This window comes from Petromyzon marinus, unplaced genomic scaffold (assembly GCF_048934315.1).
Source record: "Petromyzon marinus isolate PM22_M1 ecotype Great Lakes invasive population unplaced genomic scaffold, UKy_Petmar_22M1.pri1.0 PM_G_Scaffold_91, whole genome shotgun sequence".
Lineage (NCBI taxonomy): Eukaryota > Metazoa > Chordata > Hyperoartia > Petromyzontiformes > Petromyzontidae > Petromyzon > Petromyzon marinus.
This window is the reverse complement of record NW_027423048.1, coordinates 502,604-574,692: the sequence shown is the minus strand read 5'-3', so window position 1 is coordinate 574,692 and position 72,089 is coordinate 502,604. Positions and strand designations below refer to the sequence as shown.

General features: G+C 47.4%; 2 long non-coding RNA genes across 3 annotated transcripts; both read right to left on the bottom strand.

The window, feature by feature from the left end:
* Positions 1-34,805: 34,805 nt before the first annotated feature.
* Positions 34,806-37,640, bottom strand: LOC142922073 (uncharacterized). Its single transcript, XR_012939810.1, has 3 exons — positions 37,526-37,640; positions 37,135-37,196; positions 34,806-36,964 (listed from the first exon to the last, which is right to left on the bottom strand). It is a non-coding gene; the product is annotated as an uncharacterized LOC142922073 (long non-coding RNA).
* Positions 37,641-37,750: 110 nt separating this feature from the next.
* Positions 37,751-43,272, bottom strand: LOC142922067 (uncharacterized). Of its 2 annotated transcripts, none has more exons than XR_012939806.1 (4): positions 43,105-43,272; positions 42,139-42,272; positions 39,281-39,432; positions 37,751-38,522 (listed from the first exon to the last, which is right to left on the bottom strand). It is a non-coding gene; the product is annotated as an uncharacterized LOC142922067 (long non-coding RNA). The 2 variants fall into 2 exon arrangements; XR_012939807.1 differs by having other exon boundaries at positions 42,248-42,272.
* Between the last annotated feature and the right edge of the window lie 28,817 nt (positions 43,273-72,089).

Here is a 72,089-nt window from a genome sequence, read left to right as displayed (position 1 = left end):
GACATTGGTGGTGGTGGTGATGTTGTAAGGAGTTGGGGCACAAAGTGAAGCTTCACCAGGCCAGCAGGACGGTCTGTTGTCTCGCGTTTACGTTTGTTATTCGAGCTACAAATAGCCGAGTGGGGGGTGGGGTGTGGACGCGTGGCAGACCCCCAACTCTGTGCGTTCTCTACCGTAGTCTCCAGATTCATAGACGCACTTTCTGGAGAATGTGACCATTCTTAATTTCAACAACAACAACAACAAACACCGCGTTAAGCAGTGGTAGTAGTAATAATACTGTAGCTCTTGGGTTACGTTATGCATTTCGTACAATGCCGAGCCGTTTGGATTTTTTGCGATGACCATAATATTAATGACTTAAAGCTTTCGTGACTGCAGGAATCACATTTATGTTTACTGCCTCAGCAGCTCTCCCGCTATATGATATTGTTATTATTTTTATATATATTTTTTATCTACGTGGCTTTACAGAAAGACCCAAAGAATATAACAATCATGTTTGTCAATCATCATCATCAGCTGCGATAGCATTAAGTGGCATCATCAGTTCAATCATCATCAGCAGCAGCATCATCATCGGCCCTCAACAGCAGCAGCAGCATCACCATCACTGCCCTTGTCGCTATCTGACAGCATCATCAGCACTGCCCTTGTCGCTATCTGACAGCATCATCATCGGCAACAGAGGCAGCAGCAGCAGCGTCACGACCGCCATGCAGTGCAGCGCTGCCAGCGAGACTCTTCCCAACTCCAACTCCTTAGCAGGAGGAGGAGGAGGAGAGGCCGCAGCCGCGAGCACCACGTGGCCACTCGCAGGCGCTGCGTCACGTGGTGTCGGCACCGGGCTAGTCTCACTATCGCAGGGTTACCTGCGCGTAGCTCTAGATGTGCCTTGGCCAGGTGTGTCTGTGTATCAGCCAGGTGTGTCTGTGTATCAGCCAGGTGTGTCTGTGTACCAGCCAGGTGTGCCTGTGTACCAGCCAGGTGTGTCTGTGTACCAGCCAGGTGTGCCTGTGTATCGGCCAGGTGTGGGTGAGTGACAGCCAGGTGTCCCTGTGTATCAGCCAGGTGTGTCTGTGTACCAGCCAGGTGTGGGTGAATACCAGCCAGGTGTGCCTGTGTATCAGCCAGGTGTGCCTGTGTATCAGCCAGGTGTGTCTGTGTATCGGCCATGCATGGCTGAGTATCGGCCAGGTGTGTCTGTGTATCAGCCAGGTGTGTCTGTGTATCAGCCAGGTGTGTCTGTGTATCAGCCAGGTGTGTCTGTGTATCGGCCAGGTGTAGATAAGTACCAGCCAGGTGTGGCTGTGTATCAGCCAGGTGTGGGTGAATACCAGCCAGGTGTGTCTGAGTGCCAGCCAGGCGTGGCTGAGTGCCAGCCAGGCTCTCAGAAGGGCCACGCTCGTTGGAGGTTCACGACGGGCGTGCGGCCGGTGTCGACGCCGGCGTGGGCGGCGGGCGAGCGGCGGGCGCCCCGCCCGAAGCCGGAGTCCCGTTCGCCCGGTTGGCAAGCCGGGCGGGCGGGCGGCGAGCTCGCGGGTCGCGGTGCGGGCGACGGCGAAGACGCCGCCGGGACTCGTGCGGGCGCGAGGAGCGGAGGTGACGCGGAGGCGCGGTGCGAGTCGCCGCACGGGTGCGCTGCGGGTAGACCCGAGTCCTCCAGGTGAGACTCGGTCCGGTGAGCCCCACCCAGGAGCTGCGAGTTGTGCAGGTGTGCCGCAGGTAGGGCGGCTTATTCCACGTGCCGGCGGAGGTGATGGCAGTGGTGGTATTGATTACGGTGGCAGTGGTGGTTATGACATTGGTGGTGATGGTAGTAGTGGTATTGATGATGGTGGTGGTGTTGGTAGTGGTGGTTGTAATATTGATGGTGGCAATGGTAGTGGAAGTGACGGTGTTGTTGGTAGTGGTAGTGCTGGTTGTAATATTGATGGTGGCAATGGTAGTGGTATTGATGGTGGTGTTGGTAGTGGTAGTGCTGGTTGTAATATTGATGGTGGCAATGGTGGTGATGGTAGTAGTGGTATTGACGGTCGTGTTGGTAGTGGTAGTGCTGGTTGTAATATTGATGGTGGCAATGGTGGTGATGGTAGTGGTGGTATTGATGGTGGTGTTGGTAGTGGTAGTGCTGGTTGTAATATTGATGGTGGCAATGGTGGTGATGGTAGTAGTGGTATTGACGGTCGTGTTGGTAGTGGTAGTGCTGGTTGTAATATTGATGGTGGCAATGGTGGTGATGGTAGTAGTGGTTATGACGGCGGCGGTGGTGGTAGCAGTGGGGTGTTATTGTGGCACGGTGTGAAAGCCCTTGGCGCTGCTGCTGCCGCTGCCGCTGTGAGCCAGGCAGGCACCAGGCGCGCCTCGCCGGCACCCCCGGCCGGGGTGATCTGCCGCGTGCCGGCGCGTGACGCCTCGCACGGCCGTGCCATCCCACAACGCTCACAGGTAACGGAGCTCCCTCGCCACCCCCCCTCCCTCCCCCCCCCGCGATGTCGTGAACGTCAACACACATTGCACAGTAGGTCCTCATTAAGACCGCACATTTATTTCACCGATCTGTAGTGCAAACGAATGAATGCACGTGTGTGTGTGTGTATGCATCTTCATTCGCGTGCGCCTATCTCCGACATTTCAGGAGATTAATGCCCGCCGCCTTTCCAGTCCTGCCAGGGTCGATAAAATAACGACCACTTTGTTGGGGGGGGGGAGGGGAGTTGAAAGGGATCGGCCCCGCCAGAGGAATATGGAATTTCCACCATCGGCTCAGGGCTGTGAAACCGGACACGAGCACCGCCGCTCACCTGAGCGGCAAATCACTTTGACCTCGACTTGACCTTCAGCAGAAACAAAATCACGTGCCTTGTGAACGCCTCTGATGCACCACAGTGCCTTGTGAACGCCTCTGATGCACCACAGAGCCTTGTGAACGCCTCTGATGCACCACAGTGCCTTGTGAACGCCTCTGATGTGCCACAGTGCCTTGTGAACGCCTCTGATGCACCACAGTGCCTTGTGAACGCCTCTGATGCACCACAGTGCCTTGTGAACGCCTCTGATGCACCACAGAGCCTTGTGAACGCCTCTGATGCACCACAGTGCCTTGTGAACGCCTCTGATGCACCACAGTGCCTTGTGAACGCCTCTGATGCACCACAGAGCCTTGTGAACGCCTCTGATGCACCACAGTGCCTTGTGAACGCCTCTGATGCACGTGACGTGCCCTGTGAACGCCTCTGATGCACGTGACGTGCCTTGTGAACGCCTCTGATGCACCACAGTGCCTTGTGAACGCCTCTGATGCACCACAGTGCCTTGTGAACGCCTCTGATGCACCACAGAGCCTTGTGAACGCCTCTGATGCACCACAGTGCCTTGTGAACGCCTCTGATGCACGTGACGTGCCCTGTGAACGCCTCTGATGCACGTGACGTGCCTTGTGAACGCCTCTGATGCGCCACAGTGCCTTGTGAACGCCTCTGATGCACCACAGAGCCTTGTGAACGCCTCTGATGCACGTGACGTGCCTTGTGAACGCCTCTGATGCACCACGGTGCCTTGTGAACGTCTCTGATGCACCACAGTGCCTTGTGAACGCCTCTGATGCACCACAGTGCCTTGTGAACGCCTCTGATGCACCACGGTGCCTTGTGAACGCGGCTTATGCACCACAGTGCCTTGTGAATGCGTCTGATGCACCACAGTGCCTTGTGAACGCCTCTGATGTACGTGACGTGCCTTGTGAACGCCGGCTCCCGGGGGTCACGTGACCCGTGGGGCCCCGTGACCCCTCTGGGACCCGTGGCCTCCGCGGACCCGGCGAGACTCCGGCAGTGGCCTCCGGGACCCGCGGGGCCTTCGGAGCCGGGCCGACCCCCGGGGCACCCCTGGCCTGGCCAGCCGGTGAGGGGCGGTGTTGGCTGTGTTGTGTTCGCTGTGTTGTGTTGGCTGTGTTGTGTTCGCTGTGTTGTGTTCGCTGTGCTGTGTTCGCTGTGTTGTGTTCGCTGTGTTGTGTTGGCTGTGTTGTGTTCGCTGTGTTGTGTTCGCTGTGCTGTGTTCGCTGTGTTGTGTTCGCTGTGTTGTGTTGGCTGTGTTGTGTTCGCTGTGCTGTGTTGGCTGTGTTGTGTTCGCTGTGTTGTGTTGGCTGTGCTGTGTTCACTGTGTTGTGTTCGCTGTGTTGTGTTGGCTGTGCTGTGTTCGCTGTGCTGTGTTGGCTGTGTTGTGTTCGCTGTGTTGTGTTGGCTGTGCTGTGTTCACTGTGTTGTGTTCGCTGTGCTGTGTTGGCTGTGTTGTGTTGGCTGTGTTGTGTTCGCTGTGTTGTGTTGGCTGTGCTGTGTTCGCTGTGCTGTGTTGGCTGTGTTGTGTTCGCTGTGTTGTGTTGGCTGTGCTGTGTTCACTGTGTTGTGTTCGCTGTGCTGTGTTGGCTGTGTTGTGTTGGCTGTGTTGTGTTCGCTGTGTTGTGTTGGCTGTGCTGTGTTCGCTGTGCTGTGTTGGCTGTGTTGTGTTCGCTGTGTTGTGTTGGCTGTGTTGTGTTCGCTGTGTTGTGTTTGTTGTGTTCGATGTGTTATGTTGGCTGTGTTCGCTGTGTTGTGTTGGCTGTGTTGTGTTCGCTGTGTTCGCTGTGTTTGCTGTGTTGTGTTGGCTGTGTTGTGTTCGATGTGTTATGTTGGCTGTGTTCGCTGTGTTGTGTTCGCTGTGTTGTGTTCGCTGTGTTCGCTGTGCTGTGTTGGCTGTGTTGTATTGGCTGTGTTGTGTTCGCTGTGTTGTGTTCTCTGTGTTGTGTTGTGTTGGCTGTGTTGTATTGGCTGTGTTGTGTTGGCTGTGTTGTGTTCGCTGTGTTCACTGTGCTGTGTTGGCTGTGTTGTGTTGGCTATGCTGTGTTTGCTATGTTGTGTTCGCTGTGCTGTGTTTGCTGTGCTGTGTTGGCTGTGTTGTGTTCGCTGTGTTGTGTTGTGTTGGCTGTGCTGTGTGTCAGTGACGTGTGGCCGTCTCTGTGGCGGTCTCTGTGGCGGTCTCTGTGGCGCGGCAGTCGAAGCCCAACGGGGCAGGTCGTGTGCGGCGGGCCGAGTCGTGGGAGGGGCCGCCGCCTCTCCCCGAGTCGTCTTGGCCAGCGTGGAAGAGCAGGCCGACAGATTTACCCCCCCCCCCCCCATCGAGATGGGGTCGCTCGCTCTCGCCCTGCGCTTCTCCTTCCGCAGCGCCGAGCGTCAGGCCCCCGGGCCGGCCCGGTGGCCCGGTGCCCCCCGGTGCCGCCCCCCCGGTTGTTCCGCACCCCGGCACCGGAGCTCTTCTCTGCCGTGCAGCGCGGCGAGCTGCGAGACGACTCCCAGCCAAGTCTCGTCGATATCGTCCTCCTGCAGCACCACCAGCACCACCAGCAGCAGCAGGTCCTCCTCCAGCAGCAGGTCCACCACCACCACCAGCAGGTCTACCACCTCCACCAGCAGCAGCAGCCACAGCAGCAGCAGCAGCAGGTCCACTACCACCACCACCAGCAGCAGGTCCACCACCTCCACCACCACCAGCAGCAGCAACAGCAGCGGGTGCTGCAAGCGGGGTCGTCCTGCGTGGTTCTCAAGGGGTCTCAGATTCCAGCTGGGCTCTGCAGGACTCTCACGGGTCCCTCCGTCAACTCCAGCACCTCCAGCACCTCCACCATCGTCTGCTCCACCACCTCCACCGCCGTCTGCTCCACCACCTCCACCGCCGTCTGCTCCAGCACCTCCACCGCCGTCTGCTCCAGCACCTCCACCGCCGTCTGCTCCACCACCTCCACCGCCGTCTGCTCCAGCACCTCCACCGCCGTCTGCTCCAGCACCTCCACCGCCATCTGCTCCACCACCTCCACCGCCGTCTGCTCCACCTCCTCCACCGCCGTCTGCTCCACCTCCTCGCGCTCCTCCCGCTGGTGCTCCTCCGCCTCCCCGAGGACAGCGGCTGCTGCCGCGTTAGCTCGGAAGAGCAAAGCGAACGCGCGCGAAAGGCTCCGGGTGAGAGGCCACGATCCCCTTAGGTTGACTCAGACTAAAATAAAACTTGGGGGGGGAGGGGGGGGAGGGGAGGGGGGGGTGATATGGCCCGGCGGTGGCATGTTCGAGATTCGGTTCGGATCTCGCAGGCCACCCCAGCGATTACGTGAAAAGAGTAGCCCATCGTGGTCCATGTGAGTGATGTTTTAAACATTGACACTGCGCCTACATCAGTTGGGACCGCACGTAGCAGCGACAGTCTCCTCCCGACTGGCCCCCACTTGCAGGCCGGGCGTCACGTGGTGCAGCACGAGGACAGCTGCCACTGGGAGAGCTGGCGGGTGCCCTTTCAAACGTCTGAGGTGTAAAACGTAAAGTCGCTCATCGTCGCGCGAAGAGATGGCCCGCGACGAGGACGCCGCGTAAAACAAATAATTTTGATTTAAAGCTTTCGCGACTGCAGTAATTCATATTCTTAGCTCTTTCGGTAAAGTCACGTTGAAGGGAAACAATAAAATAATAAAATATATAAAACAATAAAAATTCTGATGACGACTGTTTGTGTTATGGTCGAAACGTCGTGATAATTTTTATTGTTTTATATATATTTTATTATTTTATTGTTTCCCTTCAACGTGACTTTACCGAAAGAGCTAAGAATAGAAACAAATAATTATTTAACTTAAAACTCGGAACCATCCGTCCGTCCGTGTGTCCATCCTCCCGCGTGCCCGTTTCTCTCCCCGTGCTTTTGAGTGACTTCGCGTTATCGTGCAACACGGCACGGGGTGACGCGAGACGGTTTAAGTCTGGTCGAACCGAGTCCTCGCCCACGGGTGGCGGAACGAGTTAAATTCATGGGAACAAAAATCCCGTGCTGGTGGCGAGAGAAGAGCGATAGGGAGGGCGACTGACCGCCAGCGAGCGACCGGAAGCCGATCGGCGATTCACCGGATCGTCGATCGCCTTCGACGCCGCTTGGCCCTCGAGCGCTGTCGCTCAAGGGCCAAGCGGCGTCCATCCCCGGCGCTGACGGCGTGTCCGCGCGCGTCCGTCCGTCTGCGTGTCCGTGCCCTCAGGTGCGATACCTGAACCGCGCGTTCCTGCTGCTGCGTCGCCTGCTGCCGCTGGACCGCCTCCGGCCGTCGCGGGTGGTGACACTGCGTGCGACGGTTCGCTACGTCGGCCTGCTGCAGGCCGTGCTGGCGGAGACCGCCGCGGCATGCGGCTCCTCCCCGCGTGGCGCGTGACAGCGCGGGGTGTGTGTGTTTGGTGAAGGGTGTCCCGCCGACTCGGCCAGGTGCGTACACGTAGGTGCGTGTGAGTCGGAGATGCGGGAGCGGCGGGGGGGGGGGGAAGGACAAAAACAGTTCTAAGTAATCTTCTTTGGTTCTTTCGGTAAAGTCACGTAGAATGAGAATAAAATAATAAAATAACACAATAAAATTCTCACGACGTTTTGGTCACAACGCAATGCATTGTTGTGAAATGTTAAACTTTAAAAATCTTAACTATTTCTTTGTGCTTCGGAAACGTGTACGAAAAAGGGGGGGGAACCCGCCCCTCTCTCTGGACGAACAGCGTCGACAGACAGACGCCTTCGAGATGAATCGAAGCGTCTGTTTCCTTGATGGTTTATGGCTTGAGGAAGACCCGAACAGAACCAGGACACAAACACACACACGAACGCACACACACACACAGACCACGCCCCCCCCCCCCCCTTTTCCACTGCGCGAAGAGAATTGTCTTTGAATATAACGGTCAGCCGCATTTTCAAAAGTCAGTCAAGAGTGAAGCAGCGAGTCAAGACAGATCAGCGAGTCAAGACGTCCACAGGACGAGCAGTCGCATGGAGCGGCTGGCTCCGAGCCTCGCTGAGTAGTGAGGATCGCATGAGTCGCCATGTATCAACGAAAGTGAGTCATACAGCAGTGGAGAGAAACTGCTATCAGCGAATCAGCGCTGAGAGCGCTCGAGCATCTCCACAGAGAAAGCACGTGCAACGTAGCTGAACCAGCAGCGGAAAAGCTTGGACAGCCGCCAACAAATTCAGCAAACCAGCGACCAAGCGCGTGCGACTTGAGTCATACAGCAGTGGAGGAAACCTGCTGCCAGAGAGCCGCCAACAACCTCAACAAAGAGAGCACGTGCGACTCGGCTCACTCAGCAGAAGAAAACTTGACCTGTCGCCCGCGAGCGCAGCGTCAGATACTACAGCAGCGGAAAGAGCGCGGCCAGCAACGCCAAGCAAGAGCGTGCAGCAGCTCAACCAGCAGTGGAGAGAAACTACTGTCAGCGAACCAGCACGGGCGCGTTCGCGCATCTTCAAGGAGAGGGAGCGCGCGCCACCAGCGTGCCATCAGCACCAGCATCAGCACCAGCGCGTGCCAACATTAACCACCAGCGTGCCACAGCGCGCAACTTCGCATCACCAGGGCTGAGAGGGCAGCGGCCCCGCACTCAACACCCATCGGCGCGACGACGGCGAGCGTCGTGCTGACTCATCCAGCCAGCAGTGGACAGAAACTGGCAGCCGTTCGTATGCAACCCCTCCTCCACACTCCCTCCTCACTCCCCCACCGCGCCGCAACACACAGGAAACACATTTTGGACACAAGAGATGCTAACCTCGGCGTCTGCTTTACGCAAGGAATTGAACCATTGATAAAGAAGACACACGATACGCATATCGGGATAATCAAGAAGGGTGCCACTCCAAGGTGGTGCATTAAAAATCAATTCATAAAGGAAAATACTGCTGTCATTGATGAGTTGCATAATAACCAATCGTCCTACTGTTAACAACGTGATAATTGACTTGAAGGTCTATGAATGGATGTGGTACTGTGTGGGCAATGTTTAAACACGAATTTACAAATTATAAGGTTAAGGTTTTGATAGAATAGTTGCATGTTTTAATCTCTCTCTGAACAACCGATTGATTGTGTTACGCGTCGGGAATTAACCACAGGTGCCGCTATCGAGGTGAAACAACGCAATCGTGATGGTATCATGTTAACGCTGTGTTGAAATTCCAAAATCCCGAGATTGAGTTTTCATATTATCCAAAAATTAAAGTTAGCTAGAAAATAAAATTGATTAAAGCAGGTTTGTGTGTGATTCTTCCTGAAATTCTGCATATTGTTCTGCGTATGAGATCTGAATCCTGGGGACCTATCATAAGCACACTATCACCACACATAATCCATAACACACATAATTCATAATGTTCAATCGAGAGTAATCATATCCTTATCGATAATACGGAATTAAAGAGCAGAGTCGAATCGACTCTCTCTCATTCACGCTCACAAAGCCTGCGTCACTGCATACGATTAATCACGTTGTTCCAATTCATAACACAATCCTCGTCACCGAGGCTCGACTTATTATCATAACGACCTGCATTATCATAACCACGCCCACTCGCATAAATTAATACGATTATATCTCGAATCAGCATAATTTATGCGCATAATTACACAAATTAACATAATTTCGGATAAATTATGCAAATTTCAAATTTCATTTAATTTTCATTATTTTCATCAATTTTCATAACACCTATATATACAACAGTGTGTACACTGTGTGTGTGTACACTATGTGTGTGTGTGTACACTGTGTGTACACTATGTGTGTGTGTACACTGTGTTTGTACACTGTGTACACTGTGTGTGGAAGCCAACTGTGGACCGGTTTTGGTGGACAATGTCTCAACAGCAGTGGGGCTTGCTTCAAGCCATGGTTGTGAACATCCAGACGTTAATCAGCAAGGAGCATTTCTAGTCCAAGTTCGACAAAATCTACGTCAACACGTAAGACAAAATTATAATTCGTGTTGTAGAGAATGTATCTCCGCTACGTGTAACTTTAAGGTGGTATGCCTTGTAACTGATGAATGGTCCGAGTGTGCTTCCTATTTCAAAGACAATGAGTTGCTCCAGATGCTTCGTGGAACACAAAAACACCGTTTGACCTGTATCACAAGAACAACGGGTCTCACCTGAGTTCTCTGTACAGGTTACTTACAAAACACACACACACGCACTTTGTCCTAACATCACTTATTCAATGTTTGACCTTTATAAATAAAATGTTGCATGTACACACAGGAATTTTAACAAAATTTAATTACTGCAGAGAAATATACTGCATCAGATAACATCTGATTAAGAAGCTACTTGAAAAAAAATATGCACCGTCTGCTTAACAGTGGATGTAAAACATACTATTGTGTCATTCAAAACGAGTAGGCCATTGCATGCTGGCGAATTCTAAACATTAGTGACAAATTACACAACTGAGATGAAACATCAATCATCGCCCCCTACTGACAGCCTCTTGTTCACATACTCTTTGGTTCTTTCAGTGAAGTCACGTAGGCAGAAAAAATAATAATAGATCACGACGTTTCGATCGTAACACAAGCGGTCGTCCTGAGGCGGAAAAAATAATAAATGCAGGCCGGTGCAGGGCCACCACCCTGTGCCACACAGGGGCAGCTGCTACTTGGGGATGCTCTTCGAGTGTTTCAGACGAGGTACAATACAAAACTCGGAGATGCCGAGGCGGTTAAGCAAGCGCCGAGTAAATGCAATTATTATAACATAGTGAATGCTTGGGAGCTTATTGTCTCTCGCTCCTGGTTAGAGATCTACCCAACCCACAGGTCCACAAAGACTGGCCGCCCTTACTCTGCAGGTTGAACTAGGAACTGAGTGTCCAACTTCACATTCTTGTCATTAAAGGCCTGTGACAAAGGTGCATCCATTGTAGCGACATCATCTCAAGCTTACACATCTACCGGGTCTCCACTTGACTTTGTATTGTCTAGGAGCAAGTCCACCCACACCTCCACTTCCACAAACTGCTGGGGGTTGCCTCGCTCTGCCTCAGTCAGAATTCTCCTCCTGCTTCACGATGTGAAGGTCCCATTTTGGAGTTGAATCTTCATCTTCACATTTTACCTTCACTTCTTCGCTCATCACTTCTTCACATTTCACCATCACCTCTTCATATTTCACCTTGATACCTTTAAAAGTGTCCAAGCTGGGATTTTCATCCTGTTCTTGTTTCATGAGGGATGGGCTCATTGCGGCACTTTGACTTTCACAAGCTGACTTCAGACTCCACTCCTTGTGGATCTTCTGATGCTTCTGTGTTCTCAGGTGTACTTGAAGATTTGATGAATGTGCAAATGCCTTCCCGCAAACACTGCACTTGAAGGGTTTCTCTCCCGTGTGTGTTCTCTGGTGTACTTCAAGATTTGATGAACGTGCAAACGCCTTCCCGCACAGAGTGCACCTGAAAGGTTTCTCTCCCGTGTGTTCTCTGGTGTTTTTTAAGAGCAGATGACCGTGAAAATGCCTTCCCACAAACACTGCACTTGAAGGGTTTCTCTCCCGTGTGTGTTCTCTGGTGTAATACGAGATTATATGACTGTGTAAACGCCATCCCGCACATCGTGCACCTGAAGGGTTTCTCTCCCGTGTGTGTTCTCTGGTGTTTTACAAGAGCAGATGAATGTGCAAATGCCTTCGCGCACACAGTGCACTTGAAGGGTTTCTCTCCCGTGTGTGTTCTCTGGTGTGTTACAAGATGACATGAATCTGAAAACGCCTTGCTGCACAAAGTACACTTTAAGGGTTTCTCTCCTGTGTGTGTTCTCTGGTGTTTTTTAAGAGAAGATGACCGTAAAAATGCCTTCCCACACACACTGCACTTGAAGGGTTTCTCTCCTGTGTGTGTTCTCTGGTGTGTTACAAGATTAGATGACTGTGCAAACGCCATCCCGCACATCGTGCACCTGAAGGGTTTCTCTCCCGTGTGTGTTCTCTGGTGGGTCTGAAAAACTGATGGCCATGCAAATGCCTTGTTACACACAGTACATTTGAAGGGTTTCTCTCCTGTGTGACTTCTCTGGTGCCGTGTCAAATTTCCAGTCCGATCCGTGCTGTATGCACGCTGGTCGCATTGTTGACTTGTCGTACCGAGCTGCTGTGCTGAGGGCCTTTGCTCCATCAGACCAGCGTCAGCTGCAGACAGAAAATAAGAATATCCACACCATCTACACGTCAGTATCGAGGCATGGAGGAATGAATATATACAGTCACACGTGACTTGCACGTCTATATTCATTCATGTATTCATGACTAGCTGTACTACCCGGCTTCGCCCGGGACTTGGATCCACCACGTCCGGCCGCCTTTGTGTCCCCAGTGGCGATGTTCACACCACAACAGTTACTCGTTTAAGGCTGAGTCTACCTAGCGGAGGCCCAGAAGCGGTTCAAATAATCGTCGCCGGTGGTGGCCGTGAGCGGGAATCGAACTCGGGTCACCGGGTTCGTAGCGCCGCGTAGCGCTAACCACTACACTACAATGAGTTACGCTTACACACACACAGACACACACACAGACACACACACAGACACACACACGCAGACACACACACACAGACACACACAGACCCACACAGACACACAGACACACACAGACACACACACCCACAGACAACGCTAACTGCTACACTACAATGCGTTACTCTTCCACATGCGAGGGTCACGTAACAGATTTGACGTCACAGCTCACTTGCCGTGCAAAAAATCTATACATTATTGAGCTCCCCTCCCCCCCTAAAAACACAAAAGTGTATTTGTATAATGTTTGCACGGTGTACAGTCTGGAAAGTACCCACATGGCAAATTTCCAGTTTGTTGCATGTCGGGAAGTACGCTAAACATTTTGAACAGACAACACACACAATCACAACTTTGTCTTTTATATATATTTGGAGATGCAGTGAAAAACTTTCCCAAAATTCATCACGCGGTTTCAGTTTTTTGATTTTCAGTTTATTTATTTTGGTTATAGTCCCGTGAGCCATTCGGCTCTTGAATCGGGTGCAACCACAACAAGCAACAAAACAAAAACACGACCAAGAAAATCATCTTACAGTGACTATGTGTGACTGTGCAAACAGCACTGTCATGGTACGCAATGAGAGGGCAAATGTCATAAATATTCCTGTAAGCCCTCGCATCTTCAACATTAATGTTGCCATAGAAACGTTGTGGGGTTTTTTGCTTCATTTAAAAAAGAAAAATTATTATCTGTTATTTTAATTTCATTTTCTATCTACGTGACTTTACCGAAAGAACCAAGAATATTAATTCCTGCAGTCACCAAAGTTTTAAGTCAAAACATTCACACACGTTGACAAAGCCTCACCTTGTGTTGTTGTGGGCAGGTCGCTCCTGATAACAAGAGCGGTATAGCAGCTCAAGCGGGCTTGGCCTGGTAACAAAAGAACATAAAAACTGCGTGAATATTTACAATAAAACAAAGTTACAAAGTGGCGAGCCGGGTGAAGACAAATTAAACTTAAGCGAGATAATTCAAGTGAATGCAATCAGGCGAGGGCAGGAGGCAAGGCCACACGTGGCTAGGCCCCGCGTTGTAAAGTTCCAACCTGGACATCGATTCCCGTGCTCGCTGCTACTCAACTGACATCCCTACGAGAGAGAGAGGCTCTACCTTGGTAAACAACAACAACAACCACCACCATGAGAATTTCTCACCTCGGATTTCAGTGCAAGCGCGGATTGGCAGCCTCCTGTTACCTCGCGACGTCACGCGTGTAAGCAGGTAACATGACGTCACTTCCGTGGTAAGAGACACGCCCCTCCCACAATGAGCTGCTCTGTAACTGAATAAATTATGTTAATGAGTCCGGGCCAAATGTCGAGAGATGGGGCGTGGCTGCTGAACCCGTCGAAATAAACTCACGACGGATTCAACGGACACATTATCTTAATGAACCGCCAGTCACTGGGCGTAGCTTTGCCCAAATAAGGATTGCCACTGGATTGATATCGGCAGTGACCCAAGCGGAGGTGATGTCACGCTCAAGAGCGCTGTGGACGGGGTTGGGGGAGTGTGAATACCTTGGTGACATGACGTCACTAGCGAGGTACACCTCTTGCTGGCACTTCATGCCGATGAGGTCATGCTGAGTGGTGACGTCACAGAGCGGGGATGCAATTTAAGTTGATTTAGATTCATTTTCCATTGCCCCCTCCCTTGGGTGACGTCCTGCTATGTTGGGTCTGTTACGCGTGACGTCACTATGTTGGGTCTGTTACGCGTGACGTCACTGCCTGTTCTGTGTGGAGGCTGTTGACAGTTAGGGGCCGTCCGTAAATGACGTCACGCACCTAGGGGGGGGGGGGGGGTCAGACATTTGTGACGATGTGTGACAAGGGGGGGGGGTGGGGGGTTTGAGAAATGTGACGTCACATCAAATTGCGCAATTTTAAATAGACAACACGTTCTACTTAATTAAATAGACTTTTTAATGTTTTCTACCTACAACATCAGAGTGCAGCGCCACATTAACTACGCACGTGATCTCCTCACGCCCACGTGTGCACTGCCCCCTGCCGTCAGCGGCCCTGACACCGTCACAAACCCGCGTTATTACACTACACTATACACTGCAGTACACACTATAGTACACACTACACTATAGTATACACTACACTATAGTATACACTATAGTATACAGTACACACTACACTATAGTACACACTACACTACAGTACACACTACACTATAGTATACACTACACTATAGTATACACTATAGTACACACTACACTACAGTACACACTATACTATAGTATACAGTATACACTACACTATAGTATACAGTACACACTATAGTATACACTACACTATAGTACACACTATACTATAGTATACAGTATACACTACACTATAGTATACAGTACACACTATAGTATACACTAAACTATAGTATACACTACACTATAGTATACAGTACACACTACACTATAGTACACACTACAGTATAGTATATAGTACACACTGCACTGTAATATACAGTACACTATAGTATACACTACACTATAGTATACACTATAGTATACAGTACACACTACACTATAGTATACAGTACACACTACAGTACACTATAGTATACAGTACACACTACACTATAGTATATAGTACACACTACACTGTAGTATACAGTACACTATAGTATACACTACACTATAGTATACACTATAGTATACAGCACACACTACACTATAGTATACAGTACACACTACACTATCGTACACACTACACTATAGTATATAGTACACAATACACTGTAGTATACAGTACACACTACACTACAGTACACACTACACTATAGTACACACTACACTATAGTATACAGTACACTACACTATAGTACACACTACAGTACACACTACACTATAGAACACACCACACTACAGTACACACGACACTATAGAACACACTACACTATAGTATACACTATAGTATACAGTACACACTACACTATAGTACACACTATAGTACACAGTACACACTACACTATAGTATACAGTACACACTACACTATAGTACACACTACACTACAGCATATAGTACACTCTTCACTGTAGTATACAGTACACTACACTATAGTACACACTACAGTACACACTACACTACAGTACACACTTGACTATAGTATATAGTACACACTACACTGTAGTATACAGTACACTACACTATAGTACACACTATACTGTAGTATACAGTACACTACACTACAGTACACACTACACTATAGTACACACTACACTATAGTACACACTACACTATAGTACACACTACACTGTAGTACACACTACACTATAGTGCACACCACACTACAGTACACACTACATTACAGTACACACCACACTACAGTACACTATAGTACACACGACACTATAGTACACACTACACTATAGTATACAGTACACACTACACTATAGTACACACTACAGTATAGTATATAGTACACACTACACTGTAGTATACAATACACTACACTATAGTATACACTATAGTATACAGTACACACTACACTATAGTACACACTACACTATAGTATATAGTACACACTACACTATAGTACACACTACACTATAGTATATAGTGCACACTACACTGAAGTATACAGTACACTATAGTATACACTACACTATAGTACACACTACACTATACACTACACTATAGTATACACTACACTATAGTACACACTACACTATAGTATATAGTACACACTACACTATAGTATACACTACACTATAGTACACACTATAGTATACACTACTCTATAGTACACACTACACTATACACTACACTATAGTATACATTACACTACAGTACACACTACACTATAGTATACACTACACTATAGTACACACTACACTACAGTAAACACTACACTATAGTACACTGTTGTATATATAGATCATAATACCTTGGTTAATACAACAGTGATTTGTTCCTTAGTTCAAGCATAAACTGTCTGCGAGAGATCCCGGACGACGCCCCCAATATGTTGTATATATAGGTGTTATGAAAATTGATGAAAATAATTAAAATTAAATGAAATTTGAGATTTACATAATTTATCGGAAATTATGTTAATTAGTCTAATTATGCGCATAAATTATGCTGATTCGAGAGATAATCGTATTAATTTATGCGAGTGGGCGTGGTTAGGACAATGCAGGTCGTTATGGATTATCAGGTCGGGCCTCGGTGACGAGGATTGTGTTATGAATTGGAATAACGCAATTAATCGTATGCAGTGACGCAGGCGTTGTGAGCGTGAATGAGAGAGTCGATTCGACTCTGCTCTTTAATTCCGTATTATCGATAAGGATACGATTACTCTCGATTGAACATTATGAATTATGTGTTATGGATTATGTGTGGTGATAGCGTGCTTATGATAGATCCCCAGGATTCAGATCTCATACGCAGAACAATATTATGCAGAATTTCAGGAAGAATCACACACAAACCTTCTGCTTTAGTCAATTTTATTTCTAGCTAACTTTAATTTTTGGATAATATAAAAACTCAATCTCGGGATTTTGGAATTTCAACACAGCATTAACATGATACCATCACGATTGCGTTGTTTCACCTCGATAGCGGCACCTGTGGTTAATTCCCGACGCGTAACGCAATCGATCGGTTGTTGAGAGAGAGATTAAAAACATGCGAACTATTCTATCAAACCTTAACTTTATAATATGCAAACTCGTATGCTTGAATTGTTACACAACACGGCACTTGGTCTTTGATTCGTATCCAATCCTTAATACATTCTGATATGCGAAGTTATTATGCTTGAAATCGTCAGCACAGTACCACGTTGATGTTCGTTCATTGATTCATAACGATTATGAATTTAAAGCGTTCGACTGAAATACTTCTAATTGCCTTATCAACACCACTCGATGGCCGCAATGCTTCGTTACTTGAATTGTCACACAACACAGTATTCGGTCATTGATCATGCGCGGCCCTTAATGCAATTATTGTCACGTTGTTAACAATAGGATGACTGATTATTATGCAACGCTACTCGTTGAAAGGGCACTCCAACCAGTATTATTCTTGGAGGCACAAATATGCGTTTGAATTCGTTATTTCATTCGTGGATACCAGCAAGATTATGTAGAAAGAAAAATATTAACGAACGACTCAAGTATTTCTAATCGACTTTTCAACGCAACTCAATGGGTGGCGATGTTTCCTTTTGAGATCCTTATCTCGGGCAAATCTTTTAATTAATTGTGGCCAGACCCTTGACAGGGAACCGGTTGAACCCGCTCTTCACCCCCGCGAGGGCGCTCCGTGGTGAGGTGCCAAGAATTAATCCTTGTTAATGGGTCAGTTGGTAATTTATGCGGTTAGAAGTACAGCCCCAGCACAATATTACAGAGGAAAATTATGAACACTCTTAAAAACGATGGATTATTCACTCGGTCGTTGCGATGTTTCCACAATCACGGATAATTCAATGGCTTGAGGTTTTAGGCTTTGTTAATGACCCGTGTGTGTGTTGAATGGTATGAGTGGTGAAAGAGTAGGCCAATGTTCAGAATCGATTCTTTGCGTCAAGCAGACGTCTGGTTTGTCGTGTAGTGGGGGGCAGTGTATCATACGTATCAGTTGATTCTTCTTTCAGTAGTTGGTTCGGACTCGACGGATGTTGGTGAACGAGTAGATACGTTGTTGTAGCTGCGATGACCGTCTGGTAGATGGCGATAGAAGCATGCCCGCAGCGGCGCGGTTGTACGCGGACGGTAGGTAATGCGCGCAGTGCGTCTGCGAGCAGCTAGCACGCTGGTGTTCCGTCGTCGGCGGTTGTAGATTGCAGGCTCACGATTCGCTCGTGGTGGCGCTGGCCGCTAACAGCGGCAGCGGGTCGCCAATCGGCGACACTCGCCAATTCGGCGAGTTGTAGAGGCGTCTCCGGCGTCGGTGATGGCTGGTCTTCTGCTGAGATGAGTTGAGCGGGTCTTCTGCTGAGATGAGTAGAGATGAGTCTTCTTCTGTTGAGCTGAGTTGAGATGAGTCTTCTTCTGTTGAGCTGCCCCCGAGGGCTGATGAGTTGATTTCAATGCTGAAACGGCTCCTTTTTATGCCAAAAATCTCTCTCCTTCTCGGCTCCCCCTCACGAGGCGGAGCTATCTTTGATCTGATCGTATGTCGGTGGGGGGGTTCGTGTGTCGGTGGTGGGGGGGGGGGGGGTTCGTGTGTCAGTGTGTATGTTTGTGTGTGTGTCATTTATGACACGGTTCTGTTCGGGTCTTTCCTCAAGCCATAAACATCAAGACAACAGACACTTCGATTCATCTTGAAGGCGTCTGGTTGTCTACTCCATCCACCCAGAGAGAGGGGCGGGTTCCCCCCCCCCTTTTCGTACACGTTTTCGACGCACAAAGAAATGGTTACGATTTTTTTTAGTTTAACATTTCACATCACAGTTGGTATCTTATCATACACAGTTATGATCATGCTTGTGATTCATAGTATTTGATTTGTTTCCAAGTGAAGATGCTCTTCCGAGCGTATGCATTTTATCACGTGCTGCAGGGAAAGACAAAGGTGGCCGGGATCTTCCCATCTCTCTATACTTTGCAAATATCATTTCGACTCCACATTCTAACAGCCTAATCCACCCCGTTACCTTGGCTCTTACTTAGTTTTTTTAATTTTCGTCACTTTGTGTTTATAAATGTGTGACAGTTTATTTAACTTAAAGCACGCTCGCTCTTTTGCTGCCCGTGTGCAGGGTGGGGTGGGGCCACTAATAAGTCCCGTGTGTGGCAGATGGTTCCTGCGATAACGATCTGTTTGCCCTGGCGTGAAATTCCTCTCTCGCGCTCTTCGGGAGAGACAAAGGTGGTCGGGAGCACCTATCTCTTTATACTTTCGACTTATATTTCTCAAATACCATTTGCTCCCATGTTTGCCAAGACTCGTGTTTGTAACTACGTCCTCCCGACACCTCTCGGTTTTACCGAGGTTCGAATTGTTATGATGGAATTATTAAAAAGAAAAATAATTATCATCCTGAGTTTAAGAGGTCCGTTTCTTGATTGTTGGAATCCATATCCCTTGGTTCTGTAAGGTTCTATAATGGAATGTCGTGTAAGGTGAACACGTTATTATTAATGTTATATTGCAATTTCTTTAAAACTTTGTTTGCCTGATTGCCGTGTGTGGGGTGGGGTGTGCCTCCTCATCAAACCCGGCCGGCTTTTCCAGATGGCCCCTCGTGATAAGGTGTAACTCCTGCTTCTCCGCGTTGCAAGAGACAAAGGTGGTCGGGGTTGCTTGGGATATTGTTTAAACTCTTTCGCAAGTTTGCCCGTTGTCTCATTCCTTCTCGAAAACCTTTGATGTGACTCGGTATTTGTCTCCAAGCTTTGTTTTAACAGTAAGTATTAAAGGTGAAAATCATTTGATAGCGAATTAATTATCGGATAATAATTCACTGATGTATCTGGTGGCCTGGTCTTAATTGGAGTGAGCGTTAGGACCGTTAATTTGATCTTATTCTTGTTGTTGCCTTTTAATTATATATTTTTGTTTTACTGACAAATAAGAAACAAAAAAAATTGTATACGATTTACCCTGTTGGCGTCTCCGTGTCTACTCTCTTGGTGTTCTGACCTCGGAGGGACCTTTCCTAAGGGGCCCATCAAACTCTTGTTCATCTGGCGATTTTCGCCGATAGCTGTTACATCCTCGCCTTGAGAGTTTTATTATTTCTTTATATATATGGCCTGTTTATGACCGACATCTGGTTTTTCGTTTTTCTGGCTTGCGGGTTTTATTCATTATTAAAAAATATATATTGTTTGTCACGAAAGAAGGGAAAAATAAATCTATGTGTATGCATCCGTAAATATTCTTATGGATATTAATTGTGGAAAAAGGGGCCGTATACAACAGTGGTGAGGGTGATGGTGGTGGTGATGGTGAGGGTGGTGGTGATGGTGGTGGTGAGGGTGGTGATGGTGGTGGTGATGGTGGTGATGGTGGTGGTGAGGGTGGTGGTGGTGGTGGTGGTGAGGGTGGTGATGGTGGTGGCGATGGTGATGGTGATGGAGGTGATGGTGAGGGTGGTGGTAATGGTGATGGTGGTGATGGTGGTGATGATGGTGGTGATGGTGGTGGTGATGGTGGTGATGGTGGTGATGATGGTGGTGATGGTGGTGGTGGTGATGGTGAGGGTGGTGGTGGTGGTGGTGAGGGTGGTGATGGTGGTGATGGAGGTGATGGTGATGGTGAGGGTGGTGGTAATGGTGATGGTGGTGATGGTGGTGATGATGGTGGTGATGGTGGTGGTGATGGTGGTGATGATGGTGGTGAGGGTGGTGATGATGGTGGTGATGGTGAGGGTGGTGATGGTGGTGGTGGTGATGATGGTGATGATGGTGGTGGTGATGGTGGTGGTGGTGCTGGCAGGGGGGTTGACAGGCCTCATCAACATCTGGGTCTATGCAGGAGGACCATAAAATCCTCACGCAGACTCTGGGTCATCCTCGCCGCGGCTACAGTCAAAACCACCCAACACAAAGGTGATCACTGCATCATCATAATAATAACAATAATAATAACAATAATAACAATAATAGGGGGAGGGGGGTTTCCCCTTTTTTTCTGGCAACAAAACTGAAACCTTTTAACAAGGATTCATGTTACTGCATTAACCACAACACCTGCAGTCAAAATGTAAACAAAACACAAATACTATGATAATATTTGATGCATTGTCCTTCAAACTGATTGGTCCACACCAAGGGACGGCTTTCTTTTTATTGCCAGAAAAAAAAGAGGAATAACCCCTATTATTGTTATATTATATTATTCTTGGTTCTTTCGGTAAAGTCACCACGTAGAAGGGAACAATAAAAAATATGTAAAACAATAAAATTATCACGACGTTTCGACTGCAACACAAGCAATCATCATCAGGTGTGAAAACCACAGCAAGAAAAACCACAGCAAGAACAATTTTATTGTTTTATATTTTCATTATTTTATTGTTTCCCTTCTACGTGCAGGTGACTCTACTGAAAGAACCAAGAATATGAATCCCTGCAGTCACGAAAGCTTTAAATCAAAATGTATTATTATATTATTATATTACTATTATAATATTTAATTAAAATATGTAATTATTATATATGATATATTTTATATTATATATTAAATGTTATTATAATATTGTATTATTATATTACTATTGTTTTATTATATTCTTGGTTCTTTCGGTAAAGTCACCACGTAGAAGGGAAACAATAAAATAATAAAAATATAAAACAATTATGATTTGCAACTCTTTGCCAAGCCACTGCTGTATAAAGGGATCTCCACGTGTTGTAGGTGGAGGAGGGTCAGTGGGCTAGGAGCCAGGATTTTGACTTTGGGGGGGGTTGCTGACTTCAATATTCTGAGACATCTCAGTGTGTTGAGGTTTTACAATGGGCCGCCACAAATGTATAAAACTAATTTTAATTGGATTTGAACGCGGAGTTCATTAACAGGTGACAGCACACGTGGTGACATCACACGTGGTGGTGACAGCACACGTGGTGGTGACATCACACGTGGTGGTGACATCACACGTGGTGGTGACATCACACGTGGTGGTGACAACACACGAGGTGGTGACAACACACGTGGTGGTGACATCACACGTGGTGACAGCCTGCAGGGCAGCACACGAGGTCCCTGACTTACGACGGTCCCCGACTTATGACGATCCCCGACTTACGACGATCCCCGACTTACGCTATTTCGATCTTACGATCTTACGATAAGACAAAATTGTTAAAATATTTTAAATTTCGCGCGGCAGGCAAACGCAGCGACGTGCGACGTACGAATCTTGGCGAGTACAGTACAACATACGATACGCTACGTTCAATGCATGTTTAAAGTTGTTATAGCTTAGATAGGATTGTTTCCTGGAAAAAACTTTATATTAAATTGCAGCTCATAGTCTAAGAATTAACCTTGTTTGTTTAACTTTACATTTCACTGTGCAATACAGTATTTTAATAAATACATGCGGTATATAGTTTATACAGTACTACTGTAAACTTTCTCTGTTTTTGCTAAATTATCACCATTCTGTAAGACTCCCGGATAGGCTAAGGACGATATTTTCGAGTTACGGTGTTGGTGGCTGTAACGCAACTCCGTCGTAAGTCGAGGACTACCCTGGAAACGCCTTACACACAATAACAACAACAACGTTTTATTCTTAAACAACGCCTTCTTATTTTAAAGTGCGCTAAAAGGTAAAGAAGAGGAAGACGAAGTCGAGTGGGCAACGGGAAGTGGACGATGTTTTGATCACAAGCTTTAAAGATTAATAATAATAACAATCATTAAATAGTTTATAACTCACCGCCGTGAGAGAAGGACGTGGCGCCTACTTCCCCGGCGAGGCGATTCCACAATTTAGGGACCGCGGCGTTTCATTGACCTAGCCAAAAAAACCATTAAATTAAATAATCCGTCCATAAAAAAAATTGTAATTGCTTTAAAAGAGCCGTTTAATTGATTGTTTACTTTATAAATTAATCTTCAACGTGCTACTTTTTTTTGTGTGTGTGATGCTGTCCGTAACTCGTTAACACCACGCACACGGAGCAGGCGCGCCTCAGACACGCGGCGCCTGCTCGTCGCGCGAGACGATTCCGCAGTTTAGGGACCGCGGCGTTTTTCCCACCTGCACAAACATTTTTAAAGATGCCGTCCATAAATCTTATTTTTAATTGCTGGAAAGGAGGCAATGAATTGATTAATTGATGCCGATTTTAATACAGGATATGAATTGTCATAGCCTGTATTAAATGTAGTAGACTACATTTTTATTACAAGAATTTGACCACGACAGACAGAGGAATCAAGTTCGGTAAAAGCGTTGAAAAATTTAGAAGGGCAGAAATTACTCCATCGAGAACACAACATTTTAATTCAAACCCAGTAAACATGCAACGCTGAGCCAACGTTGGCATTTGGTTAACATAAATGTACACACACAGTGTGATTAACATGGTGTACACACACACAGTGTGATGAACATAGGTGTACGCACACACAGTGTGATTAACATGGTCTACACACACAGTGTGATTAACATGGTGTACACACACAGTGTGGTTAACATAGGTGTACACACACACAGTGTGATTAACATAGGTGTACACACACAGTGTGATTAGCATAGGTGGACACAGTGTGGTTAACATGGTGTACACACACAGCGTGGTTAACATAGTGTACACACACAGCGTGGTTAACATGGTGTACACACACAGTGTGATTAACATAGGTGTACACACACAGTGTGATTAACATAGGTGTACACACACACAGTGTGATTAACATAGGTGTACACACACACACAGTGTGATTAACATAGGTGTACACACACAGTGTGATTAACATAGGTGTACACACACAGTGTGATTGACATGGTGTACACACACAGTGTGATTAACATGTTGTACACACACAGTGTGATTAACATGGTGTACACACACAGTGTGATTAACATGGTGTACACACACAGTGTGATTAACATGGTGTACACACACAGTGTGATTAACATAGGTGTACACACACAGCGTGGTTAACATGGTGTACACACACAGTGTGATTAACATGGTGTACACACACAGTGTGATTAACATAGGTGTACACACACACAGTGTGATTAACATAGGTGTACACACACACACAGTGTGATTAACATGGTGTACACACACAGTGTAATTAACATGGTGTACACAGACACACAGTGTTACTATTATGATGGGCTCATCTTGCCTTAGCAGTATCGTGGCATCAGACGCTGAGTTTGTATTGTGTTTTTCTCGAGCTGCTTTGAATTAGCCCAGCTAATTGACCCCGCGGTGTGAAAGTGGCAACTCTACATGTGTGGCTTGCCAGAGGCAGTCTTCACTGCAGTGAGCATTGGTGATGATGATACCACACTGATGAGTCTGATCAATGACTACATGGGCCTAGAGTTACCCATCTCTGTATTGGTGGTGATACCACACTGATAAGTCTGATCAATGACTACATGGGCCTAGAGTTACCCATCTCTGTATTGGTGATGATACCACACTGATGAGTCTGATCAATGACTACATGGGCCTAGAGTTACCCATCTCTGTATTGGTGATGATACCACACTGATGAGTCTGATCAATGACTACATGGGCCTAGAGTTACCCATCTCTGTATTGGTGCTACCTGACAGTCGGTCAGATTTGCTCAGATTTATTTTGACAGTGACCAAAGGTAAGAGAACCACAATGCACTGCTTAAGAAGAAACCGTTCGTGTTTATTTGCAAGTAAAACATGATTTTACAACCTGCGCTGTTATGATCGGATTTTTTAGTCAATTACAGGTTTAAATACTATTTGTTGGTGATATTAAAGGAATTACCAACACTGGATCAGGACCATAAATACGAATATCATGCCATGATCGTTTGAGCAGGAAGACAGTTTTATCAGTAACATAATTTTTTTCTAAATTAATAGTCTAAAACAATGAATGATTCCCTTGTCTCACATGCAAGAGATAATTCTGAATCTAAATGCTGTCACCCAGTCACACACAGGATTAAATGTGCCCATTTAAAGTGTACATAATTATCCACAATGAAATTACAGCATTACACCTGTCCGTAGCAGCATCTTTCACATGTCGATGCAGAAAACTGCGAACTTGACTTTGCCATCCCTACAATTACACGTAATTTCATTAATACACATTCTTTCTGAGAGATGCATAAGTGACAAGGTCGCAATATATAAAAACAAGTAGCAGACACAGTTCGCACTGTTTAATGCAGGGGTCGGGAACCTATGGCTCGCGAGCCAGATGTGGCTCTTTTGATGATTGCATATGGCTCGCAGATAAAACAAAATATTCTCACTTGTTTTAATCCATCCATCGATTTTTCACTGCGCATGTCCTGTTCAGGGCTGCAGGAGCAATTGTCCATTATTTTAATTGGATGATACTGGCCTACGTTTGCCGTTGCTGGGTAAAACAGGTAAACGCCCCCTTTTGAATCAGTCTGAGACTGCGTCTGCTCGGTCATTAGCTCAAAGCTAACCCTTCGACGAAGAAGATGGCGAAAAGAAAAAAAGACGACGAGTATCGTACATTTCAGGACGAATGGACCGAAGAATTCGCCTTTGTGGAGAGAGCGGGTTCTGCGGTGTGTCTAATTTGCAATGACAAAATTACATCGTTGAAACGGTCGAATGTAAAGCGGCACTTCGACACGCGCCACGCTACCTTTGCATCAAAATACCCTGCGGGAGACAGCAGAAAGAAAGCGTGCCAAGAGCTTCTGAGCAGGGTGCAAGCTAGCCAGCAGCAACTCCGCGTATGGACCCGGCAAGGTGACTATAATTCGGCTAGCTTTGCTGGTTCTTTAGCAATAGTGAGGAACGGAAAACCATTCACAGATGGCGAGTATGCTAAAACGTTCATGCTGGATGTAGCCAATGAACTTTTGATGATCTTCCGAACAAAGACAAGATAATCAAACGGATACAAGACATGCCTCTGTCGGCAAGAACTGTTCATGATCGTACCATCGTGATGGCAAACAAAGTGGAGGAAACGCAAGTGAAGGACATAAATGCAGCGCCGTTCTTTTCTCTGGCTTTGGATGAGTCAACAGACGTGAGCCATTTGTCGCAGTTCAGCGTGATTGCAAGATATGCTGTTGGTGACACACTGCGCGAAGAAAGTCTTGCTGTTCTGCCATTAAAAGGGTCCACAAGAGGTGAGGATTTATTCAAGTCTTTCATGGCGTTTGCTCAAGAAAAAAGTCTACCTATGGATAAACTTCTCTCAGTGTGTACTGATGGTGCTCCGTGTATGGTGGGGAAAAACAAAGGATTTGTGGCGCTTCTCTGTGAACATGAAAATAGACCCATCCTAAGTTTCCATTGCATTATACACCAGGAGGCACTTTGTGCTCAGATGTGTGACAGGCAGTTTGGCGAAGTGATGTCGCTGGTCATTCGTGTGATCAACTTTATTGTTGCCCGAGCCTTAAATGATCGCCAGTTTAAAACACTGCTGGATGAAGTTGTAAATAACTATCCTGGTCTGCTTTTGCACAGCAATGTGCGTTGGTTGTCAAGAGGGAAGGTGCTTAGCCGTTTTGCGGCTTGCCTGAACGAAATCCGGACTTTCCTTGAAATGAAAGGCGTCGGGCATCCTGAGCTAGCCGACACCGAGTGGCTCCTCAAGTTTTACTATCTCGTAGATCTGACTGAACATCTGAACCAGCTCAACGTGAAAATGCAAGGCATTGGAAATACAGTGTTATCCCTTCAACAAGCTGTATTTTCTTTTGAAAACAAGCTGGAGCTTTTCATCACGGATCTTGAAACAGGTCGTTTACTACATTTTGAAAAACTGAGCCAATTTAAAGATGCATGCACAGCAAGTGAGCCCATTCAAAACCTTGATCTCCACCAGCTAGCTGGCTGCACATCCAGTCTCCTACAGTCCTTCAAAGCACGCTTTGGAGAATTTCGTGAGCACACTCGTCTTTTTAAGTTCATCACCCATCCAAACGAGTGTTCACTGAACACAGCCGACCTGAATTACATCCCTGGTGTCTCCGTCAGAGATTTTGAAGCAGAAGTGGCTGACCTGAAGGCCTCAGACATGTGGGTGAATAAGTTCAAGTCACTGAATGAAGATTTGGAAAGAATCACACGACAGAAAGCGGAGTTGGCGAGCAAGCACATGTGGACAGAAATGAAAAAACTCCAACCCGAAGACCAGCTGATTCTCAAAACTTGGAACGCGCTTCCTGTCACATACCACACACTGCAGCGTGTGAGTATTGCTGTATTGACCATGTTTGGATCTACGTATGCATGTGAGCAGTCATTCTCACATCTTAAAAACATCAAGTCCAACCTACGATCACGTTTAACGGATGAAAGCCTCAACGCTTGCATGAAGCTTAACCTCACCAAGTACCAACCCGACTACAAAGACATCAGCAAATCCATGCAGCACCAGAAGTCGCATTAATGGTGAGTGTTATAACAACATTATTTAAAAGAATAAATTCAGAGGCTTATTATACTGACATTTAGTTGAATTCACTTTTAAAATATATTATATGGCTCTCACTGAAATAAATTTCCAAATTTTTTGCTTTCATGGCTCTCTTAGTCAAAAAGGTTCCCGACCCCTGGTTTAATGGAAGTGTCTGGGTGGCTTTGGGCTAACACTATGCCCCGCAACAGAGACATGAGATTGGTACAAATTCCACGCATGGTTATTTTTTTCTCCTCAATTCTTTTAACGGCTAAACAGATGGCACATTATGTTCCGTGTATTTGGTAATGTTGTTCAGTGTAGCGCAGTGATAAAAGTGTCCAACCTATAACCAGATAGTCGCCAGTTCAATTCGCACACAGAGGTGGATTCTACAATTATTCCAGTTTAACACGTAGGCTTTCGCGACCAATTATTCCTCCGGGATTGACGCAGTAAGTACCGCTTTGTGGAACGGCAACGATCGCTTCACAGACATGTCCTTAAAAAATACCTTCATTAGCTGAGAAACTCCCGTGAAAATAAGCATCAACCAATGCTCACTTAGGCTTGAAGACAATTCTTACTATGTCTCTTTGGCCATTTGAATTCATGGCCAAACATAAAATGGCCAGAGCGGAGCCGGGCCCCAACAGCGTGGCTTTTAACTGCAGGCCGACCCACTATTTGTCGGCGTTCGGCTGGCCTCTTGACCAGCGGAAGTCGGTTTGCGATATTCACAGGATTGCGTGCGGCACGACGCCTCATTAATAGAAATTTGCAACCGTCGCAAAGATTCTGCGACGCTTTCGTTGCCGGTAATCTACAGCCTCCTTGAACACCCCCCACCCCCCCCACAGCTTGCCGACCAAAGCTCTGACGAGCTCAGCTTTGACCGACAACTCGCTCCGTGTTCTGCATTCCTGAAATCGGTGCCCTGCCGAAAACGCAACAGCAATCGCCGCACAGCCTGCCGATCTATCTGTTGTGCGGCTCAATGGCCAGGTTCCTGCTGACACGCGGCTTGCGCGGCCAAAACGTGGTCATCCCAAATGTTGCCAAGGGTCTCTTTGCTGAACGGCGGCGGCAGCGGCGGCGACGACGACTCCATCTCCTGACCCACCTCCACAGGTGGCGTCTGCACCGACTTGGGCACCAGATGCTGCTCCTCCTGCTACTGTTGTTGCTGCTGCTGCTGTGGCTGCTGCTGCTGTGGCTGCTGCTGTTGCTGCTGCTGTTGTTGTTGTTGCTGTGGCTGCTGCTGCAGCTACTGTGGCTGTTGCTGTGGCTGCTGCTGTGGCTGCTGCTGCTCCTCCTGCTGCTATTGCTCCTGCTGCTGTTGTTGTTGTGGCTGCTGCTGCTGCTGTGGTTTCTGCTGCTGCTGCAGTTGCTGCTGCTGCATCATTTGTTGCTGTTGTTGCTGCTGCTGTGGCTGCTGCTGTGGCTGCTGCTGTTGCTGCTGTTGCTGCTGTTGCTGCTGCTGCTGTTGTTGCTGCTGTTGCTGCTGCTGTTGCTGCTGCTGTTGCTGCTGCTGCTGTGGCTGCTGCTGTTGTTGTGGCTGCTGCTGCTGCTGTGGCTGCTGCTGTTGCTGCTGCTGCTGTAGTGGCTGTGGCTGCTGCTGCTGCTGCTGTAGAGTTGACTGGTGAAGAGGCACACGTGGTATGGCTGAGGCTGAGTGGGAGGGCTGCTCAGAGTGGACAGCAGGATTTTCCTGAAGCTCCATGACCTGCTTCCTGTTGAAGTTGTATTTACTGAAGAGTTCGAACACAGGGGGAGGACGTAGAGTTAGAACAGACACACAGGTCCATGCCTGTGTGTGTCTAATCATGTTAGGTTCAAGCCCATCTTGACACACACAGGTCCATGCCTATGTGTCTCATCATGTTAGGTTCAAGCCCATCTTGACACACACAGGTCCATGCCTGTGGGTCTAATCATGTTAGCTTCAAGCCCATCTTGACACACACAGGTCCATGCCTGTGGGTCTAATCATGTTAGGTTCAAGCCCATCTTGACACACACAGGTCCATGCCTGTGTGTCTAATCATGTTAGGTTCAAGCCCATCTTGACACACACAGGTCCATGCCTGTGGGTCTAATCATGTTAGGTTCAAGCCCATCTTGACACACACAGGTCCATGCCTGTGTGTCTAATCATGTTAGGTTCAAGCCCATCTTGACACACACAGGTCCATGCATGTGGGTCTAATAATGTTAGGTTCACACCCATCTTGTGATCATTGAACCCAATATCACACCGTGCCCTTGACAGCAATATAATAATTTAACATCAATAAAAACATCTAAGATGTACTGCAGTAATTAACACCACTGCATAGTACTGTCGTTTGTAGTAGTTTGTCCTCAATATAACATAAGTGGAAACAACCCTGGGGCAAAATCTGAAAACCATACTCTCCAATCTCTAAAAATTAAGAGTGTGCAACTTAATGTTGTTATGTTTAAATAACGGTTGCTAAGCACAGGCCCAAAATACTAAGAAGCCAGCAACAGCACCAGAGGAATGTCTAATCGTTTAGCGTTCATCTGCTTATTTAATTCAGCAAGGTGATGAGAAACCTCAACCATAAGGGCCCATCTACCAATGAGTCACAAGGCACCATGGGTAATGCTGGAGCGCCTCACCGAGTCTCAGGGCATCCGTGATGGACTAGGACGTGAAATTCGCACGCACAGGAATCCACATATCAGCTTCATTTAGTCGTCATGGATATTGTTTAAAATATTTGCCATCTTATTCTTAGTTTTTTCGGTAAAGTCACGTTGAAGAGAAACAACAAAATATATATAAAACAATAAAAATTCTCACGACGTTTCGACCATAACTCAAACGGTCATCATCAGGTGTGTCGGTTTGCATAAATTTATTTTGGAAACGGCATATTTATTTATTTATATATATAAATAACGTTTGCGTCACGCGCAACGATTGGCTGTTTGCCAGGACTAGTCCATCTATTTTTTGAAAAGAGGAGGGGGGAGACGTCTGCACGGGTAAATGCAATGACCATCATATTAAATTTCGATTTAAAGCTTTCGTGACTGCAAGGATTCATCTTCTTTGGTTCTTTCGGTAAAGTCACCACGTAGAATGAGAATAAAATAATACATTGATAAAATAACACAATAATATTCTCATTATTGTGTTATTTATTTCATCAAGTGATTATTTTATTCTCATTCTACGTGACTTTACCGAAAGAACCAAAGAAGACGATCATATTCTTTTGGGTCTTTCGGTAAAGCCACGTAGATTGAAAAATTAACAAAAAATATCACGATGTTTCGATCGCAACGCAAGCAAATCGTCACGGGGTGATTGTTTTACGGAGAGACTGAGCCCCACCATAGGAAGGGAGAATTTCCTGCACCACTCCACGTTCATTCGTCAGGTCTGCTGTGGTAATGTTATTCTGCAGCTTTTGCCTTCCTGTTATCTAGTAAGAAGACACGCTTCTATATTCAAATTCGGGCTGTACATTCAAATTGTTTACAGAATAATTAGTTGGCATGAAACAGAGATGATGTGTTCATACTCTTTGGGTCTTTGACGTTTCGATCGCAACACAAGCAATCACCTGAGGACAACTGCTTGTGTTGCCATCGAAACGTCGTGATTTTTTAAAATTATTTTTCCATCTACGTGACTTTACCGACAGACCCACAGAGTAAGATTGTAAAGTAACAAGACGAAACAATTGGTTTCTTGAATCAAATCGTGACCTTGAATCATGACAATGCACGGAACGGTTCTGGGGTGAAACATTGCATGCTGAATTAATAGGGGCATGCAGCTACCTCCGTCTGCTGCAATTCCTCCTTGGACAGACTTAGCCCTTGCTTGGTCATCACCTCCAGCCGGTTCACCCAGTCCAGTCGCGGCACCTGCTCATCCATCTCCTCGAACTTGGCTGCGCAGGGTGTCAGGGACACGCATGCCGACGGTGAGCAAGCGACCAAGCGTACGAGCGAGAAATGAGCGAGTGATCGGGTGATCGGGTGGGTGGGTGGGCACGTGAGCGATTGACCGACCTGCTATAATGAGGTAGCAGATTGAGCAGGTGTAGAGGCAGAGGACGGTGATGTCGTGGCGGTCCATGAACACGTCTAACATCGCGATGGCCAGGTGGTGCGTGGCCACACTCAGCTGCAGGTGCTCGCTCAGCGTTGCCAGGAGGTCGACGAAGTGGCGACGGAGGTGCAGCTGGGGCGAGCGTAGCGCAAAACCGAGGCAGCGACAGCTCCTGCGAGGGAAAAACAAAAAGAGGACGCGGGGTTTGGTAGGGCAGTTGGGACGCTGTGGAGTTGGGTCAAGAGGTCAAGAGGTGTTTTGAAACGATAATAGATTATTCTGGGGGTCGAAGGAGGCGACGTGCCCGGTTACGGTGGGCCACAGCATTTAACTTTCGCCGTCACGCAAACCAAGAGTGACAAAAGCCACGGGCCAAAATTGTCTCCCTTTTCAAGCGAGTGAAAGATGGCGAAGAACTAATTCGGTAGTTCTCAGCCTTTGTAAGCCATCTGGCTACCATGAGAGATTCGTTCATGAGGTTATCCACATATACAAGCACAGAGACAATTTCAACCGAGAAGATGGATTCTGGCTTAGCAATCATTGGAAAGATTTGATAAACCATTTCAGGTCTTAATTGATTGTTCACGCTTACAGTGGCTTTCAGACAGCATACATTAATTTTTCGTCTCCCCCCTCCTCTTTTCAGAACATAGATGGACTAGTCCTTCTAAATAAACTGCCAAATCGCTGCGCGTGGCGCTGACGTTTTTATAAATAAATAAATCGTTTTAAAATAGATAACTTTATGCAAACCGACACACCTGATGACGACCGTTTGTGTTATGGTTGAAATGTCGTGATATTTTTTTATTGTTTTATATATATTATTATTTTATTGTTTCCCTTCAACGTGACTTTACCGAAAGAGCTAAGAATAGTCCTCAGCCTATGATGAAACAAAACCACGAGGTGTGGAGATCCGTAGCTCCAAAGCACAGCCACTTTTATTCTTCGAACCGTATTGCTCATGTTATAGTCCCCGGAGAGATAGGGGGCTGGGTTGATCCGCTGGCCAGGATTGAACTTGCAACCCACTCACTGCGAGTCGAGCACCCAAACGTACGTGCCGTGTAAATCAGTTCGTAGGATTCGCGTCTGCGTGTAGGAGGCCTATTGACGAGAGAGGCGGATACCTTCTCTCGAAGGACGCGGTAGATGTCGTCTGCCAACTCGCCTTGCCACCACTCTCTTCTGTCCATGTCTTGGTTAGTCGCTCGCGCCTCGTGCTCAGGAGTTTATTACTTGGGCAGGCACGTGCTGGGTGCACACAAGTGTTCACGAGTGGAGTTTATTACTTGGACAGGCATGTGCTGGGTACACACAAGTGTTCACGAGTGGAGTTTATTACTTGGACAGGCACGTGCTGGGTGCACACAAGTGTTAACGAGTGGAGTTTATTACTTGGACAGGCACGTGCTGGGTGCACACAAGTGGTCACGTGACAGATTTGACGTCACAGCTCACTTGCCGTGCAAAAAATAAAATGCATTATTGAGCTCCCCCCCCCCTAAAAAAATACAAAAGTGTATTTGTATAATGTTTGCATGGTGTACAGCCTGGAAAGTACCCACATGGCAAATTTCCAGTTTGTTGCATGTGGAGAAGTACAGACAACACACACATTCACAACTTTGCCTTTTGTATATATGGGGATTACCACAGGTTATACCCACGGGCACTTCGTGCTCAACAGAGCATTAAGAATAAAGGCTTTCACAACACTTGGAAAATAAACTGCATTTGCAATTTTTTGCAAAAAAATAGAACACATTTTTCCACGTGTAAAAAAATTCAATCGTTATTGACACGTGTGCAAATTTCATAATGTATTTGCTTGAGCAAGACCGATTACATTATTGACGAAATCTTAAAGTGCTCATGCTAAACCGGCTTCCAAACGTCTCAAGGTCACACCCTACCCCCCGCTATGCATGTGGAATAATGTAAAAAATGTGTCCCGTTATGATGAAAAACAAAACAACAGTCTTACCAAACACTGCCCATTATTACACGGCGGGAAGGGAAATCGTTCAAGTAACAAACCGTGATAGTTTTAACGCCTCAATATGTCACGATATAGTCTAAATACAGCAAGTCTCAAGTCTTTCACGGTAACTACGGACGGAACGGGCAGCACGCAGCCACGTGGGAGTGGTCACGTGACGCAGCCGCCGACTCCCAGGACTCTACACGCCCCGGAAGTGCTGCTGAGCGCCGGAAGCTGGAGGTGACGCGTCATCCGTGAGCCAGAGACTCCTGATTGGATGAGGTGTGGGCGTGGCCGACACCCGAGGGGGAGGCGACGGCCAGGGGATAAAGGGGGGGGGGGGAGGGAAAGACCCACACAGACCCATAGAGACCCACAGAGACCCATACTCACAGAGACCCATACTCATAGAGACCCACACAGACCCATAGAGACTCATAGAGACCCACAGAGACCCACACAGACTCATAGAGACCCATACTCACAGAGACACACAGAGACTCATAGAGACCCACAGAGACCCATACTCACAGAGACCCATACTCATAGAGACCCACACAGACCCATAGAGACTCATAGAGACCCACACAGACTCACAGACTCATAGAGACCCATACTCATAGAGACCCACAGAGACTCATAGAGACCCACATAGACTCACAGAGACCCACAGACACCCACACTCACATAGACCCACAGACCCATACTCATAGAGACCCACACAGACCCACAGAGACCCATACCCACAGAGACCCACAGAGACCCATAGAGACCCACACAGATACCCACAGAGACCCACACTAACAGAGACCTAAGTAAAACTAAACTAAGTGTATTGCCACCAGGGTGTAAGGGGGCCCCCCACTGAGTTGCTGTGCCAATCTTGGTCCACGCGAGCGGCCTGCCCTGCACCAAGTGAAAGCAGCTCCGTCAGGTCGCTCGTCACGTGGCAACGGTGTTAGAGCGGCCAGGAGAATAATCCTCGCACTCTTAAGACGCACCGCTCGGATCGCTAGGGATGGGTTAGCGCGTCTCCCACGTGCGTGTGAATATTCACAGAGGGTGAACGTGGATGTAAGATAATTTTGTCGTGACGGTGCTCGCAGTTGCTGCGAGCTGCTAAGAGACACTTGCCCCTACAGTCTGTTAGAGGCCACACGGGGGGCCTTCACTGGAGGGGTTTGCTTTGGCGCACCAACGCTCCCCACACACACGCACACACGGTGAACTCGTAAAGTGATGACAGGAAACGATGAGGTAAAATGTGCAAAAGTTTAATATATTAAACGGCAATAAACGCATTCAAGAGTGCGAGTGAGGTAAAAAAATAGAATTTCTACATTGAGGTAAACATTTTTTTATATTCTGAGGTAAAAGCAAATCTTTTTTACATTGAGGTAAAAAAATAACATTCTGAGGTTAATTTTTTTTATAAACATTCTGAGGTAGACAAAAAAATATTTTGAACATTACGAGGAACATTTTTTTTACATTCTGAGGTAAAAACATGAACATTAAATTGTCCTTAAGGAGACATAAATTAACAAACGCTCTCTGTGTATCTATCTGTCTCTCTCTGTCTCTCTGTGTATCTGTGTCTGTGTGTGTCTGTGTGTATCTGTGTCTGTGTATCTGTCTCTCTGTGTCTCTTTGTGTGTATCTCATCTCAGTCAGTCGACCCGTGGCACCTGGGTCTGCCCCGTGACCTCCTGCCAGCGGTCGTTCGACACTTCACGTGGCCTCAAGGTGCACATGTCCTGGCACAAGCGTCGTGGTGACGCGATTCGCCACTTAGTGGCGAATGGCAGTTGTTGTTATTGTTGTGCATGTCTGTGTGTGTGCGTGTCTGTGTGTGTATGTCTGTGTATTTTGTACCATCGGACACTCCACCCCCACAACTCCCAATCGGTGATGGGGCAGTTGTGGAGAGAGTGGAGAGTTTCCCATACCTGGGCAGTGTGCTTATGACTGGCTCCAGTTTAACAGCAGAGGTCTCCCTCCGAATCAGTCGAGCGGCAATATCTTTGCATCGGTTGCGTAACGCTGTGTGGAAGCTACCTGGTCTGTCGCTCCGCACTAAGCTTCAGGTCCTCTCGGCCACGGTCATTCCCTCCCTTCTCTACGCTTGCGAAACGTGGACCCCCCTAATGGAACATCTTCGCCGGTGAGAAACATTTAAGCTGGCCTGCCTACGATCCATCCTGGGTTTAACCAGACTGGATTGTGTGAGGAGCTCACAAATCCTTGAAAGATCTGGGCAAGGTCCCATCGGTGAGCTCCTCCAGCGGGCAAGGCTGCAATGGCTGGGTCATGTAGCCCGCATGCCCTGCCACCGCATGCCGAAACAGCTTTTGTTCGGCCGGATTGAGGGGGCTAAGCGGGTGCGGCACGGGTTAGAGAAGAAATGGAGTGATGTGGTACAGGAGGACGTGGAGCTGAGTGGACTTGCCGATGACTGGTACCAGCGGTGTCAAGATCGGCCTCTGTGGAGGAGGCTCGTGAAGGATGCTACTGGGCAGTTGGAGGTAGTCGCACTCCAACAACAACGGAGGGCGGAGGAGCGACGCTCAGAACGAGCGGAGCGCCGGGTGGCTAAAGCACAGCAGGTTGGCACAGTAGGAGGCACAGGTGGTGCATCAGCCAGTCATCTCAGTCAGTCGACCCGTGGCACCTGGGTCTGCCCTGTGACCTGCCAGCGGACGTTCTGCACTTCACGTTGCCTCAGGGTACACATAGCCTGGCACAAGCGTCGTGGTGACGTCACCGCCACTTAGTGGCGAATGGCGGTTGTTGTTGTTGTGTCTGTGTGTGTGTCTGTGTGTGTCTGTTGTGTGTCGTGTCAGGACAGGAACGTGTGCACCACAGAGTGGATCTCCCTGCGGCAGAGTGGGCAGGCCATGCCACGCCGCTGCAGCTCCAAGGCGCAGCGGCGGCACGTGGCAAGGTGACCGCTGTCGCCGTGAACTAACGTGCAGCTACGCGGCTCACTCCGGCACACCACGCACTCACCCACGATAACACCACCAGCACCACCCACACCACCAGCACCACCCACACCACCAACCACACCAACAACACCAACACTACCACCCACACCAACACCACCACCCACACCACCACCATCACCCACACCAACACCACCACCCACACCACCGCCACCACCACTGCCACCACCACCCACACCAACACCACCACCCACACCAACACCACCAACCACACCAACACCACCACCACCACCCACACCACCACCATCACAACCACCACCCACACCACCGCCACCACCACCCACACCACTACCACCACCACAACCACCCACACCACCACCCACACCACCACCACCCACACCAACAGCACCGCCACCGGTTGGAGCGCAAGATGGAGAGGAAGTGGTGGAGGTGGTGGTGACGTTGGCACCGGCTGAAGGGGAAGAAAAAGAAGAGAGTGAGTGAGTGAATGTGTGAGTGTGTGAGTGTGTGACTGTATATGGGTAGCGGTAGTGTAGTAGTAGTTAGTGCTACGTCGCGCTATGAACCCGGGGAGGAAGTGAGAAGGAGGGAGGGAGTGAGGAGGAGGGAGGGGAACTTCACCTCGCCTGCTGTCGGCCATCACTATGGAGAATGACTTCACAAACAGCGCTGCCACCGAGTGTCTGGAAGAGAGAGACAGGGAGATCCAGGCTGCGTTTGGATGCAGGCTCTATCTCCCGCCCCTCTCTCTCTCTCCACCCCTCTCTCTCTTGTGCTTGTTTATTTTTATTTCACTTTCTTTATTATAATTTTTCTATCTACGTGACTTTAGTGAAAGAACCAAAGAATATTCACCCACTCAATCACTCGCCCACTCACTAAACAGCTCACCCATCCACTCAATAATTCACGCCCCCACTCGCCTTCCCACTCACTCACTAAATAACTCATCCGCTCACCCACACTCACTCACCCACCCACTCTCTCTCCACCCTCTTTGTATCTCCCTCACCTGGGATCTCTGAGTGAGAATCCCTCCACACCAAACACCTCCCCCAGAGGGTCCCCGCCACACCTCACCAGGTACGGCCTCTCTACATCGTAAAGTTGTCTTCGCTTGATGTATTGTCCCATGTAGTGGTGCGCCTACGTGGGACGCACACACACACACACACATGCACACACGCATGCATGCACACACACGAGTGGGTGACTGAGTGGGTGAGTAGGTGGGTGGGTGAGTGAGTGGGTGAGTGAGTGGATGAGTTAGTGAGTGGGTGGTTGAGTGATTGAGTGGGTGAGTGGGTGGGTAGGTGAGTGGGTGGTTGAGTGATTGAGTGGGTGAGTGGGTGGGTAGGTGAGTGAGTAGGTGAGTGAGTGGGTGTGTGGATCAGTGAGAGAATCAGTGAGTGGGTGGGTGGATCACTGATTTAGTGGCATGGGCGGAAGAGATGGACTAGTCAGTGAGTGGATGGGTTAGAGGGTGAGTGGATGGGTTAGAGGGTGAGTCGAGTGAGTGGTTGGGTGAGTGAGTGGATGAGTGAGTGGTTGGATGAGTGAGTGTTAGTGTGTGGGTAAATGGAGTGGGTGAGTGGTTGGGTGAGTGGGTGGCTGAGTGAGTAGGTCAGTGAATGAGTGGGTGGACGAGTGGTTGGGTGAGTGGGTGGGTGAGTGTAACGTCTGTACTATGTTGAACTTCTTTCGCAACGCACGTAGCCATGTGTGATAATCCTGCAAATCCAAATTATACAGCAGGTGTCAGGTTCGCGATGGAATCCACGACCTCCTGTACACCAGGCGAGGTAGTCAACATCTCCTAGCCACCCTGATAATGATGATGGTGGGTCCCACGACCTCCTGTACACCAGGCGTGGTAGTCAACATCTCCTAGCCACGCAGATGATGATGGTGTTGGTGGTCGTGATGGGACCCACCTGCTCCCACGTGAATGTGTCGCCCTCGACACCGACCGACTGCAGCAGACGAAGCATCGCAGGCACCGGCTTCAGCTGCATCCCAGCGGACAGAGGCATCACGGAGCCACATGTCATCACTCACACAGACACAAAGGTCCCCCGTGTAGCCACGGCAGGCTATAGGGGCAAGTGCTGTTAGCGAAGAGAAGCACCTATTAAGGCTGCCGGCACTGTGGCACATGAGGGGGTGGGTGGCCAGCACCACGCCGAACCGCCTTTGTCTCCCCAGTGGCTTTGTTTACTACGACACACCGCTACACCAGCTACTCTTTTGAGTCAACCTAGGGGAGGCCCAGGACCGATTGTAGTGTATAGTAGTGTATATTACATTGTAGTGTATAGTAGTGCATAGTGTATAGTAGCGTATAGTACTGTAGTTTATAGTAGTGTAGGGTATAGTGTAGTGTATAGTAGTGTAGTGTATAGTAATGTAGTGCATAGTAGTGTAGTGTATAGTAATTGTAGTGTATAGTTGTGTATAGTGTACAGTGTATAGTTGTGTAGTGTATAGTAATGTAGTGTATAGTTGTGTATAGTGTACAGTGTATAGTTGTGTAGTGTATAGTAATGTAGTGTATAGTTGTGTATAGTATAGTGTACAGTGTATAGTATAGCGTACAGTGTATAGTATAGTGTACCGTGTATAGTATAGTGTACAGTGTATAGTGTGCAGTGTATAGTGTACAGTGTATAGTATAGCGTACAGTGTATAGTATGGCGTACAGTGTATAGTAGTGTACAGTGTATAGTAGTACACAGAGCACCGGTGAGCCCCCCTAAAAGCGACTCACCAGAATGTTCCTGTGAGCTCCAGCAGCGGCCAGAGACAACCTGGAGTCACCGGCACTCATCACGGCAGCGGCCAGAGACAACCTGGAGTCACCGGCACTCATCACGGCAGCGGCCAGAGACAACCTGGAGTCACCGGCACTAATTACGGCAGCTGTGGAGACAGCAGGAAGACAGCGACACTCGTCACGGCAGCTGTGAGACAGCAGGAAGACAGCAACACTCGTCACGGCAGCTGTAGAGACAGCAGGAAGACAGCGACACTCGTCACGGCAGCTGTGGAGACAGCAGGAAGACAGCGACACTCGTCACGGCAGCTGTGGAGACAGCAGGAAGACAGCGACACTCGTCACGGTAGCTGTGGAGACAGCAGGAAGACAGCGACACTCGTCACGGTAGCTGTGAGACAGCAGGAAGACAGCCACACTCGTCACGGCAGCTGTGGAGACAGCAGGAAGACAGCGACACTCATCACGGCAGCTGTGGAGACAGCAGGAAGACAGCGACACTCGTCACGGCAGCTGTGAGACAGCAGGAAGACAGCGACACTCGTCACGGCAGCTGTGGAGACAGCAGGAAGACAGCGACACTCGTCACAGCAGCTGTGGAGACAGCAGGAAGACAGCGACACTCATCACGGCAGCTGTGGAGACAGCGACGTGGTGGGGGGGGGGGGTGAGTAATGCTCAGCCGCCGGGCACGGCTGACGACCACCTCGTGGGGACCGCCTGTGTCGTGAGTCTATGGGTCTCTGTGTGAGTCTGTGGGTCTCTGTGTGAGTCTGTGGGTCTCTGTGTGAGTCTGTGGGTCTCTGTGTGAGTCTGTGGGTCTCTGTGTGAGTCTGTGGGCTTATGGGTATCTGTGTGAGTCTTTGGGCCTCTGTCAGAGTAAATTGGTATCTGTGTGAGTCTATGGGTATCTGTGTGAGTCTGTGGGCCTCTATCAGAGTAAATTGGTATCTGTGTGAGTCTGTGGGTCTCTGTCAGAGTAAATTTGTCTCTGTGTGAGTCTATGGGGCTCTGTGTGAGTCTGTGGGTCTCTGTCAGAGTAAACTGGTCTCTGTGTGGGTCTATGGGTCTCTGTGTGAATCTGTGGGCCTCTGTCAGAGTAAATTGGTATTTGTGTGAGTCTATGGGTCTCTGTGTGAGTCTGTGGGCCTCTGTCAGAGTAAATTGGTATCTGTGTGAGTCTATCAGTCTATGGGTCTCTGTGTGAGTCTGTGGGTCTCTGTCAGAGTAAATTTGTCTCTGTGTGAGTCTATGGGTCTCTGTGTGAGTCTGTGGGTCTCTGTCAGAGTAAATTGGTCTGTAGTGATAGCAAGTACCGCCACAGTCAGTATGCACTGTTGTAGTGATAGCAGTTACCACCACAGTAAGTATGCACTGCTGTAGTGAGAGCAGGATCCACCACAGTCGGTATGCACTGCTGTAGTAATAGTAAATAATGCTATCGAGTTGGTACATACCGCTATATAGAGTTAGTAGATACTAAAACAGTCAGACTATACCACTACAGTCAGCAAATACTGCTACAGTCAGCAGATACAACTACGGTCAGTAGCTACTAGAGTCAGTAGGCACTACTATAGAGTGAGTAGATACTGATATAGAGTTAGTAGTTACTACTATAGTCAGTGAATACTCCTATAGAGTCAGCAGATACTACTATACAGTTAGTCGTTACTACTATAGAGTCGGTAGACACTACTGTAGGGCCAGTAAATACTACTACGGTCAGTAGTTACTACAGTCAGTAAATACTACTAAACAGTCAGTAGCTACTACTGGCTCAGTAGATACTACTGTACAGTCAGTAGATACAACTACAGGGCCAAGAGATACTACTTATTCTGTTGTATGTAGGCTGTGTAGGTATATACAGGACTAGCTGTACTACCCAGGCTTGAATTCACCACACCCGGCCGCCTTTGTCTCCCCAGTGGCGATGTTCACACCACAACAGTTACTCGTTAGAGGCTGAGTCGACCTAGGGGAGGCCCAGGACCGGTTCAAATAATCGTCACCGGTGGTGGCCGTGAGCGGGAATCGAACTCGGGTCGCCGGGTTCGTAGCGCGGCGTAGCGCTAACCACTACCCTACAATGCATTAGGCTTCCACACACAGACACAAACACACAGACACACACACAGACACACACAGACACAAAAAGATCCCCCATATAGCCTTAACAGACTGTAGGAGCAAGTGCTGTTAGCGAGCACCTATGAAGGCCGGGACGGTACACGAGGGGGTGGGTGGCCAGCACCACGCTCGACCGCCTTTGTCTCCCTAGTGGCAATGTTTACACACCGCACCAGGTACTCATTTGAGGCTGAGTCGACCTAGGGGAGGCCCGGGACCGGTTCAGATAATCGTCACTGGTGTTGGCCGTGAGCAGGAATCGAACCTGGGTCGCCAGGTTCATAGCGCAGCGCGCTAACCGCTACACTATCGCTCCCCACAACACACAGACACACACACACAGACAACGCTAACCGCTACACTACAATGCGTGACGCTTCCACATGCACGGGTCACGTGACAGATTTGACGTCACAGCTCACTTGCCGTGCATAAAATCTAGGCATTATTGAGCTCCCCTCCCCACCCCTAAAAAAAACACAAAAGTGTATTTGTATAATGTTTGCACGGTGTACAGTCTGGGAAATACCCACATGGCAAATTTCCAGTTTGTTGCATGTCGGGAAGTACGCTAAACATTTTGAACAGACAACACACACAATCACAACCTTGCATATTTTTATATATATGGAGATAAACAGTAAGAGCCAATTTGTTAATCCATTGCCGGACGAGGGTCTCCCCACGCCGCCCCGGGTCATGATTTGACCATACTTCACCACGCTCGTCCGTGTGGCGGCTTGGTGGAGGAGGGTAGCGTAGACGTGGGAGCGTAGTGACATTGTACTCTACAATGGATGTTGCCCCCACCGCTCCTATGCCACTCACCAACGTTGCACAGTCCCGCAGCCGCCTAAAACAACAACAACAAAGTCCCATCACAAGGGAGAAACACACAAATATAGATTCACTTCGAGTACACTCACCACCACGTAGCTGTCAACCTCTATCAGTGCCCCTACCTTATTACAGATCAATTCAGACCATATCGGCCACCACGTGTCTTTATGAATATCAACGTTCGTCCTGCGAAGTCCCATCACAATGTAGAAACACAAATAGACAATACTGTTACCAAAGCATGTTTTTTTGCCCGTATTGAAACGGCTGTACCCCGTATGGGCGTGAAAACTCAATGTCTCTGTACAAGAATACGGGGTAAACCGTACGGGTTATGACAGCTGTGATGCATCAAGAGATAACTTGACCCGTGGTTGTGTTACCTCGTTTAACCAAAGGCTTCAAACTCGCGTGGAACAGCCCGAAACCCAAAGCATGAGGACAAACACAAAGACGGGTATATCACGAGAGAAAAAACCCCCTACATATTTACCAATAACACTGCCCTTAAAAGTAAATTCTGTGGTGCATAATCGGGCAATGGGCCTTTTTCATAACGCCTCTGTTACTGACGATTGTATTTCAGCCTTTCTTCTTACGACTGCTGCCTGTGTATCTTACTGTGAAAACAGTTCCACAAAGCATGTATAAATGTTTATTTTCTTTGTGACAGACTAGGCCCGAGACGCCAGGGAGGGCCTGAATGGCCTGGATTGCCTACCGAGAAGGAGACGCCTTCCCCGGCGGGGAGCAACCACAGCCTGCGGTGTCACCGCCGCAACGGGGGTCACACAACACCGGATTTTTTTTTTCGTCAAAATTTTAAAACCAAAACACCCACTTACCAGTTCGCGTGAGTTCAATCCTGCTCAGAGTTTTAAGGGGCGAGAGGAATTGTTCGTGCAAGTTTAGAGTTTAGGGTGGGGGTGGGGAGTCGTTATGTTCCGAACAGTTTAGAAGCGTCCTGGGAGCCGGGCTTGAGGCGTCAGCCATTGGCACTTGGGAGCTACCACTCCCAGCCAAGGGTTGACGCTCAAACTATCAATCTTATACTTGCACTTCCATCACATAATTTGAATCGTATTTACTCGAACAATATATGCTGAATGATCTACTATGATGGTCACGGTCGCTCCGTCATTGTATTGCTGTTGAAGATGTATATATTTATATATTTTAAAAAATATTACCGCGTCTGCGACCCCCCCCCCTATTTAAAGCGGTAAGTTGGTTCGTTCCAAATGATGACGTTCACACAACGCGATCAAAGTTGGGAACGCTCTTGCAGAATTGTACAACTCCGAAAGTTATTGCGATATGGCGACACTATGATATTACCTAATCATATCCACCATAAGCATATCGTACATTTTTTTCCACACGGCACGTGCACACACTCAAAGCACTTGCAATTCAAATTTCGATTTAAAGCTTTCGTGACTGCAGGGATTCATCTTCTTGGTTATTTCGGTAAAGTCACCACCACGTAGAATGGAAACAATAAAATAATAAAAATAGATATTTTGATCCCCTGCTGATTTTGTACGTTTGCCCACTGACAAAGAAATGATCAGTCTATAATTTTAATGGTAGATTTATTTGAACAGTGAGAGACAGAATAACAACAAAAATCCAGAGAAACGCATGTCAAAAATGTTATAAATTGATTTGCATTTTAATGAGTGAAATGAGTATTTGACCCATCAGAAAGATTTCTGGCTCCCAGGTGTCTATGTGTACACTGTGTGTGTGTACACTGTTTGTGTACACTGTGTGTATACACTGTGTGTGTGTACACTGTGTGTATACACTGTGTGTGTGTCACTGTGTGTACACTGTGTGTACACTGTGTGTGTACCCTATGTGTGTACGCTGTGTGTGTGTACACTATGTGTATACACTGTGTGTGTACACTGCGTATGTGTACACTGTGTGTATAAATTGTGTGTGTACACTGTGTGTGTACAGTGTGTGTACACTATGTGTATACACTGTGTGTGTGTACACCGTGTGTACGCTGTGTGTGTGTACACTATGTGTATACACTGTGTGTGTGTACACTGCGTATGTGTACACTGTGTGTGTACAGTGTGTGTACACTGTGTGTGTGTACACTGCGTATGTGTACACTGTGTGTGTGTACACTGTGTGTGTGTACATTGTGTGTGTACACTGTGTGTGTGTACACTGTGTGTGTGTACACTGTATACACTGTGTGTGTACACTGTGTATACCCTGTGTGTCACTGTGTGTACACTGTGTGTGTGTATATATACAGTGTGTACCCTGTGTACACTGGGTGTATACACTGTATGTACACCGTGTGTACACTGTGTGTATACTGTGTATACCCTGTGTGTGTGTACACTGTGTGTGTACACTGTGTGTGTACACTGTGTGTGTGTACACTGTGTGTACACTGTGTGTGTACCCTATGTGTGTACGCTGTGTGTGTGTACACTATGTGTATACACTGTGTGTGTGTACACTGCGTATGTGTACACTGTGTGTATAAATTGTGTGTGTACACTGTGTGTGTGTACACTGTGTGTGCACACTGTGTGTGTACATTGTGTACATTGTGTATACACTGTGTGTGTACACTATGTGTATACACTGTGTGTGTACACCGTGTGTACGCTGTGTGTGTGTACACTATGTGTATACACTGTGTGTGTGTACACTGCATATGTGTACACTGTGTGTGTACAGTGTGTGCACACTGTGTGTGTGTACACTGCGTATGTGTACACTGTGTGTGTGTACACTGTGTGTGTGTACATTGTGTGTGTACATTGTGTGTGTGTACACTGTGTGTGTGTACACTGTATACACTGTGTGTGTACACTGTGTATACCTTGTGTGTCACTGTGTGTACACTGTGTGTGTATATATACAGTGTGTACCCTGTGTACACTGGGTGTATACACTGTATGTACACCGTGTGTACACTGTGTGTGTATACTGTGTATACCCTGTGTGTGTGTACACTGTGTGTACACTGTGTGTATACACTGTGCTTGGCACAAGCGTCGTGGTGACGTCACCGCCACTTAGTAGCAAATGGCGGTTGTTGTTGTGTCACTGTGTGTGTGTCACTGTGTGTGTACACTGTCACTGTGTGTGTGCGTCACTGTGTCACTGTGTGTACACTGTATGTACACACACAGTGTACACACACAGTGTACACACACACAGTGTGCACACTGTGTGTGCACACTGTGTGTGTGTGCACTGTGTGTATACTGTGTGTGTGTACACTGTGTGTGTGTACACTGTGTGTGTACACTGTATGTGTACACTGTTTGTGTCCGCATTGAACCGAACCCCCGGCAAGGCCATCTACTTAATGACGAGAGAAAATTCACACGAAATGTACTTTTCAATGAAGTCTTCCAGATGTAAATTGATACAAGCTTTTAATGAGGAAATAAAATAATCTAATTCAAAGCACAACACAATTCAAAGATGTTTCATTTTAAAACTTCAAAACGGAGCACGGGGTACTTGCGTGAATGCGTCCTTCGTGTGCAAATATTGTGACTTTCCTGGCCTGAAGGCCGTCAATGTGTTGGACCATTAAATGGTGCACAGCGTCTCAACAACAGCAGTGGGGTTTGCTTCAACCGATGGTTATGAACATCCAGACGTGAATCAGCAAGGAGCATTTCTAGTCCTAGTTAGACAAAATCTACGTCAACACGTAAGACAAAACTACAATTCGTGTTGTAGAGAATGTACCTCCTCCTATACGTGTACATTTCAAGTGGTATGCCTTGTAACTGATGAATGATCCGAGCGTGCTCCCTATTTCAAAGACAATGAGTTGCTAGAGAGGCAGACGCTTCGTGAAACACAAAAGTACCCTTTGACCTGTATCACAAGAACAACGGGTCTCACCTGAGTTCTCTGTACAGGTTACTTCCAAAACACACACGCACTTTGTCCTAACATCACTTCTTCTTTCGTTCTTTCGGTAAAGTCACGTATAGCATTGTGATATATAACGACTTATTGTTGGTAGCTTAGCTGATTGGAGAATATAGAGTTTATTGATAACATTAAGGTAATTTATATTTTAGGGTTTTTTTATTGGTTCACTATATAGTACTGTGAATATATAGTACTGTGAATAGCTCAGATGTGTAGGCCTTGACTTCAACATAGTCATTTCTGTGACCAGTCACTAGCTAATCACTCAGTTATTTCAATGCTAAATTCGCCTAGTTATTTCAATGCTAAATTATCCTGTTTGATTTGTACTAAGTGCCTCGGTGAATGTGTATGCTCTGACTTTAACGTAGCTATTTCTGTGACCAGTTACAAGCTATTCACTCAGCTATTTCAATGCTAAATTCTATGCTAATTCCTTTGTCAAGGGGTGCCTCTGCGGATGTGTATGCTTTAACTTAGCTATTTCAATGCTAAATTCTATGCTAATTCCTTTATCAAGGGGTGCCTCTGCGGATGTGTATGCTTTAACTTTTAACATAGCTATTTCTGTGACCAGTCACAAGCTAATCATTCAGCCATTTCAATGCTAAATTATATGCTAATTCCTTTGTCAAGGCGCTTTGTTTCCTCTCACACAGCTTAAAGGTCGTGATCTGAACGTGGCTCTTTCACTCCAGCGCTGTCCTACCAGACAGTCTCGTCCCTTCACCTGATGAAGGCCGCTTGTGTTGTGGCCGAAACGTCGTGAGAATATTATTATTGTGTTATTTTATTTTATCAATTTATTATTTTATTCTCATTCTACGTGACTTTACCGAAAGAACCAAAGAAGATGCAATATTAGATTTACGGTGACAAAAAAAGACGCACACACATCGCCTATGCTTTGAAAACTGAGAAGTTATACTTTTTTCAGTATAAGCAGCAGTCATATTAAGGCTTGCCATCATATTTATTGACAGCGACCAAGTCAACACTGGTGTCAGGGCAATGGTCTGATGAGCCTGAATGCTTTTGGCCGGGAGCTCACTGAGCAGCTCCTCTGTTGACTGAATAAATAGCCTTGGCGTGTGGTGACTCAAAAATAAAATTGGCATATTTCACCAAATCTGGCTGTCACCTGATGAAGCTGGTTGTGATTTCTGGTGAAACTTCAAGATTATAAATGTTGTGGCTTGGCTCTCCAACACACAACCGGTGTGCTGTACTAGTACACTACACTATACACTACACTATACACTGCACTACTATACACTACACTATACAATACACTATACATTACTATACACTACACTATATACTACACTATACACTACACTATACACTACACTATACACTACACTATACACTACACTATACACTGCACTATACACTACACTATACACTGCACTATACACTACACTATGCACTGCACTATACACTACACTATACACTACACTATACAATACACTATACATTACTATACACTACACTATACACTACATTATACACTATACATTACTATACACTACACTATACACTACACTATACACTACACTATACACTGCACTATACACTACACTATACACTACATTATACACTATACATTACTATACACTACACTATATACTACACTATACACTACACTATACACTACACTATACACTACACTATACACTGCACTATACACTACACTATACACTGCACTATACACTACACTATACACTACATTATACACTATACATTACTATACACTACACTATACACTACACTATACACTACACTACTATACACTACACTATACACTACACTATACACTACACTACTATACACTACACTATACACTACACTATACACTACACTATACACTACACTATACACTACACTACTATACACTACACTATACACTACACTATACACTACACTATACACTACACTATACACTACACTATACACTACTATACACTACACTATACACTACTATACACTACACTATACACTACACTACTATACACTACACTATACACTACACTATACACTACTATACACTTCACTATACACTACTATACACTACACTATACAGTACACTACTATACACTACACTATACACTACTATACACTACACTATACACTACACTATACACTACACTACTATACACTACACTATACACTACACTATACACTACACTATACACTACACTATATACTACTATACACTACACTATACACTACTATACACTACACTATACACTACACTACTATACACTACACTATACACTACTATACACTACACTATACACTACTCTATACACTACTATACACTACACTATACACTACTATACACTATGCTATACACTACACTATACACTACAATATACTCTACACTACACTACTATACACTATGCTATACACTACACTATACACTACACTATACACTACACTATACACTACTAAACACTACACTATACACTACTATACACTACTATACACTATACACTACACTATACACTACACTATACACTACGCACTAGTGCTGTACTATACACGAATTGGCCACGTTCTGTTTACGTGACCACCCTTACTGGTTGGCTGTGTCGGGTGGTGGTGGGTTTAGCGACACATTTCTATATTTACGTGATCTAACCCCCCAAAAACACCTCTGTTGTGGATGATATTGGTCGTGAAAGCCTCCTAAGCGTTAATTCAACTACATTCTTATTATCACAAAGTCACACAGATAGAAAAAAAATAAAGTGAAGAAAAAAAACATTAACAGTTTCCATCTACGTGACTTTACCGAAAGAAACCAAATAATTTTTTTGATTTAAAGCTTTCGTGACTGCAGTAATTCATATTCATAGTTCTTTCGGTAAAGTCACGTTGAAGGGAAACAATAAAATAATAAAATATATATAAAACAATAATAAAAAATTCTCACGACGTTTCGACCATAACTCAAACGGTCGTCTTCAGGTGTGTTGGTTTGCATAAATTTATTTTTATACGGTGGATTTATTTATTTATAAAAACGTTAGCACCACGCGCAGCGATTTGGCAGTTTGCCCAGGACTAGTCCATCTATTTTTTGAAAAGAGGAGGGGGGAGACGAATTTTTTTTATAATGTATGCTGTCTGAAAGCCACTGTAAGCGTGAACAATCAATTAAGAACTGAAATGGTGAGACAATTTCAACCGAGAAGATGGATTCTATCTTAGCAATCATTGGAAAGATTTGATAAACCATTTCAGTTCTTAATTGATTGTTCACGCTTACAGTGGCTTTCAGACAGCATACATTATAAAAAAGAATTCGTCTCCCCCCTCCTCTTTTCAGAATATAGATGGACTAGTCCAGGGCAAACTGCCAAATCGCTGCGCTTGACGCTAACGTTTTTATAAATAAATAAATGCGCCGTTTAAAAATAAATTTATGCAAACCAACACACCTGAAGACGACCGTTTGTGTTACGGTCGAAACGTCGTGAGAATTTATTTTATTGTTTTATATATATTTTATTATTTTGTTGTTTCCCTTCAACGTGGTGACTCTACCGAAAGAACTAAGAATATATAAACCAAAGAATGTGAATGTTTCCTGCGGTCACACAAAAGCTTCGAGTCAAAGGTTTACATTCTGTGTATATCATTGCAACGGGCTGTTCTGTTCTTGCAGGTCAATTTTTGCCCGGCTGCGTTGAGGGCTCCGACAACATCGCCCAGAATGCAGCTGGAGCGCCGCTCTGGCTCAGAGCGACCTCGGCAACGCGGCTCGTGGCTGTTGGGGAAGCCGCCGCCGCTGCCGCCGGGGGACTTGGCCGGTGCGAGGGGCGAGGGAATTCACGCGCGGTACTCAGGCCGTCCACGAGGCGGCAGCCACGTAGCCCTGCTGTCGGGATTCCCCTCGTTCGGTTTTGAGTTCCATTCATTTGGTGGGTAGCAGCCGCCCTGTGAGACATTCGGCTCTTGAATCGGGTGCAACCGCAGCAAACACAAAAAAACAAAAACACGAACGAGAACAGGTCCCTGCAGGGTGGGCTGGTAGGAACATTGGAATTTTGTCAAGTCTCTGCGCTGTCTATTGCTGATTTTACACCCCAACAGCACGAGATTTCACTTCGTTAAAGTATTGAAAGGGGACGGACGGACGGACACATTAATCTATTGCAGGCTGGCATACTCAGTTTACAATCTTCCTTCCTACCAGTATAAAGGATGTCAGTGACAAGAGAGTGACTCTCAATGACGTCACTCACGTAGTTAAACAAAGGATGACAGTGACAAGAGAGTGACTCTTAATGACGTCACTCACGTGGTTAAACAAAGGATGTCAGTGACAAGAGAGTGACTCTCAATGACGTCACTCACGTGGTTAAACAAAGGATGTCAGTGACAAGAGAGTGACTCTCAATGACGTCACTCACGTGGTTACACAAAGGATGACAGTGACAAGAGAGTGACTCTCAATGACGTCACTCACGTGGTTAAACAAAGGATGTCAGTGACAAGGAGAGTGACTCTCAATGACGTCACTCACACGGTTAAATAAAGGATGTCAGTGACAAAAGAGTGACTCTCATTGACGTCACTCACGTGGTTAAACAAAGGATGACAGTGACAAGAGAGTGACTCTCAATGACGTCACTCACGTGGTTAAACAAAGGATGACAGTCACACGAGATTTCACTTCGTTAAAGTATTGAAAGGGGACGGACGGACACATTAATCTATTGCAGGCTGGTACACTCAGTTTACAACTTCGTTGCTACCAGTATAACATCTTAAAGTGACTATGTGACTGTGCAAACAGAAAATCCGGGACATCTTCCGGAAGATTCTTCCGGCCGTCTCACGCGTGGCGCGGGACCTCTTCCGGAAGACTCTTCCGGCCGTTTCAAACGTGGCGCGGGACATCTTCCGGAAGACTCTTCCGGCCGTCTCAAACGTGGCGCGGAAAAATCTTCCGGAAGATTCTTCCGGCCGTCTCACGCGTGGCGCGGGACCTCTTCCGGAAGACTCTTCCGGCCGTCTCAAACGTGGCGCGGGACATCTTCCGGAAGACTCTTCCGGCCGTCTCAAACGTGGCGCGGAAAAATCTTCCGGAAGATTCTTCCGGCCGTCTCACGCGTGGCGCGGGACATCTTCCGGAAGACTCTTCCGGCCGTCTCACGCGTGGCGCGGGACATCTTCCGGAAGACTCTTCCGGCCGTCTCACGCGTGGCGCGGAACATCTTCCGGAAGACTCTTCCGGCCAGTCTCAAGCGTGGCGCGGGACATCTTCCAGAAGACTCTTCCGTCGGTCTCAAGCGTGGCGCGGGACCTCTTCCGGAAGACTCTTCCGGCCGTCTCAAACGTGGCGCGGGACATCTTCCGGAAGATTATTCCGGCCGTCTCAAGCAGTGGCGCGGGACATCTTCCGGAAGACTCTTCCGGCCGTCTCAAGCGTGGCGCGGGACCTCTTCCGGAAGACTCTTCCGCCCTGCGAATGCGTCACGTGATCACAGCCGCGCGCAGTCGCCTGTCCGTGTTAGCGGCACGGAACGTCGGACCTCCTGCACTCACTCCACACGAGGACATTGTTTAGTTTATAAACACACCACGACGGTGAGTGGGTGGGTGGGTGAGTGAGTGAGGGGGTGAGTGAGTGAGGGGGTGAGTGAGTGAGGGGATTGGTGAGGGGGTGAGTGGTGAGTGAGTGAGGGGGTGAGTGAGTGAGGGGGTGAGTGAGTGAGGGGGTGAGTGAGGGGGTTTGTGACGGGATTGGTGAGGGGGTGAGTGAGTGGGTGAGTGAGGGGGTGAGAGGGTGAGTGAGGGGGTGAGTGAGGGGGTGAGGGGGTGAGTGAGTGAGGGGGTGAGTGAGGGGGTTTGTGACGGGATTGGTGAGGGGGTGAGTGAGTGGGTGAGTGAGGGGGGTGAGGGGGTGAGAGGGTGAGTGAGGGGGTGAGTGAGGGGGTGGGTGAGTGGATTGGTGAGTGAGTGGGTTGGTGAGGGGATTGGTGAGGGGGTGAGTGAGGGGGTGGGTGGGTGAGGGGGTGAGTGAGGGGATTGGTGAGTGAGGGGATTGGTGAGTGAGTGGGTGAGTGGATGGGTGAGTGTGTGGGTGAGTGAGGGGGTGAGTGGATGGGTGAGTGAGTGGGGGCTAATGCCCCTCTCCCCACTCCCCATGAGGTGGGGGCCGATGCCCTCCCCCCCACCCGCCATTTGTGTGTGGGGGGGGTCAATGACGTCATCCCCCCACTCGCGCTTTAACCGCGCGGATGACGTAATGGTTTGACTGACGGCTGTTTAGAGTTAATTACTCCTACTAAGCCCTTGTGTCAACAAGCCAATGGCGCGTGGAATAGATCAATAATTAATTAATTACTCTCTGCGCCACTGGGCTCGAGGTCAAGCGTCCCTCTAATTAATTATTTATTTGCGCGTGCGCTCTGCTCTTCACACAGACACACAGACACACACACAGACACACACACACAGACACACACACAGACACACACACAGACACACACACACAGACACAGACATACAGACACACACACAGACACACACAGACAGACACACACACACAGACACACACACAGACAGACACACACACAGACAGACACACAGACACACAGACACACACAGACACACACAGACACACACACAGACAGACACACACACAGACACACACACAGACACACAGACACACAGAAACACACAGACACACACAGACACACACACACAGACACACACACAGACACACACATAGACACACAGACACACACAGACACACAGACAGACACACAGACACACACACAGACACACAGACACACAGACAGACAGACACACACACAGACAGACACACACACAGACACACAGACAGACACACAGACACACAGAAACACACAGACACACACACAGACACACAGACAGACACACACACAGACACACACACTGACACCACGTGCACCACGTGTCACAACGTCAGTCTGTGCTAAGGGCTTCATTATTGAAGCTCCGTCATTAATTGAAGCTCTGTCGTCCCGACAGGTTTGTTCCTTTCACCTGAAGAAGGCCGCTTGTATCGTGGCCGAAACGTCGTGAGAATTTTATTGTTTTATTTTATTATTTTATTATTCTCATTCTACGTGGTGGTGGTGACTTTAATACCGAAAGAACCAAAGAAGATACTCTACGGGTATCTGTGTGAGTCTATGGGTCTCTATGCGAGTCTGTGGGTCTCTGTGTGAGTCTATGGGTCTCTGTGTGAGTAGTCTATGGGTCTCTGTGTGAGTAGTCTGTGGGTCTCTGTGTGAGTAGTCTGTGGGTCTCTGTGTGAGTAGTCTGTGGGTCTCTGTGTGAGTAGTCTGTGGGACTTTGTGTGAGTAGTCTATGGGTCTCTGTGTGAGTAGTCTATGGGTCTCTGTGTGGTGAGTATATGGGTCTCTGTGTGTGAGTATATGGGTCTCTGTGTGAGTAGTCTATGGGTCTCTGTGTGAGTAGTCTATGGGTGTCTGTGTGAGTAGTCTATGGGTCTTTGTGTGAGTAGTATATGGGTCTCTGTGTGAGTAGTCTATGGGTCTCTGTGTGAGTAGTCTATGGGTCTCTGTGTGAGTAGTCTGTGGGTCTCTGTGTGAGTAGTCTATGGGTCTCTGTGTGAGTAGTCTATGGGTCTCTGTGTGAGTTTGTGGGACTTTGTGTGAGTAGTCTATGGGTCTTTGAGTCTATGGGTATCTGTGCGAGTCAATGGGTCTCTGTGTGAGTCTATTTTTCTCTGTGTGAGTCTAATTTTCTCTGTGTGAGTCTAATATTCTCTGTGCTAGTCTGTGGATCTCTGTGTGAGTAGTCTATGGGTCTCTGTGTGGTGAGTCTATGGGTCTCTGTGTGAGTAGTCTATGGGTCTCTGTGTGAGTCTGTGGGTCTCTGTGTGAGTAGTCTATGGGTCTCTGTGTGAATTTATGGGACTTTGTGTGAGTAGTCTATGGGTCTCTGTGTGAGTCAATGGGTCTCTATGTGAGTCAGTGTGTCTCTGTGTGAGTCTAATTTTCTCTGTGTGAGTCTGTGGGTCTCTGTGTGAGTAGTCTATGGGTCTCTGTGTGAGTAGTCTGTGGGTCTCTGTGCGAGTCTGTGGGTCTCTGTGTGAGTAGTCTATGGGTCTCCGTGTGAGTAGTCTATGGGTCTCTGTGTGAGTAGTCTATGGGTGTCTGTGTGAGTAGTCTATGGGTCTCTGTGTGAGTAGTCTATGGGTCTCTGTGTGAGTTTGTGGGACTTTGTGTGAGTAGTCTATGGGTCTTTGAGTCTATGGATATCTGTGCGAGTCAATGGGTCTCTGTGTGAGTCTATTTTTCTCTGTGTGAGTCTAATTTTCTCTGTGTGAGTCTAATATTCTCTGTGCTAGTCTGTGGATCTCTGTGTGAGTAGTCTATGGGTCTCTGTGTGGTGAGTCTATGGGTCTCTGTGTGAGTAGTCTATGGGTCTCTGTGTGAGTCTGTGGGTCTCTGTGTGAGTAGTCTATGGGTCTCTGTGTGAGTTTATGGGACTTTGTGTGAGTAGTCTATGGGTCTCTGTGTGAGTCAATGGGTCTCTATGTGAGTCAGTGTGTCTCTGTGTGAGTCTAATTTTCTCTGTGCGAGTCTGTGGGTCTCTGTGTGAGTAGTCTATGGGTCTCTGTGTGAGTAGTCTGTGGGTCTCTGTGCGAGTCTGTGGGTCTCTGTGTGAGTAGTCTATGGGTCTCCGTGTGAGTAGTCTATGGGTCTCTGTGTGAGTAGTCTATGGGTGTCTGTGTGAGTAGTCTATGGGTCTCTGTGTGAGTTTGTGGGACTTTGTGTGAGTAGTCTATGGGTCTTTGAGTCTATGGGTATCTGTGCGAGTCAATGGGTCTCTGTGTGAGTCTATTTTTCTCTGTGTGAGTCTAATTTTCTCTGTGTGAGTCTAATATTCTCTGTGCTAGTCTGTGGATCTCTGTGTGAGTAGTCTATGGGTCTCTGTGTGGTGAGTCTATGGGTCTCTGTGTGAGTAGTCTATGGGTCTCTGTGTGGTGAGTCTATGGGTCTCTGTGTGAGTACTCTATGGGTCTCTGTGTGAGTCTGTGGGTCTCTGTGTCAGTCAGTGTGTCTCTGTGTGAGTCTAATTTTCTCTGTGCGAGTCTGTGGGTCTCTGTGTGAGTAGTCTATGGGTCTCTGTGTGAGTTTATGGGTATCTGTGTGAGTCATTGGGTCTCTATGCGAGTCAGTGGGTCTCTGTGTGAGTCTAATTTTCTCTGTGTGAGTCTAATTTTCTCTGTGTGAGTCTGTGGGTCTTTGTGTGAGTAGTCTATGGGTCTCTGTGTGAGTAGTCTGTGGGTCTCTGTGCGAGTCTGTGGGTCTCTGTGTGAGTAGTCTGTGGGTCTCTGTGTGAGTAGTCTGTGGGTCTCTGTGTGAGTAGTCTGTGGGACTTTGTGTGAGTAGTCTATGGGTCTCTGTGTGAGTCTGTGGGTCTCTGTGTGAGTAGTCTATGGGTCTCTGTGTGAGTTTATGGGACTTTGTGTGAGTAGTCTATGTGTCTCTGTGTGAGTCAATGGGTCTCTATGTGAGTCAGTGTGTCTCTGTGTGAGTCTAATTTTCTCTGTGCGAGTCTGTGGGTCTCTGTGTGAGTAGTCTATGGGTCTCTGTGTGAGTAGTCTGTGGGTCTCTGTGCGAGTCTGTGGGTCTCTGTGTGAGTAGTCTATGGGTCTTTGTGTGAGTAGTCTATGGGTGTCTGTGTGATGAGTCTATGGGTCTCTGTGTGAGTCTAATAGTCTCTGTGTGAGTCTGTGGATCTCTGTGTGAGTAGTCTATGGGTCTCCGTGTGAGTAGTCTATGGGTCTCTGTGTGAGTAGTCTATGGGTGTCTGTGTGAGTAGTCTATGGGTCTCTGTGTGAGTTTGTGGGACTTTGTGTGAGTAGTCTATGGGTCTTTGAGTCTATGGGTATCTGTGCGAGTCAATGGGTCTCTGTGTGAGTCTATTTTTCTCTGTGTGAGTCTAATTTTCTCTGTGTGAGTCTAATATTCTCTGTGCTAGTCTGTGGATCTCTGTGTGAGTAGTCTATGGGTCTCTGTGTGGTGAGTCTATGGGTCTCTGTGTGAGTAGTCTATGGGTCTCTGTGTGAGTCTGTGTGCTCTGTGTGAGTCAGTGTGTCTCTGTGTGAGTCTAATTTTCTCTGTGCGAGTCTGTGGGTCTCTGTGTGAGTAGTCTATGGGTCTCTGTGTGAGTAGTCTATGGGTGTCTGTGTGATGAGTCTATGGGTCTCTGTGTGAGTCTAATAGTCTCTGTGTGAGTCTGTGGATCTCTGTGTGAGTAGTCTATGGGTCTCCGTGTGAGTAGTCTATGGGTCTCTGTGTGAGTAGTCTATGGGTCTCTGTGTGAGTAGTCTATGGGTGTCTGTGTGAGTAGTCTATGGGTCTCTGTGTGAGTTTGTGGGACTTTGTGTGAGTAGTCTATGGGTCTTTGAGTCTATGGGTATCTGTGCGAGTCAATGGGTCTCTGTGTGAGTCTATTTTTCTCTGTGTGAGTCTAATTTTCTCTGTGTGAGTCTAATATTCTCTGTGCTAGTCTGTGGATCTCTGTGTGAGTAGTCTATGGGTCTCTGTGTGGTGAGTCTATGGGTCTCTGTGTGAGTAGTCTATGGGTCTCTGTGTGAGTCTGTGGGTCTCTGTGTGAGTCATTGTGTCTCTGTGTGAGTCTAATTTTCTCTGTGCGAGTCTGTGGGTCTCTGTGTGAGTAGTCTATGGGTCTCTGTGTGAGTTTATGGGTATCTGTGTGAGTCATTGGGTCTCTATGCGAGTCAGTGGGTCTCTGTGTGAGTCTAATTTTCTCTGTGTGAGTCTAATTTTCTCTGTGTGAGTCTGTGGGTCTTTGTGTGAGTAGTCTATGGGTCTCTGTGTGAGTAGTCTGTGGGTCTCTGTGTGAGTCTATGGGTCTCTGTGTGAGTAGTCTATGGGTCTCTGTGTGAGTAGTCTGTGGATCTCTGTGTGAGTAGTCTGTGGGTCTCTGTGTGAGTTTATGGGTATCTGTGTGAGTCATTGGGTCTCTATGCGAGTCAGTGGGTCTCTGTGTGAGTCTAATTTTTCTCTGTGTGAGTCTAATTTTCTCTGTGTGAGTCTGTGGGTCTTTGTGTGAGTAGTCTATGGGTCTCTGTGTGAGTAGTCTATGGGTCTCTGTGTGAGTAGTCTGTGGGTCTCTGTGCGAGTCTGTGGGTCTCTGTGTGAGTAGTCTATGGGTCTCTGTGTGAGTAGTCTGTGGGTCTCTGTGCGAGTCTGTGGGTCTCTGTGTGAGTAGTCTATGGGTCTCTGTGTGAGTAGTCTATGGGTGTCTGTGTGATGAGTCTATGGGTCTCTGTGTGAGTCTAATAGTCTCTGTGTGAGTCTGTGGATCTCTGTGTGAGTAGTCTATGGGTCTCCGTGTGAGTAGTCTATGGGTCTCTGTGTGAGTAGTCTATGGGTGTCTGTGTGAGTAGTCTATGGGTCTCTGTGTGAGTTTGTGGGACTTTGTGTGAGTAGTCTATGGGTCTCTGTGTGAGTCTGTGGGTCTCTGTGTGAGTAGTCTATGGGTCTCTGTGTGAGTTTATGGGACTTTGTGTGAGTAGTCTATGGGTCTCTGTGTGAGTCAATGGGTCTCTATGTGAGTCAGTGTGTCTCTGTGTGAGTCTAATTTTCTCTGTGCGAGTCTGTGGGTCTCTGTGTGAGTAGTCTATGGGTCTCTGTGTGAGTAGTCTGTGGGTCTCTGTGCGAGTCTGTGGGTCTCTGTGTGAGTAGTCTATGGGTCTCTGTGTGAGTAGTCTATGGGTGTCTGTGTGATGAGTCTATGGGTCTCTGTGTGAGTATAATAGTCTCTGTGTGAGTCTGTGGATCTCTGTGTGAGTAGTCTATGGGTCTCCGTGTGAGTAGTCTATGGGTCTCTGTGTGAGTAGTCTATGGGTGTCTGTGTGAGTAGTCTATGGGTCTCTGTGTGAGTTTGTGGGACTTTGTGTGAGTAGTCTATGGGTCTTTGAGTCTATGGGTATCTGTGCGAGTCAATGGGTCTCTGTGTGAGTCTATTTTTCTCTGTGTGAGTCTAATTTTCTCTGTGTGAGTCTAATATTCTCTGTGCTAGTCTGTGGATCTCTGTGTGAGTAGTCTATGGGTCTCTGTGTGGTGAGTCTATGGGCCTCTGTGTGAGTAGTCTATGGGTCTCTGTGTGAGTCTGTGGGTCTCTGTGTGAGTCAGTGTGTCTCTGTGTGAGTCTAATTTTCTCTGTGCGAGTCTGTGGGTCTCTGTGTGAGTAGTCTATGGGTCTCTGTGTGAGTTTATGGGTATCTGTGTGAGTCATTGGGTCTCTATGCGAGTCAGTGGGTCTCTGTGTGAGTCTAATTTTCTCTGTGTGAGTCTAATTTTCTCTGTGTGAGTCTGTGGGTCTCTGTGTGAGTAGTCTGTGGGTCTCTGTGTGAGTAGTCTGTGGGTCTCTGTGTGAGTAGTCTGTGGGTCTCTGTGTGAGTAGTCTGTGGGACTTTGTGTGAGTAGTCTATGGGTCTCTGTGTGAGTCTGTGGGTCTCTGTGTGAGTAGTCTATGGGTCTCTGTGTGAGTTTATGGGACATTGTTTGAGTAGTCTATGGGTCTCTGTGCGAGTCTGTGGGTCTCTGTGTGAGTAGTCTATGGGTCTCTGTGTGAGTAGTCTGTGGGTCTCTGTGCGAGTCTGTGGGTCTCTGTGTGAGTAGTCTATGGGTCTCTGTGTGAGTAGTCTATGGGTGTCTGTGTGATGAGTCTATGGGTCTCTGTGTGAGTCTAATAGTCTCTGTGTGAGTCTGTGGATCTCTGTGTGAGTAGTCTATGGGTCTCCGTGTGAGTAGTCTATGGGTCTCTGTGTGAGTAGTCTATGGGTGTCTGTGTGAGTAGTCTATGGGTCTCTGTGTGAGTAGTCTATGGGTCTCTGTGTGAGTAGTCTGTGGGTCTCTGTGTGAGTAGTCTGTGGGTCTCTGTGCGAGTCTGTGGGTCTCTGTGTGAGTAGTCTATGGGTCTCTGTGTGAGTAGTCTATGGGTGTCTGTGTGATGAGTCTATGGGTCTCTGTGTGAGTATAATAGTCTCTGTGTGAGTCTGTGGATCTCTGTGTGAGTAGTCTATGGGTCTCCGTGTGAGTAGTCTATGGGTCTCTGTGTGAGTAGTCTATGGGTGTCTGTGTGAGTAGTCTATGGGTCTCTGTGTGAGTTTGTGGGACTTTGTGTGAGTAGTCTATGGGTCTTTGAGTCTATGGGTATCTGTGCGAGTCAATGGGTCTCTGTGTGAGTCTATTTTTCTCTGTGTGAGTCTAATTTTCTCTGTGTGAGTCTAATATTCTCTGTGCTAGTCTGTGGATCTCTGTGTGAGTAGTCTATGGGTCTCTGTGTGGTGAGTCTATGGGTCTCTGTGTGAGTAGTCTATGGGTCTCTGTGTGAGTCTGTGTGCTCTGTGTGAGTCAGTGTGTCTCTGTGTGAGTCTAATTTTCTCTGTGCGAGTCTGTGGGTCTCTGTGTGAGTAGTCTATGGGTCTCTGTGTGAGTAGTCTATGGGTGTCTGTGTGATGAGTCTATGGGTCTCTGTGTGAGTCTAATAGTCTCTGTGTGAGTCTGTGGATCTCTGTGTGAGTAGTCTATGGGTCTCCGTGTGAGTAGTCTATGGGTCTCTGTGTGAGTAGTCTATGGGTCTCTGTGTGAGTAGTCTATGGGTGTCTGTGTGAGTAGTCTATGGGTCTCTGTGTGAGTTTGTGGGACTTTGTGTGAGTAGTCTATGGGTCTTTGAGTCTATGGGTATCTGTGCGAGTCAATGGGTCTCTGTGTGAGTCTATTTTTCTCTGTGTGAGTCTAATTTTCTCTGTGTGAGTCTAATATTCTCTGTGCTAGTCTGTGGATCTCTGTGTGAGTAGTCTATGGGTCTCTGTGTGGTGAGTCTATGGGTCTCTGTGTGAGTAGTCTATGGGTCTCTGTGTGAGTCTGTGGGTCTCTGTGTGAGTCATTGTGTCTCTGTGTGAGTCTAATTTTCTCTGTGCGAGTCTGTGGGTCTCTGTGTGAGTAGTCTATGGGTCTCTGTGTGAGTTTATGGGTATCTGTGTGAGTCATTGGGTCTCTATGCGAGTCAGTGGGTCTCTGTGTGAGTCTAATTTTCTCTGTGTGAGTCTAATTTTCTCTGTGTGAGTCTGTGGGTCTTTGTGTGAGTAGTCTATGGGTCTCTGTGTGAGTAGTCTGTGGGTCTCTGTGTGAGTCTATGGGTCTCTGTGTGAGTAGTCTATGGGTCTCTGTGTGAGTAGTCTGTGGATCTCTGTGTGAGTAGTCTGTGGGTCTCTGTGTGAGTTTATGGGTATCTGTGTGAGTCATTGGGTCTCTATGCGAGTCAGTGGGTCTCTGTGTGAGTCTAATTTTTCTCTGTGTGAGTCTAATTTTCTCTGTGTGAGTCTGTGGGTCTTTGTGTGAGTAGTCTATGGGTCTCTGTGTGAGTAGTCTATGGGTCTCTGTGTGAGTAGTCTGTGGGTCTCTGTGCGAGTCTGTGGGTCTCTGTGTGAGTAGTCTATGGGTCTCTGTGTGAGTAGTCTGTGGGTCTCTGTGCGAGTCTGTGGGTCTCTGTGTGAGTAGTCTATGGGTCTCTGTGTGAGTAGTCTATGGGTGTCTGTGTGATGAGTCTATGGGTCTCTGTGTGAGTCTAATAGTCTCTGTGTGAGTCTGTGGATCTCTGTGTGAGTAGTCTATGGGTCTCCGTGTGAGTAGTCTATGGGTCTCTGTGTGAGTAGTCTATGGGTGTCTGTGTGAGTAGTCTATGGGTCTCTGTGTGAGTTTGTGGGACTTTGTGTGAGTAGTCTATGGGTCTCTGTGTGAGTCTGTGGGTCTCTGTGTGAGTAGTCTATGGGTCTCTGTGTGAGTTTATGGGACTTTGTGTGAGTAGTCTATGGGTCTCTGTGTGAGTCAATGGGTCTCTATGTGAGTCAGTGTGTCTCTGTGTGAGTCTAATTTTCTCTGTGCGAGTCTGTGGGTCTCTGTGTGAGTAGTCTATGGGTCTCTGTGTGAGTAGTCTGTGGGTCTCTGTGCGAGTCTGTGGGTCTCTGTGTGAGTAGTCTATGGGTCTCTGTGTGAGTAGTCTATGGGTGTCTGTGTGATGAGTCTATGGGTCTCTGTGTGAGTATAATAGTCTCTGTGTGAGTCTGTGGATCTCTGTGTGAGTAGTCTATGGGTCTCCGTGTGAGTAGTCTATGGGTCTCTGTGTGAGTAGTCTATGGGTGTCTGTGTGAGTAGTCTATGGGTCTCTGTGTGAGTTTGTGGGACTTTGTGTGAGTAGTCTATGGGTCTTTGAGTCTATGGGTATCTGTGCGAGTCAATGGGTCTCTGTGTGAGTCTATTTTTCTCTGTGTGAGTCTAATTTTCTCTGTGTGAGTCTAATATTCTCTGTGCTAGTCTGTGGATCTCTGTGTGAGTAGTCTATGGGTCTCTGTGTGGTGAGTCTATGGGCCTCTGTGTGAGTAGTCTATGGGTCTCTGTGTGAGTCTGTGGGTCTCTGTGTGAGTCAGTGTGTCTCTGTGTGAGTCTAATTTTCTCTGTGCGAGTCTGTGGGTCTCTGTGTGAGTAGTCTATGGGTCTCTGTGTGAGTTTATGGGTATCTGTGTGAGTCATTGGGTCTCTATGCGAGTCAGTGGGTCTCTGTGTGAGTCTAATTTTCTCTGTGTGAGTCTAATTTTCTCTGTGTGAGTCTGTGGGTCTCTGTGTGAGTAGTCTGTGGGTCTCTGTGTGAGTAGTCTGTGGGTCTCTGTGTGAGTAGTCTGTGGGTCTCTGTGTGAGTAGTCTGTGGGACTTTGTGTGAGTAGTCTATGGGTCTCTGTGTGAGTCTGTGGGTCTCTGTGTGAGTAGTCTATGGGTCTCTGTGTGAGTTTATGGGACATTGTTTGAGTAGTCTATGGGTCTCTGTGCGAGTCTGTGGGTCTCTGTGTGAGTAGTCTATGGGTCTCTGTGTGAGTAGTCTGTGGGTCTCTGTGCGAGTCTGTGGGTCTCTGTGTGAGTAGTCTATGGGTCTCTGTGTGAGTAGTCTATGGGTGTCTGTGTGATGAGTCTATGGGTCTCTGTGTGAGTCTAATAGTCTCTGTGTGAGTCTGTGGATCTCTGTGTGAGTAGTCTATGGGTCTCCGTGTGAGTAGTCTATGGGTCTCTGTGTGAGTAGTCTATGGGTGTCTGTGTGAGTAGTCTATGGGTCTCTGTGTGAGTAGTCTATGGGTCTCTGTGTGAGTAGTCTATGGGTGTCTGTGTGAGTAGTCTATGGGTCTCTGTGTGAGTTTGTGGGACTTTGTGTGAGTAGTCTATGGGTCTTTGAGTCTATGGGTATCTGTGCGAGTCAATGGGTCTCTGTGTGAGTCTATTTTTCTCTGTGTGAGTCTAATTTTCTCTGTGTGAGTCTAATATTCTCTGTGCTAGTCTGTGGATCTCTGTGTGAGTAGTCTATGGGTCTCTGTGTGGTGAGTCTATGGGTCTCTGTGTGAGTAGTCTATGGGTCTCTGTGTGAGTCTGTGGGTCTCTGTGTGAGTCATTGTGTCTCTGTGTGAGTCTAATTTTCTCTGTGCGAGTCTGTGGGTCTCTGTGTGAGTAGTCTATGGGTCTCTGTGTGAGTTTATGGGTATCTGTGTGAGTCATTGGGTCTCTATGCGAGTCAGTGGGTCTCTGTGTGAGTCTAATTTTCTCTGTGTGAGTCTAATTTTCTCTGTGTGAGTCTGTGGGTCTTTGTGTGAGTAGTCTATGGGTCTCTGTGTGAGTAGTCTGTGGGTCTCTGTGCGAGTCTGTGGGTCTCTGTGTGAGTCTATGGGTCTCTGTGTGAGTAGTCTATGGGTCTCTGTGTGAGTAGTCTGTGGGTCTCTGTGTGAGTAGTCTGTGGGTCTCTGTGTGAGTAGTCTATGGGTCTCTGTGTGAGTCTGTGGGTCTCTGTGTGAGTAGTCTATGGGTCTCTGTGTGAGTTTATGGGACTTTGTTTGAGTAGTCTATGGGTCTCTGTGCGAGTCTGTGGGTCTCTGTGTGAGTAGTCTATGGGTCTCTGTGTGAGTAGTCTGTGGGTCTCTGTGCGAGTCTGTGGGTCTCTGTGTGAGTAGTCTATGGGTCTCTGTGTGAGTAGTCTATGGGTGTCTGTGTGATGAGTCTATGGGTCTCTGTGTGAGTCTAATAGTCTCTGTGTGAGTCTGTGGATATCTGTGTGAGTAGTCTATGGGTCTCCGTGTGAGTAGTCTATGGGTCTCTGTGTGAGTAGTCTATGGGTGTCTGTGTGAGTAGTCTATGGGTCTCTGTGTGAGTAGTCTATGGGTCTCTGTGTGAGTAGTCTATGGGTGTCTGTGTGAGTAGTCTATGGGTCTCTGTGTGAGTTTGTGGGACTTTGTGTGAGTAGTCTATGGGTCTTTGAGTCTATGGGTATCGGTGCGAGTCAATGGGTCTCTGTGTGAGTCTATTTTTCTCTGTGTGAGTCTAATTTTCTCTGTGTGAGTCTAATATTCTCTGTGCTAGTCTGTGGATCTCTGTGTGAGTAGTCTATGGGTCTCTGTGTGGTGAGTCTATGGGTCTCTGTGTGAGTAGTCTATGGGTCTCTGTGTGAGTCTGTGGGTCTCTGTGTGAGTCAGTGTGTCTCTGTGTGAGTCTAATTTTCCCTGTGCGAGTCTGTGGGTCTCTGTGTGAGTAGTCTATGGGTCTCTGTGTGAGTTTATGGGTATCTGTGTGAGTCATTGGGTCTCTATGCGAGTCAGTGGGTCTCTGTGTGAGTCTAATTTTCTCTGTGTGAGTCTAATTTTCTCTGTGTGAGTCTGTGGATCTTTGTGTGAGTAGTCTATGGGTCTCTGTGTGAGTAGTCTGTGGGTCTCTGTGCGAGTCTGTGGGTCTCTGTGTGAGTCTATGGGTCTCTGTGTGAGTAGTCTGTGGGTCTCTGTGCGAGTCTGTGGGTCTCTGTGTGAGTCTATGGGTCTCTGTGTGAGTAGTCTATGGGTCTCTGTGTGAGTAGTCTGTGGGTCTCTGTGTGAGTAGTCTGTGGGTCTCTGTGTGAGTAGTCTGTGGGTCTCTGTGTGAGTAGTCTGTGGGACTTTGTGTGAGTAGTCTATGGGTCTCTGTGTGAGTCTGTGGGTCTCTGTGTGAGTAGTCTATGGGTCTCTGTGTGAGTTTATGGGACTTTGTTTGAGTAGTCTATGGGTCTCTGTGCGAGTCTGTGGGTCTCTGTGTGAGTAGTCTATGGGTCTCTGTGTGAGTAGTCTGTGGGTCTCTGTGCGAGTCTGTGGGTCTCTGTGTGAGTAGTCTATGGGTCTCTGTGTGAGTAGTCTATGGGTGTCTGTGTGATGAGTCTATGGGTCTCTGTGTGAGTCTAATAGTCTCTGTGTGAGTCTGTGGATCTCTGTGTGAGTAGTCTATGGGTCTCCGTGTGAGTAGTCTATGGGTCTCTGTGTGAGTAGTCTATGGGTGTCTGTGTGAGTAGTCTATGGGTCTCTGTGTGAGTAGTCTATGGGTCTCTGTGTGAGTAGTCTATGGGTGTCTGTGTGAGTAGTCTATGGGTCTCTGTGTGAGTTTGTGGGACTTTGTGTGAGTAGTCTATGGGTCTTTGAGTCTATGGGTATCGGTGCGAGTCAATGGGTCTCTGTGTGAGTCTATTTTTCTCTGTGTGAGTCTAATTTTCTCTGTGTGAGTCTAATATTCTCTGTGCTAGTCTGTGGATCTCTGTGTGAGTAGTCTATGGGTCTCTGTGTGGTGAGTCTATGGGTCTCTGTGTGAGTAGTCTATGGGTCTCTGTGTGAGTCTGTGGGTCTCTGTGTGAGTCAGTGTGTCTCTGTGTGAGTCTAATTTTCCCTGTGCGAGTCTGTGGGTCTCTGTGTGAGTAGTCTATGGGTCTCTGTGTGAGTTTATGGGTATCTGTGTGAGTCATTGGGTCTCTATGCGAGTCAGTGGGTCTCTGTGTGAGTCTAATTTTCTCTGTGTGAGTCTAATTTTCTCTGTGTGAGTCTGTGGGTCTTTGTGTGAGTAGTCTATGGGTCTCTGTGTGAGTAGTCTGTGGGTCTCTGTGCGAGTCTGTGGGTCTCTGTGTGAGTCTATGGGTCTCTGTGTGAGTAGTCTATGGGTCTCTGTGTGAGTAGTCTGTGGGTCTCTGTGTGAGTAGTCTGTGGGTCTCTGTGTGAGTAGTCTGTGGGTCTCTGTGTGAGTAGTCTGTGGGTCTCTGTGTGAGTTTATGGGACTTTGTGTGAGTAGTCTATGGGTCTCTGTGCGAGTCTGTGGGTCTCTGTGTGAGTAGTCTATGGGTCTCTGTGTGAGTAGTCTGTGGGTCTCTGTGTGAGTCTGTGGGTCTCTGTGTGAGTAGTCTATGGGTCTCTGTGTGAGTAGTCTATGGGTGTCTGTGTGATGAGTCTATGGGTCTCTGTGTGAGTCTAATAGTCTCTGTGTGAGTCTGTGGATCTCTGTGTGAGTAGTCTATGGGTCTCCGTGTGAGTAGTCTATGGGTCTCTGTGTGAGTAGTCTATGGGTGTCTGTGTGAGTAGTCTATGGGTCTCTGTGTGAGTAGTCTATGGGTCTCTGTGTGAGTAGTCTATGGGTGTCTGTGTGAGTAGTCTATGGGTCTCTGTGTGAGTTTGTGGGACTTTGTGTGAGTAGTCTATGGGTCTTTGAGTCTATGGGTATCGGTGCGAGTCAATGGGTCTCTGTGTGAGTCTATTTTTCTCTGTGTGAGTCTAATTTTCTCTGTGTGAGTCTAATATTCTCTGTGCTAGTCTGTGGATCTCTGTGTGAGTAGTCTATGGGTCTCTGTGTGGTGAGTCTATGGGTCTCTGTGTGAGTAGTCTGTGGGTCTCTGTGTGAGTCTGTGGGTCTCTGTGTGAGTCAGTGTGTCTCTGTGTGAGTCTAATTTTCCCTGTGCGAGTCTGTGGGTCTCTGTGTGAGTAGTCTATGGGTCTCTGTGTGAGTTTATGGGTATCTGTGTGAGTCATTGGGTCTCTATGCGAGTCAGTGGGTCTCTGTGTGAGTCTAATTTTCTCTGTGTGAGTCTAATTTTCTCTGTGTGAGTCTGTGGGTCTTTGTGTGAGTAGTCTATGGGTCTCTGTGTGAGTAGTCTGTGGGTCTCTGTGCGAGTCTGTGGGTCTCTGTGTGAGTCTATGGGTCTCTGTGTGAGTAGTCTATGGGTCTCTGTGTGAGTAGTCTGTGGGTCTCTGTGTGAGTAGTCTGTGGGTCTCTGTGTGAGTAGTCTGTGGGTCTCTGTGTGAGTAGTCTGTGGGACTTTGTGTGAGTAGTCTATGGGTCTCTGTGTGAGTCTGTGGGTCTCTGTGTGAGTAGTCTATGGGTCTCTGTGTGAGTTTATGGGACTTTGTGTGAGTAGTCTATGGGTCTCTGTGCGAGTCTGTGGGTCTCTGTGTGAGTAGTCTATGGGTCTCTGTGTGAGTAGTCTGTGGGTCTCTGTGCGAGTCTGTGGGTCTCTGTGTGAGTAGTCTATGGGTCTCTGTGTGAGTAGTCTATGGGTGTCTGTGTGATGAGTCTATGGGTCTCTGTGTGAGTCTAATAGTCTCTGTGTGATTCTGTGGATCTCTGTGTGAGTAGTCTATGGGTCTCTGTGTGAGTAGTCTATGGGTCTCTGTGTGAGTAGTCTATGGGTGTCTGTGTGAGTAGTCTATGGGTCTCTGTGTGAGTTTGTGGGACTTTGTGTGAGTAGTCTATGGGTCTTTGAGTCTATGGGTATCTGTGCGAGTCAATGGGTCTCTGTGTGAGTAGTCTATGGGTCTCTGTGTGAGTCTGTGGGTCTCTGTGTGAGTCAGTTTGTCTCTGTGTGAGTCTAATTTTCTCTGTGCGAGTCTGTGGGTCTCTGTGTGAGTAGTCTATGGGTCTCTGTGTGAGTTTATGGGTATCTGTGTGAGTCATTGGGTCTCTATGCGAGTCAGTGGGTCTCTGTGTGAGTCTAATTTTCTCTGTGTGAGTCTAATTTTCTCTGTGTGAGTCTGTGGGTCTTTGTGTGAGTAGTCTATGGGTCTCTGTGTGAGTAGTCTGTGGGTCTCTGTGCGAGTCTGTGGGTCTCTGTGTGAGTCTATGGGTCTCTGTGTGAGTAGTCTATGGGACTCTGTGTGAGTAGTCTGTGGGTCTCTGTGTGAGTAGTCTGTGGGTCTCTGTGTGAGTAGTCTGTGGGTCTCTGTGTGAGTAGTCTGTGGGACTTTGTGTGAGTAGTCTATGGGTCTCTGTGTGAGTAGTCTATGGGTCTCTGTGTGGTGAGTATATGGGTCTCTGTGTGAGTAGTCTATGGGTCTCTGTGTGAGTAGTCTATGGGTCTCTGTGTGAGTAGTCTATGGGTTTCTGTGTGAGTAGTCTATGGGTCTTTGTGTGAGTAGTCTATGGGTCTCTGTGTGAGTAGTCTATGGGTCTCTGTGTGAGTAGTCTATGGGTCTCTGTGTGAGTAGTCTATGGGTCTCTGTATGAGTAGTCTATGGGTGTCTGTGTGAGTAGTCTATGGGTCTCTGTGTGAGTTTGTGGGACTTTGTGTGAGTAGTCTATGGGTCTTTGAGTCTATGGGTATCTGTGCGAGTCAATGGGTCTCTGTGTGAGTCGATTTTTCTCTGTGTGAGTCTAATTTTCTCTGTGTGAGTCTAATATTCTCTGTGCTAGTCTGTGGATCTCTGTGTGAGTAGTCTATGGGTCTCTGTGTGGTGAGTCTATGGGTCTCTGTGTGAGTAGTCTATGGGTCTCTGTGTGAGTCTGTGGGTCTCTGTGTGAGTAGTCTATGGGTCTCTGTGTGAGTTTATGGGACTTTGTGTGAGTAGTCTATGGGTATCTGTGTGAGTCATTGGGTCTCTATGCGAGTCAGTGGGTCTCTGTGTGAGTCTAATTTTCTCTGTGTGAGTCTAATTTTCTCTGTGTGAGTCTGTGGGTCTTTGTGTGAGTAGTCTATGGGTCTCTGTGTGAGTAGTCTGTGGGTCTCTGTGCGAGTCTGTGGGTGTCTGTGTGAGTCTATGGGTCTCTGTGTGAGTAGTCTATGGGTCTCTGTGTGAGTAGTCTGTGGGTCTCTGTGTGAGTAGTCTGTGGGTCTCTGTGTGAGTAGTCTGTGGGTCTCTGTGTGAGTAGTCTGTGGGACTTTGTGTGAGTAGTCTATGGGTCTCTGTGTGAGTAGTCTATGGGTCTCTGTGTGGTGAGTATATGGGTCTCTGTGTGAGTAGTCTATGGGTCTCTGTGTGAGTAGTCTATGGGTCTCTGTGTGGTGAGTCTATGGGTCTCTGTGTGAGTAGTCTATGGGTCTTTGTGTGAGTAGTCTATGGGTCTCTGTGTGAGTAGTCTATGGGTCTCTGTGTGAGTAGTCTATGGGTCTCTGTGTGAGTAGTCTATGGGTCTCTGTGTGAGTAGTCTATGGGTCTCTGTGTGAGTAGTCTATGGGTCTCTGTGTGAGTAGTCTATGGGTCTCTGTGTGAGTAGTCTATGGGTGTCTGTGTGAGTAGTCTATGGGTCTCTGTGTGAGTTTGTGGGACTTTGTGTGAGTAGTCTATGGGTCTTTGAGTCTATGGGTATCTGTGCGAGTCAATGGGTCTCTGTGTGAGTCTATTTTTCTCTGTGTGAGTCTAATTTTCTCTGTGTGAGTCTAATATTCTCTGTGCTAGTCTGTGGATCTCTGTGTGAGTAGTCTATGGGTCTCTGTGTGGTGAGTCTATGGGTCTCTGTGTGAGTAGTCTATGGGTCTCTGTGTGAGTCTGTGGGTCTCTGTGTCAGTCAGTGTGTCTCTGTGTGAGTCTAATTTTCTCTGTGCGAGTCTGTGGGTCTCTGTGTGAGTAGTCTATGGGTCTCTGTGTGAGTTTATGGGTATCTGTGTGAGTCATTGGGTCTCTATGCGAGTCAGTGGGTCTCTGTGTGAGTCTAATTTTCTCTGTGTGAGTCTAATTTTCTCTGTGTGAGTCTGTGGGTCTTTGTGTGAGTAGTCTATGGGTCTCTGTGTGAGTAGTCTGTGGGTCTCTGTGCGAGTCTGTGGGTCTCTGTGTGAGTCTATGGGTCTCTGTGTGAGTAGTCTATGGGTCTCTGTGTGAGTAGTCTGTGGGACTTTGTGTGAGTAGTCTATGGGTCTCTGTGTGAGTAGTCTATGGGTCTCTGTGTGGTGAGTATATGGGTCTCTGTGTGAGTAGTCTATGGGTCTCTGTGTGAGTAGTCTATGGGTCTCTGTGTGAGTAGTCTATGGGTTTCTGTGTGAGTAGTCTATGGGTCTTTGTGTGAGTAGTCTATGGGTCTCTGTGTGAGTAGTCTATGGGTCTCTGTGTGAGTAGTCTATGGGTCTCTGTGTGAGTAGTCTATGGGTCTCTGTGTGAGTAGTCTATGGGTGTCTGTGTGAGTAGTCTATGGGTATCTGTGTGAGTTTGTGGGACTTTGTGTGAGTAGTCTATGGGTCTTTGAGTCTATGGGTATCTGTGCGAGTCAATGGGTCTCTGTGTGAGTCTATTTTTCTCTGTGTGAGTCTAATTTTCTCTGTGTGAGTCTAATATTCTCTGTGCTAGTCTGTGGATCTCTGTGTGAGTAGTCTATGGGTCTCTGTGTGGTGAGTATATGGGTCTCTGTGTGAGTAGTCTATGGGTCTCTGTGTGAGTAGTCTATGGGTGTCTGTGTGAGTAGTCTATGGGTCTTTGTGTGAGTAGTCTATGGGTCTCTGTGTGAGTAGTCTATGGGTCTCTGTGTGAGTAGTCTATGGGTCTCTGTGTGAGTAGTCTATGGGTCTCTGTGTGAGTAGTCTATGGGTCTCTGTGTGAGTAGTCTATGGGTCTCTGTGTGAGTTTGTGGGACTTTGTGTGAGTAGTCTATGGGTCTTTGAGTCTATGGGTATCTGTGCGAGTCAATGGGTCTCTGTGTGAGTCTATTTTTCTCTGTGTGAGTCTAATTTTCTCTGTGTGAGTCTAATATTCTCTGTGCTAGTCTGTGGATCTCTGTGTGAGTAGTCTATGGGTCTCTGTGTGAGTAGTCTATGGGTCTCTGTGTGAGTAGTCTATGGGTCTCTGTGTGAGTAGTCTATGGGTCTCTGTGTGAGTAGTCTATGGGTGTCTGTGTGAGTAGTCTATGGGTCTCTGTGTGAGTTTGTGGGACTTTGTGTGAGTAGTCTATGGGTCTTTGAGTCTATGGGTATCTGTGCGAGTCAATGGGTCTCTGTGTGAGTCTATTTTTCTCTGTGTGAGTCTAATTTTCTCCGTGTGAGTCTAATATTCTCTGTGCTAGTCTGTGGAACTCTGTGTGAGTAGTCTATGGGTCTCTGTGTGGTGAGTCTATGGGTCTCTGTGTGAGTAGTCTATGGGTCTCTGTGTTTGTCTGTGGGTCTCTGTGTCAGTCAGTGTGTCTCTGTGTGAGTCTAATTTTCTCTGTGCGAGTCTATGGGTCTCTGTGTGAGTAGTCTATGGGTGTCTGTGTGAGTAGTCTGTGGGTCTCTGTGTGAGTAGTCTGTGGGTCTCTGTGTGAGTAGTCTGTGGGTCTCTGTGTGAGTAGTCTGTGGGACTTTGTGTGAGTAGTCTATGGGTCTCTGTGTGAGTCTGTGGGTCTCTGTGTGAGTAGTCTATGGGTCTCTGTGTGAGTTTATGGGACTTTGTTTGAGTAGTCTATGGGTCTCTGTGCGAGTCTGTGGGTCTCTGTGTGAGTAGTCTATGGGTCTCTGTGTGAGTAGTCTGTGGGTCTCTGTGCGAGTCTGTGGGTCTCTGTGTGCGTAGTCTATGGTCTCTGTGTGAGTAGTCTATGGGTGTCTGGGTGATGAGTCTATGGGTCTCTGTGTGAGTCTAATAGTCTCTGTGTGAGTCTGTGGATCTCTGTGTGAGTAGTCTATGGGTCTCCGTGTGAGTAGTCTATGGGTCTCTGTGTGAGTAGTCTATGGGTGTCTGTGTGAGTAGTCTATGGGTCTCTGTGTGAGTAGTCTATGGGTCTCTGTGTGAGTAGTCTATGGGTGTCTGTGTGAGTAGTCTATCGGTCTCTGTGTGAGTTTGTGGGACTTTGTGTGAGTAGTCTATGGGTCTTTGAGTCTATGGGTATCTGTGCGAGTCAATGGGTCTCTGTGTGAGTCTATTTTTCTCTGTGTGAGTCTAATTTTCTCTGTGTGAGTCTAATATTCACTGTGCTAGTCTGTGGATCTCTGTGTGAGTAGTCTATGGGTCTCTGTGTGGTGAGTCTATGGGTCTCTGTGTGAGTAGTCTATGGGTCTCTGTGTGAGTCTGTGGGTCTCTGTGTGAGTCAGTGTGTCTCTGTGTGAGTCTAATTTTCTCTGTGCGAGTCTGTGGGTCTCTGTGTGAGTAGTCTATGGGTCTCTGTGTGAGTTTATGGGTATCTGTGTGAGTCATTGGGTCTCTATGCGAGTCAGTGGGTCTCTGTGTGAGTCTAATTTTCTCTGTGTGAGTCTAATTTTCTCTGTGTGAGTCTGTGGGTCTTTGTGTGAGTAGTCTATGGGTCTCTGTGTGAGTAGTCTGTGGGTCTCTGTGCGAGTCTGTGGGTCTCTGTGTGAGTCTATGGGTCTCTGTGTGAGTAGTCTATGGGTCTCTGTGTGAGTAGTCTGTGGGTCTCTGTGTGAGTAGTCTGTGGGTCTCTGTGTGAGTAGTCTGTGGGTCTCTGTGTGAGTAATCTGTGGGTCTCTGTCTGAGTAGTCTGTGGGACTTTGTGTGAGTAGTCTATGGGTCTCTGTGTGAGTAGTCTATGGGTCTCTGTGTGAGTAGTCTATGGGTCTCTGTGTGAGTAGTCTATGGGTTTCTGTGTGAGTAGTCTATGGGTCTTTGTGTGAGTAGTCTATGGGTCTCTGTGTGAGTAGTCTATGGGTCTCTGTGTGAGTAGTCTATGGGTCTCTGTGTGAGTAGTCTATGGGTCTCTGTGTGAGTAGTCTATGGGTGTCTGTGTGAGTAGTCTATGGGTCTCTGTGTGAGTTTGTGGGACTTTGTGTGAGTAGTCTATGGATCTTTGAGTCTATGGGTATCTGTGCGAGTCAATGGGTCTCTGTGTGA